Below are 60,921 nucleotides of genomic sequence, written 5' to 3' on the forward strand. Positions count from 1 at the left end.
TTCCGCCACGATCTGCCGAGGAAAATTGCAGGCTTGATAAAGGGTCCTGCGAGGCCCAAAACATTGCCATTTTTATTGTCTGCTCTTAATTATGAGCCAATAAATTCACTTTTCTAAACAATCGTTCATTCTACAGTGTGCTGCAGTGTATTGGACTATTGCGCAAAATCGCAGGCGTCACGTCGGATGCGACGGAAATATGGTAAGTAGTTCAATTGTCGGATCGTGTTGCAGCGTTGATGCGTCGCGAGACGACTGTCTGATGCAGACGCTGCGTATGCATCCGACAGTCGTGTTGCGTCACATCAACAATGCGAAACGATCCGACTGGCATTAATTACCTTATTTCTGTTGGATCCGACGTGACACCTGCGATTTTGCGTTCCATGCACTACCAGGAGGGGTTAAAAATGATAGCTTGAACAGCTGACTGTTATTCTGCCTTTCAATGATTTGTACTTTTCTACAGAGGAATCTGTGGTATCTGCACCGTCATTTTATGCACTTTGACAGGCTTTTATTAAAGTGGTCATAGATGAGTTCTTCTGTTAATAGTCTAGAGATCCATTAGGCAGTTTGGTCCTGGCAAAAAGCATCCTCATTTGCAAACCGCGAGTGATTTAATGTAGTACCATGTCGCTCCACCAAGGCTAAGTTCTGCTACGGCTGCTGTTCAGAGGTTTCAAACCCCAGTGGGAAACAGAAACACTTGCCACTGAGCTCTGATATTAGGGATTTGTTATATAATGACAAAATCCTTCTGTCCATGGGTGGGTAAACTTTGGCACTCTGCGTTCTCAGAAACTGCAAGTATAAGCAGTTCTGCTACATCTGGAGCACAAAAGGTCCTATTCTTCCTTTGTTCCATTTAGGGCAAGAAGAGTCAATTACAGTAAAAGAGATTGTACACTTGCTAAAGAGCGTCCATAGCACATTGTCACACTATAATAGTTCACATGTTCACGTTCGCTTTATTCTCCATAAACGATCCATTGTTCCCTTGCCATTGTGCTTAGGATCGATGTTGCTCTGAAAGCAGATGCTTCTCTACAGGTCCAGGAACGTCAACCAAACACAAAATGTTGAATAATAGAGAAAATGTAATTCTTAGCATTTTCTTAATGAAATATGTCAGTGGGATTAAAGCCTGTAAGCGGAGAATAATACCTTTTCTTTCTTGTTGATCGACATAAATAATACATTTCTGTTGTAGTATGGCCGAATGAACCCTTTAATTCACATTATCATTACAGGGAGACTCTCTGGACACTTTAGTGGCTGATGAACTGGGGAGCCACACAGGTCTTGCAAATAAACTCAGAAACAGACTTTATTCATAGTCACCAATATAGCTTCACATTAGTTTAGATAGTTTAGATAGTAATGAAAATATAATGTACTGTTGTTACCAACCTGTGTTGGTAACGAGAAACATTTATAAGTTATATAAACAAGCTGCTGTGTAGCCATGGGGGCAGCCATTCAAAGCTGAAAAAGGAGAAGGGGCACAGGATACACAGGTAACAGGTAAGTACTATAGTAAACAATGGGATTCTTCAGAACTTATCTATTATCTACTGTGTATCCTGTGCTTGAATGGCTGCCCCCATGGCTACACAGCAGCTTGTTTATATAAACTATAGTAGAGTTTCTGAATCAAATATGCCAGTTTTACCAGTGCAGGGCAACACTACATTATATTGTCATTCTTTTAAAACACTTTTTTTTTGGTGTTACTGTTCCTTCAATTCTAAACCTGTGGCCCTGACTACCAACTCTCACAAGTGAACTCGACAGAAACTGCCCTAACACTAACTTGTCTGTCCAAATGTTGGATGATGAAGATTTTTTTTTTCTGAGGTCTTTTTCAGTTCTCTCCTTTCATTATCCAAAAAGGCTTGGACTGCCTAGTCGCAGAGATATATCCCTGGGAACACTGAGCAACTCCAATTTATACACCTGTTTTAAGGTGACATCTAGTGGCTGGAAAATGGAATTGCAAATAAAGCAATATAATACAGTTACAAAGGTATATAATTATTATCTGTCATACCACCTACACCTATTACACAATGCTTTCCAGAGATTATATTCACTGCCCCAGAGGAGCTTACAACCTAAGGTCCCATTTACACACTAGGATCAGTTGTATCAAGAGCCAGTGCACTTGTCTGTATGTTTTTGGAGTGTGAGAGGAAACTGGAGTACCTGGAGGAAACACAGGCATAAGGTAAGAACATACAAACTTGCAGATAGTATCTAAGCCAGAATCAAACTCAGGACCCTAGGGCTGCTCCCTTTACAACATCCTTGTCGCTAACTATAAATACTTGTCACGGCTACAAAAATAGACAATGCTGTTAATTTACTGATAATTGTCTCTACATGAATTTTAACAGAGCCAATTCTTAGTGTTTTCTACGGGAGGGTATTTTGTAGTTGCGACAAGTAGCTGCTACTAGTAGCCTAGACTCCAATGCCTTCTGCAAGTCTCCTCTTCAACAATGAAAATACATTGGGCTAGAATGTGAGGATCCAAAATATGCAACTGACCCCCAAAACAGGTTTTGCATGGGCCACCAACGGGTGTCATTTAATCTAAACAGATATCAGTATGAAACAAAGATTTGAAATATACAGGCACCAAACATAAAGGCTGAATTGTTTATAGCAGGGAAAAATTAATAATCTAATATCTTACAATATAAAGGAAATAGGATAATATTTAAAGATAGCTGTAAAAAAGAAAATTAATATCATACTTACCTAAATTTTCTTTTCCTGGCCATCCTCCCCGTCAACATAGAAAAAACTGATGGGTTAACTCCTGCTACTCCCAGCCTGGAAAGAAGAAACAGTTCGTTTTTACCTATAAAGCCTTTCTCACGGTAGTCAATTATAAAGCAATAAAGGGTGGGTATGTTGATGGGGAGGATGGCCAGGAAAAGAAAATTTCGGTAAGTATGATATTAATTTTCTTTTTTCCCTGGCCATCCTCCCATCAACATAGAAAAAACTGATGGGTTATACCCAAGCAATCAAGAAAAATAGGGAGGGAACAAATTTATGCTGATTATTTATTTTGCAGAAAATGCAGACAAAAAAAAAAAAAGGATTGCCCAAACTGGGCTTGTGACGAAGACAAAACATTTATTTTGTAATGTCTAATGAAAGTATTGGGAGGTTCCTGCCTCTGCTGCCCAAGAGGCTGCTACACCTCGTGTAGAATGTGCCTTAACTCCCTCAGGTAATGCTCTACCCTGTTGCTGATAGGCTTTGGATATGGTTTTAGTTACCCAGGAACTTAAAGTGGATCTAAAAGCTGGTTCTCCTTTTCTTCTTCCTGCCGGAATAATGAATAACATTCTGGATTTTCTGATCTGTTCTTTTAATGTAAATTTCTAGACATCTTTTAACATCTAGTGTAGATAAATCTTCTTGAGAAGATGAAGGTGGCTCAAAAACAGGCAAAGCCATGGGCTCATTAATATGAAATTTTGAGACAACCTTTGGAAGGAAACTGAGGATTGGTCTAAGAGTTACCTTCTTCTCATGAAAGACAGTATAGGGAGGATCCACAGAGAGAGCCTGGAGTTCATAAATCTGTCTAGTTGATGTGAAAGCTACCAGAAAGAAGGTTTTTAAGGTTAACAGCTACAGAGAAGCCTTTTCCAGAGGTAGAGCCACAAGAGATTTTAAAACTAATGGGAGATCCCAGGTTGGGTGAACAGCCTTGACAGGAGGCCGAATCCTGAGAACTGCTTTGAAGAATCTCTCTATTAGTGGGCCATTGGACCAACTCCTCTCCAAAATGTCAGCAACTGAAGGCTGAAAATGATTCAGATGTTTTCCAGAGGATCAGGAAGAAAAAATCTCCCAAACCTTATGGTATTTAGCCACTATATTATTTTTTATGGCTTTGATGAGTGTATCAATAACTGGATCCGAACATCCGTGTTCCTTCAGGATCCTCCTCTCAACCTCCAGGCCATTAGTCTGAGGCTTCCCGGCTTTGGATGCTTCCATCTGCCCTGAAGAAGAAGATCCCTAGATAGTGGAAGTGGCAATGGGTCTACCACAAGAAGGCTCTTCAGAAGTGGATTCCAGGGTCTCCTCTGCCAATCTGGCAGAATAGCAATGACATCCATCCTTGTTACTTGGATTTTCCTCAAGACTCTCAGGATTACTGGGACATATGGGAAAACATATGCAAATAGGCCCTCCCAACTTTGAGAGTAGGCATCCACAGCTACCGTACCCCGACAAGGAGCTCTGGAGAAGAACTTTGGTAGTTTGGAGTTCACATCTGTCGCCATCAAATCTATCTGTGGAGGACCCCAAATGGAAGTTATCCATGCAAAGATCCTCTGATTCAACTCCCACTCTCCTAAGGGTAGGAGATGCCAACTGAGGAAATCCGCATGTTCGTTCTGGATTCCCGGAATATATTGAGCCGTCAAATCCTGAAGGTAACCTTGAGCCCATTTCATAATTGGGATTGTTTCCATGAATAAAGTCTTTCACTTCATTCCCCCTTGGTTCCTGATGTATGCTGCAGCATTGTCTGTTCTGACTTTCACTGCAGCCCGAGGAGTATTCTCTCAAAAGACTGAAGAGCCTGGAAAATCGTTCTGAGTTCCAGTACATTGGATGGGGTCCTGGACCAGGCCCCTGCGCATGCAGATCTAGAAGATGTGCTCCCCAACCTCGACCTGAGGCATCTGTGAATACCTCTATCCATGACGGTTCCTCGAGAGGAAAACCTGTCCGGAGATTGATAGGAACTGTCCACCATGATAGATGTTATTTGCAGTCCCAGGTAATCTGAACTGTCTCTGACCAGTTTTTTGACTGCATCCCATTGCCTCAGGAAAGACAGCTGCATAGGTCTCATCCTCCATTTGGCCCATTTGACTAGACCTATAGTTGAGGTCAAGAGACCCAGGAGGCTCGTGAACTTCGTGGCTGACGTGAACTATTTCTTCGAGAATTGAGTCACCTGGTAGAAAAAATGATGAATCTTCTGAATTGGAAGAGAGATCATGCCAAGATGAGTATCTATTTGGGCTCCCAAATATGTCATTCTCTGAGTTGGAACCATCGGACTTTTATGAGCCAACCAAATCTCTCCAAAATTTCTTTTGCTTTTCTCAGATTGGTTTGTAGAGTACATGGATTTCTTGCCACAAGGAGTAGATCGTCTGAGTAATAATAGATCTCTATGTTCTCTTACCTCAATTTGGCTATTATTACAACCAGGACTTTGGTGAATGTTCTGGGAGAGGTGGCCAGGCCAAAGGGAAGACAGTAAAATTGGTAGTGCTGATTCTGAAGAGAGGAACGAAGAAACCTATGGTGTTCTAGGGCTATAGGGACATGTAGATAGGCGTCTTTTAAGTCCAGAGACACTAACCAGTCTCCTGGACAAATTACAGCTTTCACTGTTAAAATAGTTTCCATCTTGAATGTTTGTTTTTTCAAATATTTGTTTATATTTCTGAAGTCTGGAATATGACGCAAGTTGTCTGTAGTTTTGGTTATTAGAAAGAGAGAAGAATAAAACCCTCTTATTTCCTCCTCGGATGGGACTACAGCAATTGCCTGTTTTAGCAACAGTTGATGAACATACTGGAAAAGAGCCTCTCTTCTTTCGGACTTTTGAGGTATGGTAGTAGGGACAAAATTATCTAAAGTAGGCTTTAGTTGAAATTCTAGGCGATAGCCTCTTTGAACCCAAGAATCTTGAACTTCCTTCGCCCAAATCTCCCGAAAAGTCTTGCTCCAACGGGAGGATGAAAAATCTTGGCTCATCTCTTCTTCTAGAGCTAGAGGAGACAAAAGGATCCTGCCTCTTGGGATTGTCTCGAAATCGTTTAGATTGGGGAAGAAAAGTACTCTTGCCCCCCCCCAGATGACTTACAGTAGATATATCGTCTAGAGCTTTTCCAAACAACCTCTTTCATTCATATGGCATTTTGCAGAGAACTTTTAGAAAAATAGATTCAAGCCTAATATCTTCTAGATCTAGACCTTCTAGAATTTCTTCCCTAGAAACTCTGTTCTTAATCGCCTGCTCCAGATATTCAGCCCAGAGAGAAAGTGCTTTTGTGACTGAAACTAGAGCCACTGCAGGCTTACAAGCTGCTCCGGATGACATGTGGCATTTTTAACCCCGACTCCATACGCCGATCCATAGGGTGTTTCAAGGCGGATACATCATCTATTAGCAAGGCAGTTTTTCTAGCAACTGGAGCATCAACAGGAGGAGTATTCCAGATTTCAAACAGGTCACCTGCGAATGGATAGAATTTTTCCACTCTTTTTTCAAATGGAATTCTCTAAGGTAGTTTAGTCCACTCTACCTGGACTAGGTCTTGTACCTCTTTACGAATAGGAAAAACTGCTTTTTTCTTCTTAGAAAAAAAAGACGAGAAACAGCCGGCTATTCATCATCCTCCAGCTTTAAAGTATGCCTAATGGCCTTAATCAGGGGACCTAAATGCTTAAAGGAACAGTAACACCAAAAAAGGAAAGTGTTTTAAAGTAATGAAAACGTTATTCAGTGTTGCCCTGCACTGGTAAAACGGATGTTTGCTTCAGAAACACTACCATAGTTCATATAAACAAGCTGTGAAGGCAGTTCAGCAGATTGTCGCCCCGAAGAAATTTGTCGATGGGGTGACTAATCTCCCCGAATCTGCTTGTGTTGCCAAACCCTAAAGCTCTTTAGGCAGATACTCAATGGTAATAGCCAGCAACTAATCTTCCAGGGGAAACCCCTGCTGCTCCCAGGCTGGGACAGAACAAAAGACTACCATGAGCCAGAAGGGGGAAGAGGGCTTTATAGAAAAAAATTAACTGTTTCTTCTTTCCAGGCTGGGAGTAGCAGGAGTTAACCAATCAGTTTTTTCTATGTTGATGGGAGGATGGCCAGGGAAAACAAAATTAAATGGTTTTAAAGCAATATCTCCGTCTCTTGCTCTTTGCTTTGCTGGTTTTGGCTATATGTACTATTAAAACCATGTTGCAGTAACAAGCCTGTTCCAGCCACTACTACAGCTCCCACATAAGACTTGTAAAGAGGGAGTGTTAATGCTCATTTGCATAGGCAACACCACTTTTTAGGCATTTCAAGTTCTTTATACACTTTTGAAGCACCCCCGCCTTGATGCCTTTCCAATTTTTGCCCCCATCACATTTAACTTCCTCCCCTCAGACTGCCTTTCATTTCCCAAACTCACTGTCATTTTGTTTGCCTGCATTCCTTATGTATTCCCTACAAAGCTTCCTCATTTTCCCCCCATGTGCTGTATGTTGCGACTATGAAGATCACACCAACCTCTCAGTTTTAAAGTCAATATGACAGTCTTTAGGTTAAAACATCTACTTAAACGCAACTAGATTTTTGGTTTACCAGGTTTATGGGGCTTTGAGATATTAAAGAATGAGACGAGGCTGAAACTGCCTTTATTCTGTCATGCCATATTTACATTTTATAAGTGGGTTGGTGCAGTTTTCAGTAAACAGGTAGACTGGCCTGTGGTATCAGGTAAGCTATTATAGTTTAACATTTGGTACCAGACTGGCAATCTGTGGACTCTGGCAAATGCCATAGGGGCTGCTGTAAGATAGACTGTTACTGTTCAGTGGGCATCAGTGTACTTAGACCTTATCTGCCCCCAGTGATTATAACCCGACCCTTTCATTAACTTGTAAAACATGTTTCAATATAACGCAGACTACAGATTTATAATATTTAGCTAAACATCTAAATGTTATTTTAAAGTTACCTGTAAATGTAAATACAATTGAAAGCATTATTCTGCCTGTCACATGCAAGTCTCTGCACTGCTTGCCTGACTACATAAACAATGACGAAAGAATCATCTCTCCTCTAGCAAGGACACCAATTATAACAGTGATTTAAACGCAGAGATGTGTAGCGGAACCTTCCAAACAATGTATTGAGAGGCAATAATACAATTCCGCCTGGGCCGAACGCATGAACTTCATTGCCTCTCATACACCTCGGTACTGAACAGGAAGAAGGAATTGGAGTAGATACCAAAAGGATGATCAGATTAAAGAAATTGTTCAGTATAAAAATAAAAAAATGGGTAAATAGGCTGTGCAAAATAAAAAATGTTTCTAATATAGTTATAATAAAGCCAATAATGTCATGTATAAAGGCTGGAGGGACTGGATGTATAACAGAATAGCCAGAACACTACTTGGTTACCAGGCAGTAACCAGTGACTTGAGGGGAGGGCACAAGGGTCATAAACGTTGTCCCATTTGGCCCCCCTTAAAGTCACAGACTAAGTTGTGTTCTGGCTATTATGTTGTGTTCCTTTAAAAATACAGCCATCTTAATTTCACGCACAGCAGAACAAACACGTAATTCTTCATTTACAGAACAAAATTTTTTATTGACTACAGTCCAGATGGAATAGTACTGGATTCCAGAACAAGTGGTGTTTACTGGTCTTTCAGTTCCTTCAGTCTTCTGATAGCAGATTTGACTGTGACAGCAGAGGTGGTGCTGGAAAGAGAAAACAAGATCAGTCAGATCATATAGATATACCTGCCTCTTCATTTTTATATATGGAGTAAAGACAAGCCAGGAGCCATAATTGGATTTCTGAGTTGCCTAATCTGTCAGATCTCCGGAATAAATGCACTTTATTCTAGCACAGTTAAATTACTCTGTGACACTTCAATGAATTAGGACACAGTAATTGCACTGTACAGAGAAAGCCTCCAAAGAATATTTTGCTGTCCTTGCAAAGTCCTGAAACTGGAACAGAGCTTAAAGGGAAGCATGAAAACTAAATCTGATAAGCACAATTATATATGTAGATTGCATGCTTTCATATCTAGTCCTGCAGAGACTAAGGTTACAGCCTTCAATGCCGGGGGAGAGGCCCTACTGAGTGTGTGTGCTATTTTAGTAGGTCTTCTCTAAATTAAAAAAAAAAAAAAAAATTAAAAAAAATGTTTGTATAGAGAAAAGTAAATGTTAATTTCCCATTACACCAGACATCATAATCAGTACTTTCCTGGCCGAAATCATAACTTGCACTGAACCACTGACCCCTATTAGCTTTTCTCTCACTCAAATTATACATTGCAGCTAAAAAAACCAAAGAAGAGATTCTGTTTTGATTGGTCTTCTGATCTGTAGACAAAATGGTCACAATACAATTGTCCACCAAGAGAAATACATTTTTAAAATTAGCATTACATTTGGCTGCCTGTGAAACATGTCAAAATTTTGTGAAGTGCCCCATCAAAGCAATAATCTCTTGAACAACAAGTGCATAGGCAGGGTCCAAGTCATTATGGTTAAATGAGCAATTCCCCCATGTTCCATTGACCTAACAGAATATTTTAGCTAAGAGCGTTATAATATAAATGTGAGCTAATATAACAGCACCCATTCAAACGCAAAAGAAATGTTAAGTATGCGAGTAGCTGTTTGGGCTAGGAGGGGAGACATATGGGACACCCTGAGAATGATACAAGTGGCCAAATTGCAATTCTAGTAACATTAAGGAATTCGCTTTTATAAAAATATGGATTGTCAAACTGATACATGTTAGATGTATAAGAGATGCCACTGGTTTTACCAATTGGAGAGCTGTTTTGCACTATCATCCTAGTGAGCAGGACACATATAATACTATTTAAACTGCGTGCAGCATTTTCAATTCACTGCTTAAGTAGAAAGCAAACTCCATCCAGCCTGATTAAAAAAATCAAGTAATCATCCAGTGCTTGCTCATACATGTGACAGTGTCTGTGGTTTTATTGACAGAACTGCAACAGGATTATGAATATTCTAACCATTCCCATCTCAAAGTTGCAGCCTGCTACTGCCACAAACAGGATAATTTCCCCTTAGAATTGGAGTTATTAAAGAACCAGTAATGTGTTGGCAACATATTTCCTATTTGATATAAGAGGGGTTTTCATTGCAAAGTCCTCCAGAGCACCAAGAATGATTTTTGACCCATTTATCTTTCAGTGTAAGGGCTATGGCCTACAATCACAACAAATAATTCCACAGAGCTGGTCAGTTATGTACCATGAGCCTTTTCTTCTTTTTCAAACTGAATAGCTGCCCCTTTGCTACACTACAGCTTATTTATATAAACTACAGTAGTGTTTCTAAAAGTAAACAAGTTTAACCAGGGACGGTCAAGAGTTATCAATTTAAAAAAACTCATTTCTGGTGTTAGTGTTCCTTTAATGCTGGGGTCCCCAATCCTTTTTCTCCCGTGAGTGACATTCAAATGAAGAGAGTTGGGGCACAACACAAGCATGAAAAATATCTCTGGGGTGCCAAATAAGGGTTTGATTTGGGTATTTGGTAGTCGTATGTGGACTGACAGCCTACAGGAGGCTCTGTTTAGCATTAGCCTTGTTTTTTGCAATCACAACTTGCCTCCAAGCCTTGAATTCAAAAACAAGCACTTGCTTCACGGCCACATTCAAGGTGTTGCCCGCGAGCCACTGGTTGGAGATCATACCCCTAACAAAGTACTCTGTCTATGCTGTAACACCCCCCCCCCCCGAAAAGGCATAAAAACAAGGCTAGACCCCCAAGAGCACACAAAACATTTTCACTCATTTTTTAACAAGAGAATTGGACTGAGAAGCAATTGCTTCTCATTGTAAATTGCAAAGCTAATGGTATAATAATGGGGAGTAACAGGGAGCAATTCCAAGTTTTTCAAATTGATCACAACAATGAAAATACCCCAAGTACAGTAAGACATATCACATATCCACTTCATGGAAGAAACCCCTTAACTCTCCTCTGTAGTTTCCCAATAGCTCAACCAGGGCACAAATGTCTATAGTCTGGTGCCAAGACAAATAAGGAAGACTATCATACACATCAAATGCTGGAGTTTATAGGAAGTCAGTAGTAGGTTTGTAATACATTTTCTGTACAGTTGTGCAGGTCTTAGACCACTTCACATTATCTTTAAAAGCATTTTCTAGTATTTTAACTTTAAGCCTTTTCAGCACGGACAATTGGGTTTGCTCCACACCAGATGTTGCACAACTGCATGGCAGTCAACTGTGCCAGCGCTACAGTATTTTTATTCAGGTAGATTCAACATTGCGTGGCAATGAAAAGGGAAATGAAATGCCTAAACATTGAAGGCCTATATTAAGATATAACACACAGATCATATAGCACTTTCATATAGAACATAATGAATATGCCACGGATTTCTCTCAAAATAAAACTTTGCCATTGTAAGTTTAAAAGTCCCTCCCCAATAATGGATAAGCTGTTGTGCTTGTAAACAAAGCAAGCCTATGACTACGTGTCCCAGTGACACTCGATGTAGCCAAACGAGCGGATCTCTCCCCGATATGCCCACCTTGAGGTGGGCAATATCGGGATGATCCGATCGTGGGCCCTAGCGCCCAACGATCGTATCATAATGAATAGTAATAGGCGGTCGGATCACGGTACCGCATATACGAATAGATGCGGCTGCGATCAGATTTTTCATCTCGATCAGGGAAGCCCGTCGTGGGGCCCCATACATGGGCCAATAAGGCAGCTTTTATCAGCCTGTGTATGGCCACCTTTAGGCTACATCGCATAATGAATGGACTGAGCTGCGCCTTTCACTTTTACTACTATAAGCTTATTGAGAAGCTTTTCACTGCCGCCTATCATATAACCTCCAATTCTTTCTTGGCTGTATGCACAAAACAAAATAATGTTCAAATTGTAAACCTGTGTGAGCATTTTCATTCATTGGGACAAAAGTGCAAAACTGCATTTTCACACAAAACCAAGTGCAGAGCAATTGGTATTGTATGCTGGCTTCAATTAATCTGCAAGAACACGCGCTTCTGCCAAATTACATTTCTACAACTAACTACAAGAGACTTACTTGTAGGTCCAGGCTCCTCCAGCTACAATTTTCATGCAAGATCCACAGTGCCAGATTCCAACAGCCTTTCTCTTCATCTTGGTCTACAGGCGGATACAGAATAGGGGGGGGGGGGGGCGGCAAGAGAGTTGTACTTTAGAACACTTCTGAAATGTACAAGGCAGTAGATGTGTTTTATTTGTAAATGGCACCTACCTTGCCACAGAAGGAGCAGGTGTATTTGGCATGCTGGCTGATTTCAATCTTTTTGACCATCTTCCTCAAGGAAGCACCGTAACGGGTCCCATATTTACCCACAATGCCAACCTTCTTGGTGCGCTTGGCCTGGAAAGAAACAGAATACGCTCAGAATGGATACAGTCAAAGTTAAAAATATAAGACGGTGGTTTAAAATGATACAGACGCTCAATGACATGCACTTGAGTTTCTATAAGAGATTTAACATTCCATTCCCGTGTCATTCGACTGGATCTTGCAGCCATTCCTTCCTAGTCCTGCTTCCTGGCTCCACTCGACTACAACTCCCAGTATTCCTGATCACATAATGAAAGGTCACCTGCATGCAGAGTTCTGCAGATCACTAGACTATGTGTGAGTCTCTATTAACACAAGGGTATAACAGACAATACTGAAACCGTCCTGCCACAATAAAGCAAAGTAGAGTGCATTAGTGAGTTCTTATACAAGGCTTATCCCTGTGACACAGTAGGAACTACATCTTCCACCCGGGCTCCTAGGAGCTGTACTTGTCCAACCAGTGACGCATTAACTCCAAATAAAACAAACGCACTATATAAAAGCGCAGACGTACACGTCATATGGAACCAATAGTCCACTAGCCACTAACTAAACAACGGGGATTATTCGGGCCTCCCATCGGCTAAAAAACATAAATATTTATCACGAAACTGATCGAAGGCGGAACAAATAAAGGGCAACGGGCACAGATATGTGTGGAGCAGCGGAGAGAGAGAGAGGTCTACGGCACAGAAAGATCCCTCTTAGGAAAGGATTAAGACAGATTGATTAAGTCTAAAAGGCCACAACGCTAAGGCTCACCATCTTGCTTCAGGACCCGAGAGAAAAGGGAAGAGCCAACCGCGCATGCGCAACTTTACCACTCGAGGGCGGAAGCGTTGGGAAGCACTCTATGGTATCTAGTCCTCCAGCGCATCTCGGAACTCTGTATAGCTTTAGTTTTCGGTGGCGATTGTGATCCCTTACCGGCACCATGGCGGCCTCTTCCAACGCACTAAACAAGCAGCCGCCTATTCAGTCCACGGCTGGTGCCGTACCGGTGCGCAATGAAAAAGGTAAAACCTTTGCTTATTGAAAACTGCAGCCTCCTCCTGACAGGCAACATATAGAGCAGAGTTACTGCACCTCCTCCGCCAATAAAGCCCCCATTATTAGTTTGATGAACACGTAGTTTAGCCGCTGAGGCTTGTGGGTAGAGATGTCATTCTGCTGCTGACTGCTAGCTACTCAGATTATAGAGAAATGTGACCCACTGTACATTTTCCTCAAGTGCTGTAACCATTAACAACCACTGTTCATTTCATTGCTCTATCAGCAGCGCAGAGATGATTGCTGATTGGTTGCTATGGGTTACTGCACTGGGGTACATTTGCTCAGTTTTGGTAAATAATATAGGTTTTAGTGCTGTGGCAATGGCCAGGCCCCAACATATGTACCACCCTGATGGCCGCCCTGAGCATTTGCAGTTATTTGTGAAATGACCATCAATATCTAACAAGTCTAATACGTACAGGTATGGGATCCGTTATCCGGAAACCTGTTATCCAGAAAGATCTGAATTAAAGCCTGTCTCCCATAGACTCCATTTTATACAAATAATCAAATTTTTTTTAAAAAAGTTACTATTTCTATGTAATAATAAAACAGTACCTTGTACTTGATCCAAACATAATTAATCCTTATTGGAAGCAAAACCAGTCTGTTGGGTTGATATGATTTTCTTGTAGACTTAAGGTATGAAGTTCCAAAGTAAGATCCAGAAAGCCCCAGGTCCAGAGCATTCTGGATAACAGGTCCCATAACTGTATGATGTATGTAGTCTGCAGTGAGCATGGGGTCCCAACACTATCAGAATTCCTTCCACTAATGCACAGCAACAATATCACTTTAACTCATCTTCATCCTATAAGGCAGTGCTCTTTAGACATTTATAATTTAAACCCCCTTTGAAGGTCCAACCTTTTAGTCAAGGCTCCCTTTGCATATAACAAAGTCACATATAAAGAAAATATTGTGGCGTATCAGTCTTTCAGCCATAGTTCCAAGAATATCTGGAACAGCAAACACATTTCCGCCCCAAATCTCACCCTAATATCCCAAATATTGTCTTATAGAGACCTGAACTCTACTTGGAGCTAGTCCTTGTAACATGGTAAGACTTGGACTCTTTGACTTGGACTCTTTGACTTGGACTCTTTGACTTGGACTCTTTGACTTGGACTCTTTGACTTGGACTCTTTGACTTGGACTCTTTGACTTGGACTCTCTGGTCTAGGAGAGAAAATAGCCACAGTTGTGTGTCTTCTTTGTTTACTATATGTGCATCAATGTCCTCTTTGGTGTGTGTTTATTCTGGGCTGATTTACAAGTCATTGTTATACTTTAGATCTTTTACTGCTTTATAACAAACCTGCAAATGCAAAATATATTATTCTACAATCCAACTATACCCTAAATAATTTTTAGTAAAATCCTTAATCCAGGGAAGGAGACAGGAGAAAACACCAAACGTTCGTAAAAGATATAAAATACCAGTATATGTCACAATAGGGGTACTTTATTCACTATATAATGACACTGCTTGCTTTTTTTTTTTTTTTTTTTTTTTTTTTACTAAAATGTTATGGTTACATATGATCCTTATATTTAAAGGAGATTGTTTAAATTATATTTTGCTACTATAGAGCAAAGTAATGAGGTTGTTCACCTAAAAAATATATTCCAAGACAGTTTGCAGTTGGACTTTTTTGTTGTTTTTGGGAATCTATCCAGTTTGGAATACACCAGCTATCTGGTTGCTAGAGTTCAGTTTACCCTAGCAATCATACACTGGTTTGAATGAGAGTCTGGAATATGAACAGGTTCCTGAATAGTAAGATATATAGTTAAATGTAACAATACAATTGTAGCCTCACAATTGCAGTAGTTTTTTGGCTGTCTGGTTCAGTGACCCCCTGCTTGACAGCTGTAAAGAAGTAGAAGAAGGCAAATCACAAACTATAACAAAAGAAGACCAATTCAAAATAGGACAATATGTCTATATATGTGTTGTAGAATGTAGAAAATGTGTTTAGAATTTATTTTAAAACTGATAGATATGATAAATACTTATCTATTTTAAAGTGTTTCACTATCCTTTTTTACAGGTGAAATATCCATGGAGAAGGTCAAAGTTAAGCGCTATGTTTCTGGTAAAAGGCCTGACTATGCTCCAATGGAGTCCTCTGATGAGGAAGAAGAGGAATTCCAGTTTATTAAAAAGGGAAAGGAGCAGGAAGTCGAGCAGGAGGAACAGCCAGAAGAAAGCACCAGCGACCCTCGTTTACGTCGATTGCAGAGCCGAATGAATGAAGATGTGGAAGAAAGGTGACTGTTTCGGTCTTGAAGGATAATACTGTTTATCTCTGTCCCTTCCGTTGAAACTGGTGCTTGACAACCAATTCACATTTATGTCTGTGTGGAGCTGCTTTGGCACCCAAAACGCTGCCTTTAAAGTGTCTAATATAGCCCCATCTGCCATTTCTCTTAGATACAAAAGTTCACTATAGTTATCCGTTCAATATATTTATTAATCATTTATTCACTGAAAATATTATTGTCAGTTATTGCCTGGTGGGCTACAATACATGTTGTATTTAGATGCAAAATAGATCACAATTCATGTGGGATATTACACAATACCACTGCACAGCAGCCCACATACATTTTAAATTGTCATGAATTTACTAAAAACTGCATTCAGTTCTCTTTCCTCAGCAACGTGCATTGAAAGAGGTCATAACAGGCTTCTTTTCATTCCTGCCAGTGATATGCCCTGAATTTTAATTTCATATACAGTATAAGGTGCAAAGCCAAGGGGAAATGATGGGACACTTTTGTGACACAGGGAATGGTCTCTTTGTACAGGTTGGCCAGGCACAGAAAGATTATTGAGCCTGAAGTAGTTGGTGAAAGTGAATCTGAGCCTGAGCCAGTGATTGAGGACTGGCGCATGGATCGAGAGGACACTAGTGAGGAGGAAGAGGAAGAAGTAGATGACGAGGTAATCTTAATATACTCTATGGTGGTCTGTTTGACATGATGCCAAAGAAGCCTGTTATTTTAGGATTCCAAAATGATTTGTGTTTCTCACACTGTAATCAGGAAATAGAGCTTCGTCGTTCCATGATGCGTCAGAAAGCTGCAGAGAGAAAAAATGATGAGATGGAAGTGATGGAGTTAGAGGATGAGGGGAGGTCAGGAGAAGAATCAGAATCAGAGTCTGAATATGAAGAATACACTGATAGTGAAGATGAAATGGAACCACGACTCAAGCCTGTGTTTATCAGAAAGTAAGTGGTTTTCTCTTATTACTTAAAGGTGGGTTCACTTTAAATTTGCTTTTGTTGTGACATAGTGTGGCATACTAAGACCATTTGTGTTTGGTCATTCTGTATTATTGGTTTTACAATTCAGAATCTAGAATCTAGCTAGAATCTAAATCCCTGGCGGGAAGGCAGTTCAGGGAGTAGAAGAGGCGATTTGTCGCCAGGTGACTAAATCTCCCCAAATCTCCACGTGCGTCTCTGCCCTTAAAATCCGGTGTGTGTAAAACCTATGTTTGATTTTAAAGTGTATTAATATATCTTTTTGTAGCAAGTATTTGTTTTTGTGTAGAATGCAGTTACACCCCCTTTAGGGTTCAGCATTGGTTCAAGGGCTTCGTAGCTTATAGCAAGGTCAAACCACAAACCAAGGCTACAAATTAAAGGAGCAGTATACGCCCTTGGTCAATATGAGTGCACTGAATAGGGCATTTTTTTAGCTAAACTGGGAAACTGAAGCTACTCTGTTTGGTCCTTTGGTTAGATTTCCAGTGCACAGATACCCCCCCGAAGAATGTACATCTGCTAATCTGTAAGATAAAATAGTCACAAGGGTAACGAGAGGTGTTTATACAAAGGATACACCGAATTCACGATTCGGGCCTTTACAGCAGGATTCAGATTCGGCCGAATCCTTGCGCTTGGCTGAACCGAATCTCAATTTGCATATGTAAATTAGATGTGGGAAGGTAAATCACGTGACTTTTTGTCACAAAACAAGGAAGTAAAAACATTTTCCCCACCTTTTCCTTTCCCGCCCCTAATTTGCATATGTGGGCAAATCTTTCAAGTATGTGGGGATTCAGCCGAATCCCAAAAAGTGGATTCGGTGCATCCCTACTGTGACTTAATGGTAAAATAGCCCTGTCTTAATGCTTAATATTCATTTTTAGCACAAGTTTTATTAATTTTGTTTGTACTGAAAAAAGGTGTAATTGGGTGTGTATTGACCCATTAATATCCACTGTTTAATCTCACCTCTAATAAGGAGCCTATTGAATCATAATTTGATTATTTACAAAAACTGATTGTTGATTCAACAATGATCTACTCTGCTTGTACACACTATATTATACAATATTTCTTGAGAGCTAAATGCACTAGCCCGCTGTGATTTGTTTACACAAACTTAACACACAATGTTGGCAATTAGGCCCAAATTGAAATATGCAAATTAGAATCCTAATTTAATCTCAGTGTTTTGGATAATTTTTTTTGTTAAAGATTGACAAAATGTTTTATGTGTAATATATTTGGGACATTCAAAATGATAGTAACTGACACAAAAGGACTCCCTGCTTAAATATCGGCAAAATGAAGGTTTTACCATATGTTGCTGTAATTTGACATTGTAACTGTTTCAGAAAAGACAGAGTTACTGTGCAGGAAAGAGAAGCTGAGGCAATAAAACAGAAGGAAGTGGAGGCAGAGGCAAAACGAATGGCAGAGGAAAGAAGGAAGTACACCTTGAAGGTAGGCATATTGTATTGATGTAGTGGTATTTAGTTGTTAGAAGTTTCTGCTTTTTCACTGTAATATTCCATGTACAGATTGTAGAGGAGGAAACAAAGAAGGAAATCGAAGAGAATAAGCGATCCTTAGCAGCCCTTGATGCCCTAAACACAGATGATGAGAATGATGAAGAGGAGTATGAAGCCTGGAAAGTAAGAGAGTTAAAGCGCATCAAGCGAGATCGCGAAGAGAGAGAGGCGTAAGTATCTAAATCCTAACGCCAGGAATAAAATGGACAAATACAAGAGTCCTCTGCACTCAACCCATTATCAATATATATGACATTTTGTGCATACTGCTACTAAAACATGCCTTACCCATTAAAAAAACAGGGATTGTTTGTCCATATATTGCAATATATTAAAGCTGGCCAACTACGTCAAAGTCATCCCATATCTGGCCAGTCCTACACTCAATTTTCATCTGATTCATTAAGAATTCTATTACTTTATACATTTTACACAGGGACTAAGTTTTACCTGCAACTGCTTTCATGGTTAAAACTCCGAAATATGGTTGCCCTTTTATTAGACACCAGTGGGATCACCTGACTATAGCTGGGAAGGGTGGGAGCTACAACATGGAGCTGGTCACTGCTCCTGTATAAACTATAACAAACAAGGGAAAGTTGTGCTCACCACTAATTTTTAAACCATTAAGAATTCTATTGCTTCATTATATACATTTTAAACAGGGACTAATTTTTACCTGCAACTCACTTGCTGCTTTCAAGGTTAAAACTCCCAAACATACTGTACGGCACCTAGAACTGTTGCACTGAGAAGAAGGTTAAATTGCTTTCATCACATCATGGCTCATATACGGTTTGTCATGGTTTCTCTACCCTTTGGATAATACACTGACTGTCACAATTTCCCAGGACGTGTGTGCCGAAATTTAATTGTAGAGTCTAATACTAATTTCTTTCTCATGCCGTGGAACAGACTGGAAAAGGAGAAGGCAGAGGTTGATCGCCTTCGTAATATGACGGATGAGGAAAGACGTGCAGAGCTGCGTGCAAATGGCAAGATAATAACCAACAAGGCATTGAAAGGGAAATACAAATTCCTACAAAAATATTACCACAGAGGTGCATTTTTCATGGTAAGAACTATTATTTCATAAACCTTTGTTTATAAGGCTTATTCCAAATCCATAGCTGTTGAACTATATCAACGCAACCATAGTTTGCATATTACAATGCTTAAAATTTCACTTTTTGTTGTGCTTTAATGTCACATGACTTCAAGGTTTTGGATTATGTTTGGCTGAATAATAAGATTTCAGCACAAAGTGCTGTGATTTAGCCAAATACTGGACTTAATCCTATATTCTGTGTTTCCTTCTTATGCTCAGTTTACAGAAAGCATTATGTATTTTTCCCCCATAGGATGAAGATGAGAATGTATATAAAAGGGATTTCAGTGCACCCACCTTGGAGGATCATTTTAATAAGACTATATTGCCAAAGGTCATGCAGGTAAAGGAGGTCACAATTTCTTACATTATTCTGTGTCTGAATTTGATAGTAAAACATTGATTCTGTGTTTTATTGGGTGGCTTATCACAGTATAGGAAGGCTAAGGGATGTGATAAGTAAGGTTATTATGAACAAAGGAGATTTGCCAAAGCCTGAAACTGACAGTAGTTGGTAACACTTTTATCGAAATAAATGAAAATACATGCAATCGCTAGTCAATGAAAAAAGAAAACAAGTTGCAGTTGTTTATTTATTGACTGGTGTATTTAAAGCTAATAATGAGCCTTTTAGTTCTCCCAAATGCAAGACATTTGTGTTTTGCTTTATATTTAGGATCTCTAGATAACAAGCAAATTGTTACTATAAATAACTGTCCTTTTTTTTACGCAAAAATGTAATTTACAGTAGCTGTAAAAATCCTCCTAGCGCCCAGCATACACCTCCTAAGCACGGACTGAAGCCTTTCCTTATGAGGGTTTATAGCATAGGGTTCATACTTAATCCAAAGCAGATTTTTACCTGGGCATTTTGCATTCAGTTCATAAGTTTTTCTATCAACTGTTTTATTGTTCAGGTCAAGAACTTTGGTCGTTCAGGTCGGACAAAATATACTCACCTGGTTGATCAGGACACCACTTCATTTGACTCTGCTTGGGGTCAGGATAATCCGCAGAACACAAAGTTCTTCAAACAGAAGGCAGCAGGAGTAAGGGATGTGTTTGAGAGACCCTCTGTGCAGAAAAGAAAGACAACATAAACTATCCATGGCTGTGGGGACTTGTTCATATGAAAAAACAACAGCAGCTCATGACAAGAAATTTTTGGCTCTGTATGATAAATAAGGACCACTATTACTTGTGTGTAAATATACTTTGCAAGTAATGTATGTGCATTTTTTTTTTAATGTATGAATGGATTGTTTGGTTTGCCATTAGCCAATTACAAAGCATTTTACAAGCAGTGGAAACACCCAGCTTTACTTTCCACAGATTTTTTGAAAATTACGTATATAAAAGGTTTTTTTTTTTAGCTAAGCCACTGAAACTGAGGCAAGATTTGCTAATATTTGTAAATAAAGTTGTTGTTTTTTTTAGCTAAGCCACTGAAACTGAAGCAAGATTTGCCAATGTTTGTAAATAAAATATTTATTTTATTTTTTTTAGCTAAGCCACTGAAACTGAGGCAAGTTTGCTAATGTTTGTAAATAAAATAGTTTATCTGTATAGCGTGTAAAAATGTGTTTGTATGCCCTTGATAAAAACACTTTCCCATGAATATTTTTAATTGATTTTACAATAATGAAAGCAATCTACGGTTCAGAAATTCCATTTCACTAGTTCAACATTCAGCCATCTTGTGTGTACAGATGCCTTTTGTTTTATGAAATACATTTTATTAGTTTATCTGCAATATGCATCAAAGGGCTGCCTATATGTACACTCATTTAAAGGAGAACTAAAGCCTAACTGAAGAAGTAGGCTAGAAAAACATTTCTTGGGAGTAGCTCCCCATCTTCTTTTCTGCTGATTCACTGCACATGCTCTGCTACTGTCGCTTACTGAGCTTAGGGACCAGCTCACAATATTCTGTATATACAGAATACAAATGTCACATATAAGACTGTAATTAGTACTTAATGCAATGCAAATAATTACTACATGTCAGCTTTGAAACCAGTGCAGTTAGCATCAGAACATCAGGTTTTGATCATTTTTCACCCAAGGATAAAGGGAATACTATGACTTATCTAGAACGAATCACTCTGCCTTTTCATTTTGTAAATTGGGAATATGTACCCCAATTTATATATTGTCCCAGTGGATCTTGCAATCTGAGGTCCCAAATACTCAATGTAAGAAGCCAATTTACCTGCCACTTTGTTTTTGGAATATAGGAAACCAGAATAAACAGAGGAAACTTAAGCATAGAGTGCATAAAGAGTGTAGATTGTGCCTCAAGAAAACATAGCTGAAGTTATACAAATAAAAGACCAAACAGGTACAAACTGTGTGTTCATCTTTCAGGCACAAATGAAATGCCAGGATCACTGTCTTCTTTAATATCTGGGAAACTGTGTGTAAATTTATCAAATCATATCTCGATTATATTTAGTTAATATATCAGTACAAATAACTGTTCCCACGTTTCTAATATTAGATTAGAATACTAGATTAAGTGGCCTTCAAGTTTTAGGTATTATCTAACGAGGATCCAAAATGTGCTATTTTTTGGTAGATCCGCTACAGGTACTGTATATAAGTGTATCGAGATAAAAGGGTTATCTGGTCAGCCTATTGTAGAAAGACCCTTACTACTGCTTTGTAAGTACACACTTAAGTACATCTCATATTGTGCCAACTCCACTATTTTCAACTGACCCATGTCCAAGCATGTGGGCAATGGGGCTCACTGACAGCTGAGCCACAAAAACATCACTTCTTAATTCCCAGCTGGGCGTATAGTTATAGACTACAATATACCTTGTCAGTACAGCCAATTGTTCACTCTGCCCAAACTCCAGTGGAAGGCCAATGGGCAACACACATTTTTCTACTTCTAAAGCAAATTGGAGAGGCTTCAGGTTTTTGTTGCCTGTGGTTCAACTAGCAGTTAGGCATGTTTCTCTTGGACAAAAAAGGTAGAACGTAATCAGTGAAGCTAGCTAGTGTATCAACCCGTACAACCACTTCAGGCAGAGGATGGATGCCATTGTGCCTGCTAGGAGGAACTGGTAAATAAAAGTATTGAAGAGTTTATTGTATAGTTCCCATGGATACTTAAAAAGTTATTTACTTCCTTAAGCAACACTTCTCCATTGTAAAGAGAGGCCTTCTATACCCTTTATCAGCTTAATTGTTCTTCTTTGGACTTTCTCTATTTCAGTAATGCCGGAGACCAAAACTGCATGGCATATTCTAAATGACACCTCACCAGTGCTTTTGTAAAGGGGCAAGAATGACCCTCTCCTCCGTAAAAAATGTATTATCCATAAGTAGGGATGGGTGAAACGATGCGGGTCAAATTCACCCATCTCTATCCATAAGATCTCCTAGGTCCTAGCTTTAGTCCCAAATTTTCATAATGTAGACCAGTGTTGTCCAACTTCTGTGGTTGACATGCCACATAAATGGTGGTAAAACAAACAAAAAAAAATACCCTTAAATAAACCATAAACATACCCTTAAATCCATATGCTGCTCTCCCCAGCACATGATTAAACACCTTAGCAGCCCCTAACAGCAATTTTCAAATACAGCAGGGAAACCTATCAGGACTCTAAGATGGACAGTTCATACTGTGCTACTTACAGTGAACAGGTGAACAATATGGGCAGTTTGTCTGAGTTGTGAACAGTAACAGGTGTGAACAATACAGGATCTTACTGCCTGAATTTGAGGTTTAAACAATGCAAGGGCAATTTAATCTCAGTACTGATACCTTGTAAAACTTACACAAAGTAAGAAATCACATCAGGCAGACTTTAATGTGGGGGGGGGGGCACAAGGGCTCTGATTTAGGCTATATATTGTTTATGGTAGCTGGTTAACATCCTTGTGCAAGTTAGTGAGAGAGCAAACAGTATAACAGCTTATCAACACAACAGCAGCTTATGCTCTTGATTTATTTGTTTAATGTGCATATAGTAGCCTAATGTCTTTTAATGACACTCAGAACTAATTATCTATTTTATTTTAAATATTACTTCATTGTAAATTATACATTCTGTACAATATGTCATTGTATTAATCTTCTTATTCTGCATACTATTTGTTATCATATTGATTCTTATGGTTTATTGTGAAAACCAAATAAAATATTTCAAACTATAAGAACTAATTATAAGTATTCTATTACAATTGAATCAGTATTGAGCTTAAATGCTTCTCTGTGTGTCTCAATAGATCTCTCTACTAAAGGGCAAGTAAACTTGGTTCTATTATTCATAGCAGCAAATATATAGGGCAACTCGAAGAAAATAGCATATCATGAAAAGTGGGTTGTCAATTGCTTACTTATGTTAGGCACCATACCTGTGCGCAAACACATGTTTTCACTGTGGCACATCATCTACAAGCCCCCTCACTTCCCAAAATAACTTCAGAGGGCCTGGTGTTCATCGTTCCCTCTCTCCTCTGAACCCCCCCCCCCACCAGCTGGTGTCCGCTTGCCGTTCATTTGTGGCAGGCAGCAAGATTTCCGACTACCATACAGCAGTGCCCCCTCTGCAGTTTCAGGGTCTACTGTATGATAGTAACACCACTGTGCTTTCAATATACCACATATCTTTTACTAAAGTGCTGATTATGGGAAAAAATCTGTGTGCCTCCATGTAGTCTGATGCTCTTAAGTGACAATACACAGCTCTTCTATGTTTATGTCTGGGATAAAAAACTTCAGGACAGCACCAACAAATTTTTTATATATGTTAAAACGCCTTTATTTGTGCTTCACAGGGGCATCACGGCAACGTTTCAGGCCACATGGCCTTTTATCAAGCTTGATAAAAGGCCATGTGGCCTGAAACTTTGCCATGATGCCCCTGTGAAGCACAAATAAAGGCGTTTTAACATATATAAAAAATTCGTTGGTGCTGTCCTGAAGTTTTTTGTCGTATGTGGTGCCAGTGGAAAGTGGCCACTGGTGGACATGCACCACCCATAAAGAAAGAGTGAAAATCGTTGTGCTGACTGCTTGTCTACTACACTATGTCTGGGATAAAAACAATGACCAGTTAAATAGCACTCAAAATCAGATTTAGAAAGATGGTGTTTATTCTAAATAAATTAGTACACATTTCTTTTGCGTAAATATTTGGTAATGGGACATTATAATGCATAATTTTTAACATGTCCAAAGTATCAGGCTAAGGAAAGAAAGCTCTGTTTCATACATCATGTCCTAATGATGTCCACACCCCTCAATGAAAGTATAAAATCTTTTCAGTTCAAAGAAAAATGTCTTCAACAGGAAGATGTTAAAAATATGTGCAGCATCCAGAAGATCAGTTGGTCAAAGCAATCAGCGCCTCTACTACATTCCCCATGTGTTCCCTCAAGCTTCTTTCTGCTGCTGATCGTGGAATTTCCATTTCATTCATCTGAAAAGAAAAATATTCTCATTTTATAATTAAGCCATGACATGTATATACTGTATAGTGCTCAGTTTAAGAACAAATAATAGTTTTTCAGTAGAGACTTTAATGTAAGATGAGCATTCCCATAACTGCATACAGCAGGAGGTACAAACACTCTTACTTCCTGTCTGATCACTATGTATACTTACAATAAGCTCCACATCTTCTTTCTTGATTGTTACTTTGGCCAGTTCCTTTTCTCTGAAAAGGAAGAAGCCAGATTAGCTATTGAAAATGTATTTAAAAAAAAAAAAACACTATTCTGTTTTCATGTTTATGGGAACATAGGAGGTAGCTGCTGAACAGATAACACTGCAGCCACAATCCAGAAATTATTTGAATCATCATAAAAGAACCTTTAGGAATCTTTACATTTGGTGAAAGAAATAAGGCTCCACAACAGAGCCAGGCTTCTCCAAAGAAGCCTGGAAAATAGTAGCAACTCTATTCAACAGACTGCTTTGTAGATTCAGTGTATTGGTCTCACAGGCTAAAAGCACAGAATATACACCTATCCACACCAGAATTTACAGTACAGTGGAGGTTGCACTTCTTCTGCAAAAGCAACAGAATTCATTAACGGTCACTGCATATTATATATGACCAGATCTGTTAGGAGATGCATTGGTACCAAGTATGTGCTTCATCCAATCTCCAACGAGTTTCAGCCAAACTGTCACTGCATTCTCTTTCAAAGCAGCTTTCTGACAGCAATGAAATGCTAAATGATCTACACCTTGCTGGATCTCTTGGCAATGCCAATACCCATTAATACTGTACATTATTACAATTTAATGGCAAGGTCCAGTATAAGACGACATATGTAGTATTGAACGTACCTCTCCTGTTTTGCTTTCTGTTCTCTTGATCTTCTGTCTCCAATCACTGACATGGCCTGCACAAAAAAAATGATATAAAAATACTAATGTTGTAACCCATGGGTTTCTTTCTTCATAGGCAATCAATTCAAGATTTGTAAACAATCTTTCAATACTGCGAAAAGACTGGGCTGTGTTTGAGACGCTGTGTCCTGGGTGCAAACACAAGGCGCAGATTTTGGCACCAAAAGGCTTATTCATGCGTTTCGTGCAGCTCCATGTGTCTGTACCTTGGCTGACAGAATGGATCCAGGTACAGGCACAGGCTGATGCCAGCACAGGGGCGGATTCTCAGAATTAGCCACATCTGGCATTAGCCTAAAGGTTAAACAGTGTTGATTTCACCCTCATTGTGATCAAGTTGCCTATAACAACAGCTTTATTTAAATTCAGGCATTACACTAGCACCCCAATATCGGCTCTGGTCAGGCTTACAGGAATACCCTTCCTTCCCTAGAGGTAACAAAGAATTTAAAAAGCTAATCACAGCTCTGCCTTCACATAAAGCTAAACTGCAACTACCTATCAGCTCTGCTGTAATGCCCATGCAAGATGGTGGCTGGCATCATGCAGGGCAAGGAAGCAGCAAAAATCAAATGGCAGGATGGTGTGGTGTTAGGAAGATTTGGGAAACCAACACAAAGGTGGGCAGACGAGTACAATGCAAAGGAACTAGTTCTACTTGTCACTAAAGGTCCCCTGGAATGAGGCTTCTTCTCATGTACAGACTGCCTGGCACTGGCACACCAGCTAAACGCATTCTCTGGCCGATCTGTCCCAGGCAAGTTTTGTCCATTCACTGCTTTACTACAGTCACTTAACACTGACAATACCCATAAGCATTGCTTTGTTCCAACCACCAATCTATAAGCTGCCACCATTTCTTCTCACCGTCTCCAGGTTGGAGCTCTGAATCTCTTTCTCTTCGGCATAGTCTGTCACCCTCTCCAAATCAGCCGCCCCGCTGTCATGTTTACGTGGTTTATCGGCAGGACGCTCGCTGCAGTTGTCTTCAGTCTCCAGCTCTAACTCAACATCCCCTTCAGCCGCCATCTTTCCCACCTGCACCGGAACACAAGGGAAAAAAACTCGCAGCAGTCCCCGCTTCCGGTTTCTTGGCTTACCATTGTCACTTCCGCAACCTCCGTCATTGTCAGGGTAGAGGGCGGGGCGAATATGCGTTCCAAAAGGCCGGAAAAGGAAATTATTGGATATAGTGTGCTTTTGCTCATATTAAAACACTAGATAGTTGATTTAGGAATGAAGGGACGCTAATGGTTTTCTAAAATGTGTTCTAATCTTTAGCTATGTTTCCAAAGATTTCAGAAGTAATCTGAATAATATTACTCAGGGCTAAAGTGTAAGTCCTAGGCCTAAGGTGTATTTGCAACTGTCTGAGAGAGCTTGGTATGAGTATTGCTGCAGAATAATTTTTCCAGGAGAATTCCATGGATCTGTACCACATACTAAAGGGAATGCCAACTCTCCTCTAGAATCAAATTCAGATTACTAGCACTTAGGGTTGCCACCTGGCCAGTATTTTACCGGCCTGGCCGGTAAAAATTATGGTTGATCCCAATGTAGGGAAAAAAGGTCAATATATAGGAATGCCGGTATTATTTTCCAGAAAAGTTGGCAACCCTACTAGCACTCTATTCAAAGGCTTAACAATGCTTTTGACCATTGCGACTAGTGTTGCCACCCGGCCGGTATTTTACCGGCCTAGCCGGTAAAACACCAGCCGGGGCCGGTATTACAAATATACCGGCAATGTAGCTGCCGGTAAATTTGTAATACACCTTAAAAAAGCCTGTGGCCTGCCCCCAGCCTGCTCAATACTAACCTTTTTTCCCAGGCTTCTTGCCAAATGTGCACATTGGCTCCACCCCCTTTGACATCATGGCCCGCCACTTCAGCGGCACAACCCGCCCCCTTTAGCGTCACAACCCGCCCTTTTATCCCCGCCCCCTCTACCTGAGCTTCTTGCCAAATGCGCCGCCTTTGACGTCACGACCGGCCAGCCAATAGCGCGTCACGGCCGCCCCTTTAGTGTCACTGCCCCCTCCTTTTAACCCCGCCCCCTCCACCTGCCGGTGAAGATTATTTGAAAAGGTGGCAACCCTAGTGCTGGCGCTGAGTGGTCTGGGCTGTCTGCCAAAAAGCCTCTTATTTAATTAGGTTTCAGAGATTTTGTATCTTTTTCTGCTATCAGTGCAGGAGATCAAAGAGAAACTCAGGACGTTTTAATAAAAATCCTGGTCTGCAGGCTGAACTATCAAAATTGGGACAGTTGGGAGGTACAGAGTAGTGCCTCCTTTGGGAGTAGGGTTGCCACCTTTGCCAGTGGCTAAACCTGAACAAAGGGGAGAGGGCAGATAGCATTGGGGGTGGAGCAGTGATGACATAAGAGGCAGGCACAATGAAATAGGTATCGTTATAAGGCCAGGGTGGGGATATCGCATCACTGAAAGTTTTGATGTTCAGTTCAAAACCACACTGGTGGCTAACCAACTTCTTGTCTATATCCTGTCTGGTGAGTAAGCCCGTACCTTTAATTACTGGTATGGGATCTATTATACAGAAATCATTCATGCAGAAAGCTCTGAAATACAGCAATACTAATTTAGAAAAACAATTTCTTATTTTTGATTGATTTGGTTTTTTTTTGTTTCTTTAATAAGAAATGAACCTCACTTGATAATTCCTTTATTGGCCAGATTATTGTTTGGGTTTACAAGGCTGAAAACTGAACAGGAACTTGAGACCCGAACAGGCCTTAGAAAAACCAAACTGTTCAGGTCAAAACCGAACAGGTGGCAACCCTAGTCTTCTTATCCTATTGTACTCTGTAAACCTTTGTTTGTTGTTTGCTGTATGTTCCCTGTCCATTATAAACTAATGCAAAGCACTGTGTAATTTGTTGGCACCATATAAATAAATGATGATGCCTGTTTGTACAAGTCATAGCAGCTGTTTTCATTGATTTCATTCAGACAGGACCAGACTACTAGATTTCAGAAATCATCTAGTTTTGGCAGAAGCTGTCCCCCCTCTCCATAATATACACCAGAAATATGCAATTGGAAAACCCAATAAATCCTCCTGAAATTGCCAGATACAGACAGGGTAGGGCAGAGATGAGAGCTAAACAAGGTGTTGCCAAAACGTGTAAAAGTGCAAACTGACAAATAAAAGCTGATTTGTTGGGTTACAGCACCAGTGCAAATTAAAAAAAAATGCCTGAATAAAATAACCAACTTAACACTTTTGTAGATTTGCCCATTGTTGGTAAATGTGCCCCACTCTGTATTAAAATACTTTAAGTGGCACATGATTAAAAAAAACTGTATCTGAGTAACTTCTCAATGATAGGGCTTCATATAAAGTTGCAAACTTGCTTGTTGTTCTGCTGTACAGTGCTGTGTACATAAGTAGCAAAATAGAAATAAAAATATATATGTGTACATGGGGAAATGGTGCGCGCCGAGGGAAATCCGGCGCTGACTCGTCTGTTTTTCTCCTGCAAAATAAAGTTCTTGCAAAAAGTTGTAGGGCACTCATAATTGTAAAAGAGCATTTATTCCATGTAGGCATTCACATTATATCCAGATTAATATGCCTGGGTGCAGTAAAATTGTTATATTAAATAGTTAACAGGAAACCTCTTTGTGCAGGATTTATATGGAATCATAGTAACGTAAGTCCTGCATGAAGATGTACACTGTTAAGTCCTTTTTTAAAATATCCCCCACATTTACTACTGCCTTTGACTTTTTGAGAGACTCACATTGCCTTTTGTTCCAATCTCCAATAGTCATCTCCAACCCCTACCCCTCATCCCCCAAAACCTAGTTCTTGAAGTTTGAGGTACATGAGTTAAAGGGGACCAGTCACCCTATGAATTAATTCTAAATTCTTTTCTATCACGTTAGTTGAGCAAAATAAACTTTACTTACACTATATTTATTATTTCAATTTTGTTTCCTTCAGTCTTGGAATTACACAATCAAAGTATACAGACAGGAGCCATTTTGTGGACACTGTTATTAAGACAAATTGTGCATCACCCCAAAATCTTGTGGAAGCACCAGAATGGGGGACCTAATGCCCTTGCACAGTGCCCTACATAATTATAGAGCCTGAGGAGGGAAGGGGGAATGTAATGAGTGCAGTGATATGTAGGAACTGCTGAATGGAAAGTAAAAGCAATTGAATGCCCTGCGGGCAGATAATATTTGATTGACAGCTCAGATATTTAAATACCTTTATAACAGGTATGGATGCTTTACCATACCTGAGTAAACAGCTCTAGAAGCTCTCTCTGTTTGTTTAGGATAGCAGCTGCCATATTTTCTTGGTGTGACATCACTTCCTGCCTGAGTTTCCCTGCTCACTCATAGCTCTGGGCTCAGATTACAGCAGGGAGGAGAGGAGGGATGGGGAGAGGAGCAAACTGAGCATGCTCAAGCCCTGCCCTGGAGGTTTAAGCTGAAAACAGGAAGTCTGATACAGAAGTCCATGTGTACACAATAGAAGGAAAGAAATGCAGTGTTTCTTTTGACAGAGGACTCAGAGCAACATTACTTTGTGGGTTTACTGGTATATTTATATAGACCTTTCTGATAAAACGTACTTAATTTTAGCCTTTCCTTCTCCTTTAATGGCGGGAAGGATATCATGAACAAAGTAGCTTTGAAAAAGGGTGGATGAAAAGTAAATGAATTTGAAAGGTTTTAAAGGGTACAAACCACAAAGAACAATGTGGAATGAATTGGAGAGGCAGAAAATAATGAGAGTTATATTTGGTAACACAATATATTTAAAAAGCTGCACACACTGTATAAGGGAGAGTTCACCCCTCAAACTTTGACACAGAGGTTTGTGTGACTTTTGTTATCGTATATGATGTGTGCCTACCATCTAAGGGGGTCTGCACCACCATTACAATAGTGTGTAGATTGTAGACTGTGTGGCTGCTTACATGTGGGGGATACGACTGGGATCATGCCATAATAATTCCAGAGTAACAAGGTGGATAACCTTGGGGATGCACTGAGAATGTCTGTTCTTTATGACTCATGAGACAATAGGACTCATTTACAACCACAGTCGTAGCAGCAGACTCACTAACATGGACACAGTTGGCATTAATATAATTAGTCATTAAAGTTATTTGCTTCCAAATTAACTTCTTACGCTTCCTTATAGTGCACTCAACACCAGTTTGTACATCCTACATCCTGTTCCAAATTGTGCACTAGTGGGCATATTGACACTGGCAAACCTTGGAGCTACAGCTAATTTAAAGATGGTGGTAATTCCAGAGTTCACTCTGTGGCTTGCGTCAATAATCACAGTTTTTTTTCACCTGAAGAATCATGGGAAGATGCCATCATCATGACATGAGTATCAGAAATGGTCAGTCTTCCTTCATATCTAGTATTCTAAGCATGTATTTCTTTATTGTAACTGCTGCTTAAATTAAAATGTATTCATTCTTGGATTACTCTCTTCCAATGTGTCCTCAGCTTCTCGTTTGCCAGTGCCTTTAGTTGTTGTCCCTTTCTAGCTGCTGCTGCTTGTTATCCCGGCTAAAAAAAAGTTAATAAGCTTAACAACATATATGCTTCCTGTGCACACTCTATTCCTACCCAACTAATTCTATATTAGGATGTAGTCTGGATCTACAGTATTTAGAAGTATTTACTATGTATGGTAGCAAACTGTTTATAGAATATTTCCCATCATAGTGACCTATTAAACAAACAATTCTTCATCTATGACTGATTCTGACTCTCTAATAGTAAAACAATATCTTTACTTGATGCTTAACAGGCTAGCGTAATTCCTAATTGATGGTAAAGCATGTTTTTTTAAATGTTTAAATATTTATAGTAGAATTAAGGAATGATGCTTCAAATTACACAAAGACCCACTGACTGGAAAATCCCAGGCCCTAATTAATTCCAAATAATGGATCACAAACTTGTACTTTATTTGATAACTAGCTGCAATCCAAAATGCATTGGATGCAGCTACAGAAAAGTATCACTATCTTAAGTATTAGCTCATTATGTTAATTTTTCTAGATTTTGTTGCATCCATCTGGCTTAATTTTGCTATTTTTTAATTCAATGATAGACATATACTCTGCGTATTCTTTTTAAAATGTAACCAACCAGCTTTCCTTAAATCCCATTATAGTCCTGAACAATCCACACCCTACCCCCCTCTTGTGCAGATGGTATGAAGTCGACTGAGCTTACTGTCAATCACAGGCTAATCTGTGTGTGCGTTACAGAACTGCATGCTAAATTGGAGCATACAGTGTGGATTCATAGACCTTCTGATGTTTTTTAAAATGTTACAGAAAAACTTAATTTGACAGCTGCTAAGAGAAGTTCTTCACTATCTGGCTTAACATGGAGCTGGGATATCCTAGAAGACAAAATCGATGGTATTGGAAAAGGCAATTATAAGGATGAAGTGAAACAAAGATAGGAATCTGATGCACCACAAATCCACATTGACAGAAACTGCTGATTCTAAGAAACACTGGTCTGAAAAGACTGAAAAAGTTATGGATTTTATACATTATGAACACTATTTAGGAGACCATCCATGCTTGTGCTTTAAAGGGAATTTCTATCTGGAGATGAATGCACTTTAATATCTGGAACACTTGTTTCTTGCAGTAACAGCTTTTGTGCAGAATCAATATAAACATCATGCTCTCTACTATTTCTTGGAATATTAGTGCAGCATAAAAAGATCCACATTTAAGAAGAAATAATTCTACCTGCAGAGGTCAGGAATGGGATCTACATATAACATGCTCAGTAATAGCCCCTTATGGATTTATAGTTAGAACAGAAAATCAAAGATAATATCATGATCAGAAGTGGACATTCTACAGACTCCCAGATGACTTGTTATTGATAATGAGGCTGATGGATGAAATGTCTGTTCAGAAAGCCCTAAGAAGAAATAGGCTGTGCAGAGATGTCCTTAATTCTGCTTCTTACCAGGTAAGACTTTAACGTGTGTATATGTATTATCAAATAGCACTGATGTAGCTTCCGCTTTAGCAATGGGAAATACATTTTTCCTTTTGAATTGTATTCAATCATAAAGCATCAAACATATTGGACTGTGTTGTAGCAGTGTGGGAATTAGAGGCAGTGCTCTACAAACAGACAATGAAGTCATTGCTTTCTTTACAATACAGTTTTAGGTATACTATATGATTATGGCACTAATAGCTCAGTCAATTATATTATTGTTTTGTTGTCATAGTGACCCAATTGCTATTTCACATTATTTTATTAAGCTGTGCAAAGGCACTACTTTGGCACCAACCTTATGTTAGCAATGGGGCTTACCTTCACCGATGGGGTGGAGTACTTTTTCCCAGTGCCTAAAAATGAATGTGGGTTAAAATGCCATATTTTATATATTGAACTTATTGCACCAGCCTAAAATTTCAACTACTCAATAGCAGCAATGATCCAGGACGTCATACCTGTCACAAGGGGTCACCATATTGGAAATTGTCTGTGATACTCACATGCTCAGTGGGCTCTGAGCAGCTGTTGAGAAGTGAAGCTTAGGGGTCATCACAAATTATCAAGATGAAAATGAGGTTGGTCTGTAATATAAGCTGGTGCTACAGGGTTGATTATTACATTCTGATGCTAGTTGCACTGGTTTCTGTGCTGCCATGTAGTAATTATCTGTATTAATTACTAATCAGCCTTATATTGTGACATTTATATTCTATTTGTACTGTATATTGTGCAGAAAGAAAAAGGTTAAGGTATCCAGAAGTTTGTCCCTGTAGCCGTTTGTATCCCGCTCTCCAACTGGTGAAAAATTCAAATACTTAAAAAATCTGTGAAACAGCGCTTCACAAGGAAGCTCAGGGAAAGTTCATTTTTTGTGAAACCCACTCCAGCATTCACAATTTCTAGGGGGTCACCATCAGGGCAAAAATTTTCGGTTATTTTGCGCTTATCTGGGAATTCTGTTATCCTTGCTATGCGAGATTCAATCCGGATATGATAAAAACATGCAAAATGGGCACTGTTTTCTGTTTTTTTCCGTTTCCAAGCGTCTCTACCTGATCGGTTGTGTTGGGGGGTTGGGTTTGTTCAAGCGGGCATATTCCCCTCCTCACAGCGTGTTCCTTCTCGGGCGCACCTTGGCTGACGTCACTAGGCCCCGCCTGACGCGTTTCGTCACTATGGACTTCCTCAAAGGCTTTGAGGAAATCCATAGTGACGAAACGCGTCAGGCGGGGCCTAGTGATGTCAAATCAAATATTTATATCATTCATATCTAAACATTCATGATTCAATTTCAATGTACTGTATGTATTCTAGATTTGTAGAATAGAATAGTATCACAATGTCTGAAACGACATCTATCTGGGTATCATAACAAATTTTTACTGCATTCTTACACACAAACCTGTCCATCACAACAAAGGAGACATAATCACAAGGGAATTTGACACACTTAAAGGAGAAGGAAAGGCTAAAATTAAGTAAGCTTTATCAGAAAGGTCTATATAAATACACCAGTAAACCCTCAAAGTAATACTGCTCTGAGTCCTCTGTCAAAAGAAACACCACATTTCTTTCCTTCTATTCTATATACACATGGGCTTCTGTATCAGACTTCCTGTTTTCAGCTTAAACCTCCAGGGCAGGGCTTGAGCATGCTCAGTTTGCTCCTCTCCCACTCCCTCCTCCCCTCTGTGCTGTAATCTGAGCCCAGAGCTATGAGTGAGCAGGGAAACTCAGGCAGGAAGTGATGTCACACCAAGAAAATATGGCAGCTGCTATCCTAAACAAACAGAGAGAGCTTCTAGAGCTGTTTACTCAGGTATGGTAAAGCATTCTACAGAATAAATAGTGTTATAGCTTGCACTATTGTGGCTTATCTATTGGCAATAAACTGGTTTGCTAGCTTTCTTTCTCCTTTAAGTATTACATTTAACATTTAATAACCATAAAAACCTTAATTTATGAATGTGAATGTCAAACCCATATTTGGGATAGATAAATAAATAGATAGTTACCGTAGATATATGGATGGATAGCTAGATAGATTTATAGATAGGAGATTGCTCTCTCCAGACATTGTAAAGTGACCGCACTCAATGGAATATATATATATATATATATTTATATACAGGTATATATATATTTAGCATTTGTTTGTAATATTATAGCATTGCTATATACTCAAAGGGGATTTGCGGCTCTAATCTTAATGTATGTCTCTAACTGCGGGAACATCTAAAATACACTCTTTTTTTATCTAAAAAGGTGTTAATACAAGTGTCACTGTGGTAAGAGCTTCAAAGACTTTATGAGCTCACCCTGAAATACTTTTGAAACCCCAGGTCCCGCACTTGTGTTAAAGCCCGCTTATCACATTTTCTTAAGCTTATTAGGAAAAGCACTCACCAACTATGTAGAGTGGCCCGGGTGCATCGCCGCGAGCCCTTAGCAGGGGTGAGTGAAGAATCGAAGAAAAACCAGCAAGCAGTCCTGGAACCACTCATGTATTAAAATACAGCTTTATTTCAGTAAGTTAAAAGCATACAGTCCTGACGCGTTTCTTATCCAAACGATACGTAGTCATAGGCATGATATGTGCCTATGACTACGTATCGTTTGGATAAGAAACACAGAGATGTAGATGCAAGGTATAGAATACATTTCATGTGTATGAATTAGGTATTCGTACCCAAGGTGTGGGGGAGATGAGGAACCCTAAAATATTATGTTATCAGGTCCACCAACTTCCTGCTACACCACAGGCCATACAGCTTCATGCATATGAGAAATAAACAACCAATTTCCCATAAAGCATATGACTGATAGGCCCTGCTCTTAAGATCCTACAGTTTTGTTTTGCTGGAAAAATTGGTTTATGGTATTGGAGAATCTTTGGCTGATGCACTGAATAATTAATGTATGCATAACAATGAAATACATACTTGCTTAAGATTTCTTTATTCAGGACAAACATGATTTCTGCTTCTTCTAAATCCTAGATATGCTGCTGCTGTGGCCCTGCACCCTGTTCATTCTGTTGTGCCTGCTGTCCCAGTATTAAGGTTTCAACAGGAACCAGGCTCCTGTACACCCTGTTCCACATTCTGGCCTCCACAGTCTGCTGCCTCATGCTCTCCAAGAAAATGTCAGAGGCTTTCAAAGAACACGTGAGCAGAACGTTTTTTACGGTTTTACAAATGAAGAGTGTATTAAGATGGACGATCCAATCTGAGGGACAGAGCAATTTTTTCAAAAGATAATCAAAAAATGTTTATTGCTGTTGGCTGCTTTTTAAATTATTAAACCTAAATACTATAAGTAAAATGCTGTAAAAAGTTTCTTGAATACCAGACCAGCAGCAATGAATTTTCATGTGATATCTAAGACTAATGCTATTGACGATTAGGTGCCAGAATTCTCTTAAAATGTATCTATATAGGACAAGGCCTGAATCTCACCATAACAAAGAAGCTAGTAGAGATCTTCTACCAGCCTTTATAAGCTATGGACTAACTTAGAAGATATATCATTCAAGTTATGTAATATTCCCATTTCAGCAGGCAGCTTCTGTGATGCTATCAATCATTATGGCTTAGTAACCCCTGTCTTAAGATATACTTTGGATTTCAATACCAATTGGGTAATGGCTGCAAAAGCTATTTGCTTCCATAACTTGTGAAACTATTGTAGCTAAGGGGTCACTTCACATCCACAGGTTAATTCTCAGTATTATAACTGTGTACTGATTTTCTAACAAACTGTGTTCCATTTTTTTTTTATTGTAGTTGCCTTGGTTTTCTTCCATGTGCAAACACCTGCCAGGAGGAAAGGACTGTGACATGTTTGTGGGCTATTCAGCAGTATACCGGGTCTGCTTTGGAACAGCTTCCTTTTATTTCCTTCACTCGGTTTTTCTTATGAATGTGAAGTCCACTCGGGAATTTAGAGCGATGATCAACAATGGGTAAATTTCTATTCAATCAGATAAATGTAAACCTGAGCTGCAAAGTATTTGGTCTACCTAGGAGAAATATTATGTTTTATATTTTGGATACATAAGACAAGTCATATAATAAAGCCTAGGGTTATACAGTATCGGACTGGGGGGGGGTCACGCACCTGCTCCAGAGCCCCCAACCCCCCCTGCCAACTTCCAGGTCAAGGTATATCTATAGAAGGGGTCCCCAAACCTTTTTGACACATGTCCACATTCAAATATAAAAAGAGTTGGAGAGCAACACAAGCATAAAAAAAGTTCATGGAGTTCCAAGTAAGGGCAATAATTGACTTTGATTTGAAGGCCCCTATGTGGACTGGCAGACTACAGGAGGCTCTGTTTGGCAGTACACCTGGTTTTTATGCAACCAAAACTTGCCTCCAAGCAATTGGTGAGCAACATGTTGCTCATGAGCCACTGGTTGGGGATCACTGATCTATAGTAAGTCAAATCAACTGGAATTGCTGTACTTTTTCCTTGAATTTTTCTGAATTGAGAAAGCCAGTCAGATGACTAGTAATTGTAATACACGCCAGGAGATCAAACTCTTCGCTTACCTCCCAGCGCACACTTCCACCTTAGTTGTTCCGACGCTGGAGTTTGACGCCGGGTGTCTTGACTCTGGGCGTCATGACGTCACTAGTCAGCACTAGTTTGAAATCTTTTGGCACCAATTCTTCTATTTTGGCACCAATTCTTTGCCTGTTTTTGACTGCGCCTCTTCTAAATCTTTGCCAGAACCTCGTTTACAGACTTGTTTCTAGCTACGCACTTCCTTGCTGGTTTCCGCAGCAGAAAGCCCGGGGCCCCAAAAGGGCGTCAGTGAACACTGGAGACCACAGGGTTAACCTGTGCGACCGAGTGTACCCATCACTGCGCAAGTTTCGGACAAGGAGAACATTACAGTGAAAAGGCTTCAAGGAAGGAAAAATACAGCAAGTCCAGTTGATTTGATTTATTACTATATGTATATTGACAAGGAATGTTAGACGCAAAGCCATACAGTATTTATAAACTTTATCTCCCAATTGTGGATTGCAGAAGATGAAGATGGCAACATGATGGTGAGTCGAGTGTGGGGCCTGGATAAGTCTGGGTCAGACATAGGTCAATCTGTTGAGTTGCACATCACTACATCAAAAAAGCCAGCTGTCCCAATAAATTTCATAACTGAGTATGATCCTGATGAACTTCTAGGCATGTATAAGGGCTGTGCTTTGTTTTGGGTCTAGCCATGTATAATTGCTCTCCTTGCAATAGTAGGGAGGAAAGGATAACATCATGTGAAAGTAGTATGATTTGTGTTACTTATTTTTTTTAATCTTTTTGTTTAGGTTTTGGTTTTTCAAACTCATAATTTTAGTTGGAATGTGTGCTGCAGCTTTCTTTATACCCAGCGATTATTTCATAAAAGGTAAGTTTATTCTCAAATTAGGTTAGTATGAGATAAAGCAATCATATCAGTAGCTGATAAATACTGTTCTATGAAATGATACATCTGGTTCATAATGGTGGTAAATATTTGAAGTGGAACAATAAGCAAATACTGTTTATGACAAATACCCATTATGTTCATGTATGCCTGATTTGTGCATTTCCTGCAAATGAATGCATTTTATTCATGTTGGTTTAGTTATGTATGTATATTCATAAAGATAAAAAGTACAGGTATAAGATACATTAGCTGGAACATTTGGAACCTAAGGTTTTCTGGAAAAATGGGTTTAATCACAATTTGGATCACCGTACCTTAAAGGGGAACTATTGTGAAAATGAAAATTTAATATAAGCTTTATCAAGTTTATCTTTACTATTCCTCTCTCAGCATCTTTTTCTCTTAATTCTGTCTTCATGCAGCAGTTCGGTATCAGATAATAATTGAACAGTAGATCCAATGTTTCTTATAGTGGGGCTTCCTTTCCTAGTAGATGAATTAGAGCTCACTCAAATAACTGATTCCAGTACAAACAAAATCTAACAAAATAACTGCCTTTTGCGCAAATTCTGCATGTAGAGAGACATGATGTCTGGTGATTTTAATAGATTGAGCTCTAATACATCTTCTTGGCAAAAGGAGCCCCCTATAAGATATATTGGTTCATTCATCTGACTCCCAACTACTGAATGAAGACATAATAAGGAGAAACCCACCATGATTGTTTTGTCTCCATTATCGATTCATACAGATTAGTTATGATCATGCACAAGGTACTGTTTATTTATTACAGAGAAAAAGGAAACAATGTAATTACTTGATTACAATAGAAGATGGCCTTCCTATAATTTGTATATAATTTGGAGCTTTCTGGGAGTTGTTGCCCCCAAAAAGTATGAATATGGGCATATGCCTGCCTAAGGGATTGAGTTATTTTAACATAAGTCTTTAGGGCTCTGAAAGGGTATAGAGTGAGAGTGCCATCTCTATTATGGCCAAGGTCCTAACACTAAAGGGCTGGTATTATTATGTCTAGATTGAGATGGTTGGCAGAAACCATCTTTGGTAGAATGGATGGATTGGTACGAAGTACTGTTTTGTCTGGATGGAACTTTAGCCACAGAGACTTGCATGAAAGGGAAGCTATCTCTGATACTTTACTGGCTAAGGCTATGGCCAGTAAGAAGAAAGTCTTGAAAGTCAGGAATTTCATATCCATGAGTTTGAATGGTGAAGCATGTAGTGCATCTAACACTAAGTTGAGATCCCAAGGAGGGACTGGACTCTTGGTCGTCTGAGGCTGTAGTTTGAACCTTAAGTGAGGCGATGCTCAGCTACATGTCAAAACCGGACTTCAAAAATGTAAGGATTTGTGGTGAATGTCAGACATTCCATGTTATGCTTTGTCCATTGCACTAGGAAAAAAAACAGATTTTATGATAGGCTTTGGCTGTGGAGGGATGCCTTGCTGGGAGCAGGGTGGAAATTACAGCTGGTAGAAATCCCTCTTGTTCCCAAATGTGGAATCCAACAGAAAAGCTGTCAAACTGTCTGTGGATGTTGGGTACCAAGAGAACCCTTGAATCAGGAGGTATGGTTGGAGAGGTAAAAGGAACTGGTGGCCTGCTAGAATAGTGATCACGTCTGCGAACCAAGTCAGTGCAGGCCACGCTGGTGCTACCAGATTTTCGTGAGGGTCTGGTGTAACACTGGAATAGTTGGAAAGGCATAGGCCATCGGGAAGGACCAGATCATAGCACATCTACACCCTCTGCCATTGGGTTCTTGATCATGGAGAATAATCTTTGAAGTTGATGCCATGACATCTACACATGGAGAGCCCTCTCTATCTGTGAGCATCTGGAAGACTGTGTCCTTGAGCTTCCACTCTCCTGGATCCAGTGTGTTGCGGCTGAGGTAGTTCACATGCCAAATTTGAATGCCCTGGATGTTAATGGCCGTAAGGTGGGTAGAGTGCTCTTGGGCCCAGCAGATTATTCTGGAAATCTGTCATTGCTGAGTGCTTCTCATGCCACCTTGCTTGTTGACATAGTCAACATCTGTGCTGTTGGCCAATTGAATATGGACGTGAGCTGTCCTGACGGATGTTGACCATTGTAGAAGGGCATTGAACATGGCTTTTATTTCCAGGATGTTTATGTGAAGCCATTGTTCTTTGTTTCTGAGGATTCCAGAGACCATGACAAATGTGATGCTGCCAGGCTGCTCTCCAACCCTTCAGACACATCTGTGTAGATAACCATCAGGGGTGGTAGTTGCCGCGGCTTGTCCTTGGAGAGGTTGACTTCCCGGGATCACACTGAAGGCTGCTGAACAAAATAAAAGTTGCAGTTGGGAGTCAACCCTCATGCCTAGAATGAAAAGAATTTGGTTGGGAAACAGGATGCTCTTTTGGTAGTTAAGTCTATCACCGCAATGGTGATAGTTGCTTCTGTGAAAATCTTTGCTCATTCTCTTGCCTTGAGGAAGGAAGGCTGTCTTCTATCCTGTCACTTCTGATGATCTGTTTGAGCTCAGGTCAAAAGAGTTGCAAAGTGAATAACATCTCTCTTGAGTGCTGAATTAGTCTTCTTTTCCATGGAATGAGCCAGCATCTTCAGACAGTAGTGTGGTGTTTCTAGATAGGCAAACAATTGTGGAGTCCACTCTTGGAGATTTATGCCAAATCTGCTTATATTCGTCAGCTACAGGGTATCTGGAGTAAAACTTTTGTGGGTTAGTATTATGCTTGTCTGGATTGGACCAGTCATCAGAGATGATCTAAGTAACAGCTCTGGTAGTGTGGAAGGATCTGGTTCTTTTGTGGTGTTACACAGAACTTTATCTACCTTAGAAACAGGAAAATGTGTCTCTTTAATTTCTAAAGTATTACAAAGGTGTTTTAGCAGTAATTTGATCTCATCAGGCTGCTTTGAAGAAGTATACTCATCTGATATAGAAGCATCTGAATCAGATAAGTAATGGTTTTATAAATCGGAATCCGAACCTGCCTCTGATTCAGAGTCGTTTGCTTGTATAGTTTAATGTTAGGAGCCCTAGGTTTGGTTTTGGACTGTTACAGTTTGTTGCACAGAAGTGAATGTAACCATCCCAAAAACTGTGTAAACTGCTGATTAGTAGAGGCAGGACCTGTAGGTGCAGAAACACCTGGTAGTATAGGTTGTGATTGGAATGGCTGTGGGGAATTAGGTGCTGGACTAGAGGGTCCCTATGAAACCAGAGGGGGTGGCAGGGTCTTGTGTAGTATGCACCATGACTGTGGTGGAAAATGATCTAGACTGTTCTATGTCAGCATCTGATTCTGCAGGGTGGAGTGATTTAACCATTTGGCTAAGTTTGGTGAAGAAGGAGATGCAGTGATCTCCCTCCTGTTAAAACTCTTTTTCTAGTTGGTCTAGAGGACTTTTTCTGGGTCGCATCAGGTTGTGCAGACAAATCTTTAATCAGGTCAAAAAGTGATTTAGACTGTGCCATTCAGGTATGTGTGTCAGTGTAGCCAGAATCTGTGCAATAATACTACAGGTTATAAAATTAATAGAGTAAAGGAGCAGATGTTTAGCTACTGGAGAGAGTGCACATTGTGGAATCCTGGCAGTTACACCTCTCTCTGTGTGAGGAGGATTGTATGAGGTGTCCACCTCCAAGCAGGACAAATAAAAAACTGAGGGTAGAAGGAGACACAGGAAAACAAAGAGCCTAAAAATTCAGTTAAAGTTTGTCTTGCCTCCAGAGACTAGAACTCCAGGCGTCCTGCAGCACCGGACTAGCTAGTGATGTAATAAAAGGTAATAGGGGGAATCTGGACATGCCCCCATCTTCCTATTTATCCATCTATCATATGGGATATGGGGTATATATTTCCCAGGGGCTTGCCATGCCTACCCCTCCCATGCATGCAAATGCTTGTGTGCACATGCATACGCAGTAATGTCACGCAAGTTGAGAAAAAGAGAAAGCGGAGCAGAGGGAGCAAGGGAACTCAGACTAGGAGTAGGCAGAAGACTCTTCAAAAGGTACCTGCCCAGCACCCTTTGTTGCTCCCTACCCCTAGTTCCTGCTCTGATATTTTCTTTAGAGGAAAACTACACCGCCAGAATTAATACTTTAGCAATAGATAGTTTATATAATATTAAGTTTACTTTTTGAATCGCAGTATGGACCTGCTGGCAGCCATCTGTGATGCAGTATTCCTTTTTATTAATTATTGTTCTCTTCAGGACCTCTAGGCTCTCCTACTCATCTTCCAGTTTCTCATTCAAACCACTGCCTAGTTGCTAAGGTAAACTAAACAATAGCAACCATATATCTACAGAAAGAGTTGAGTTGCTGAACAAGAAGCTACATAATTCAAAATTGTAAAATTGTAAATTGTAATTGCAAATTGTGCCAGAATATTACTGTCTACATCATACTAAAATGTATTATAAAGGTACATTACAACTTAACAATGTTGCTACAATACTTTTTAAATGTAGATTTAACATACTGGGCAAGATTTGCTTCTATTCCAAACAAAATAAAAAATGTCTTATTGGTTGGTATGGGTTACAGACCACATACTGCCAATTTTATTAAACGAGACAAGTAAATCTAAGTGACATAAAGGAAAGATTAAGAACAAGTAATTACCATTATAGTTGACAATGGGACTGAGGCCTATAAACTTTTCTTGGCACAATTTGTCTGATTGAAAAAATGAGCAATAAATTGTCCAGTGCAACAACAGTAGCAATAGTGTTATAAATCAATTTGCAGCTAATGGATGTATTGTGTATGAAGCAGTCATGCAACCTAGAAGCATGTTTAAACTTGTCTACAGAAATTAAGTAGTTGTTTTTAATTTATGGCTGGCTGAACCGTTGTATCTCTATTGTTTCTCAAGATGAGAGACCTAAGAGCAAGAGGAGGTGGTGGTATAAGCAAATATTATATGCAATAATTTTGTTCATTAAAAGTGCAAAAACATTGTGGGCTTCTAAGTCAGCTATCAGATAACCTGGAGAGTATGAGAGGAACTAGGACCAGTGCTCTGTTAAGTCAATAAACCAGCAGTCAGACTTGCAGAACTCTTTGATCTTTTCTAAAGGTGTCAGACTACAGTTGAAGTTACCTTGGTCCAAACCTACCACTGCTGGAACTAGGAGTAGGTAGTGTAGGCAGCTACATAGGTAGCAATAAGGAACAAAAAATACTGTATGGTCACTGTATTGGTGGGCGAGGGTGGGTGTGAGTCAGGTCTGGACTGGGAATAATTCCAAGTACACAGAGGCCCAAGCAGCCCCCCCACCAGCCCAATAAATAGTGACTGTCTATGGGAACTTACAGCAGCCCCTCTGGCATTTGCCAGAACCCACAGATTGCCAGTCCAGGCCTGGTGTGAGTGGGAGATGGGACAAGAGGCATTTGTCTTGGAGACTTATACCTCTTGGCCTAGCACTGGGAGCAATTGGATTTCAGTGTAGTAAAGTTCAGAGCAAATAATTCTCAGGCCAACTCTTAGGGGCAGATTTAACTTCGAAATTCGAATAAGAAAACTGAAATTTATTGAAAAATTTGGGTGAATAGGCTCGAATTTGAATCGTACGAATCGAAGTAACATCGTATTTTCTTAAAAAAAATTGATTTTTCAAAGTCCACCAACTGACTCCAAATAGGTTCTAGGAAGTCCCTCATAGGCTAAAACAGCAATTCGGCAGGTTTTAGATGGCGAATGGTCGGTCGAATTTTCAAAGAGACAGTACATGATAAATTCCGATATTCAAATTTTCTAACTTTGTTCAAATTCGAATTTAATTTGGACTATTACCTATTCGATGTACACAAAAAATAGCTCGAAATTCGAATTTTTTTAATTCTAATTTTCACTTCGACCCTTGATAAATCTGCCCCTTAGACAATTCTTAGTTGCTACTGAAATTATGATTGCTATGTATTCAGTAAATAGAAAGACTTCAGTGGAACAAGCAGGAAACAGACCTCCTATAGTGATGGCAACTATATACAGTAAACTGCAAGACTTTTACATGAGAATGTCACTGGGGGGCAGTGGATGTCTGATGGTTCCTCTTTCAGACTGTTATCCAAAAGCATGCAGGACACAGGGAAATAACACAGAACTACAGAGCTACTTCTATTATTCACTGATGTTAGATCTAATTAGGGCTAGATAGAATGATTTGCATTTTGTCGGTACAATAGCACATCTGACTTACAATGAAGTGGTTTAGCACACAGATTTATAAAGCACCAACATATTCCACAGTGCTGTATATATCAAACATATAGATTACACACAAATATGAATACATATAAAATATACTGTAAACTGTACGAGTGATTAAAAGAGTCCTGCGCAATAGATCTTACTTTTGGATCCTGTAGAATAAACCCAAACGTACTTAGAAAGTCAAGCTCAGATTTAGACAAAATATTAGGGGACATACATACAATGCCCAACACAGTGTACAAGGTGTAAAAATCTGTCTGTTTTGGAGCACAGAGACCTGACTTGACCACTTGACACGTATGTGCAGATGACGCTGCGTGGCCTCTGCAGGTGCCTATGAGAGTCGGGGCCCACTGGATTTTCCCGGTGTCCCGTCAGGCCTGTCCAACCCTGCCAAGGTACGAAGTGGCAGGAGTAGCAGCCGCATCAAGGCCCTGTCCTTACTACTTGCCCAAAGGCAGGTGATAAGAACAGGGCTAGCTGGGCCTCCTGAAACATTTTTCATCCAACACAGCACAGAGTACAGCAGACAGGGGCCCAAGTGCTTTCCAAATAAGGGACACTCTCTTGTGCCCCCTAGTGCTCCCCAGGGTCATACATTTCCCCTATTATTTCTAACCAACTCAGGCTCCTGAATGGTGCCAATACAGTAGCGCCACTAGAGGGGGGCGGGCCCTGGTGCGTGACGCGCATCCGGGCCCCGCCCCCTCCGTATGGCCTCATTTGTCTGTGGCGCACGGGCTGCCGGGGGAGCCCTGCGGGGGTGCGGGCCCTGGCCCGCTCGCACCCCCTGCTCCCCCGGTAGTTCCGCCACTGTGCCAATAGATTTGAGAAAATATTATGTCATTCCAGCATTCAAAAGGGTATACCAGTTTAACCTGAAATGGGAAAGTTATTTCAGAGTTGAAAATATGGGGCTAGTTGATTAATGATTGTATTTTTTTACCCGATTGTTAACAATTAACACACCCATCAATTTCTTTTTGTGTGCTGAAGAGATTCTTTTTTTTCATGTTTTTCAAAAACATGAATCCCTGCTTGTGATTTTAATTCAATAATAATTGATTTGGAGGGCTTCGACTGAGTTTTATCACCATGTTGGTAAGAATGGTGTTCGACTGCTCAGAGCTGAACAGAACTGACACATTTATATGCTTTGAGAAACACTCTCCACACTGTCATTCATTTTTTTCCTAACAGGAAAGGGTGTAGGGTATCATCCATTTATCTATCTATCATCTATAGCACTGGGGAGCAATTGGATTTCAGTGTAGTAAAGTTCAGAGCAAATAATTCTCAGGCCGACTCTTAGACAATTCTTAGTTGCTACTGAAACTATGATTGCTCTATCTATCTATCTATCTATCTATCTATCTATCTATCTATCTATCTATCTATCTATCTATCTATCTATCTATCTATCTCTTCAAGCTTCAAGACCACTTTGTAGGCTGTAACCCAGTGCCTTCTTAGGAAAAATAGCAGGGCTGTATGTACATTGGTACTCTGACTTTACCAGTTCAGTAGCTGCTGGGAAAAGGTTATGCTCATAACTAATGGTTTTGCTTCTTGCAGTGTGGCATTATGTCGGCGTATGTGGAGGGTTCTCATTTGTTCTTATGCAGTTGATTCTGATCACAGCTTTCGCTCACACCTGGAACAAAAATTGGTGAGATCTTTTGCACTTATTGCATAAAATTTTTACATTTAATCTCATGAAATGTTCTTGTTAGGTCATTTGGGTTGAAAAAAAAATTCAGTAGCGTCGTTTTTAATTCTTTAACTTTTTCTTTTGTAGCTCTTCAATTTTCGAAAATGAAAACTGTTATATGGTTGCAAGTGTCCCATTTATTGTAGCAACCAGGAAATGGTTTAAATGACAAATTAGAAGAAAAAAATATGTAATTAATCAATATACGTTAGAAAAAATGCATAAACACTATCTGAAATAAATATATATAATATTTTTTTTTTGACAAAAACACCTAATTACACAGACTGAAGGACATCATGATAGTCTGTGATACAGAGACCAGTTCTCCCCCTTCCTTTTGGGTCATAGAGTGATCCACTCCTCCATCAATATAACAATATATTTTACCTGAAAATGAACATTAATCTTATTGCAGAAAATGTTATACTAAGATATAAACAAATTTTGCTTATGTTTATAAAGTTTACTTTTTTGACATTCTACTGTTTAAACTGATACTGCCATGGAAAAAAATGTTTTTTTCAAAACACATCAGCTAATAGTGCTGCTCCAGCAGAATTCTGCACTAAAATCTGTTTCTCTAAAGAGCAAACTGGTTGTTTTTATATTTAATTTTGAAATCTGACATGGAGCTAGACATATTGTCAGTTTCTCAACTGCCCCCAGTCACATGACTTGTGCTCTGATAAACTTCAGTCACTCTTTACTGCTGTACTGCAAGTTGGAGTGATATCACCCGATCCCTTCTCCCCCCCAGCAGTCTAACAACAGAACAATGGGAAGGTAACCAGATAGCAGCTCCCTAACACAAAACAGATCCTTGGTAGATCTAAGAACAATAGTAAAATCCAGGTCCCACTGCGACACATTCAGTTGCATTGAGTAGGAGAAACAACAGCCTGCCAGAAAGCAGTTCCATCTTGAAGTGTTGGCTCTTTCTGATAGCACATGACCAGGCAAAATGACCTGAGATGGCTGCCTACACACCAATATTACAACTTAAAAAAATACATTTGCTGGTTCAGGAATTATAGATTGAATTATTTGCAGTTTAAAGAGTGTAATTTAGAAATAAAAACAACATCATAAAAATCATGGCAGAATCCCTGAAATTTCAAGTCCCAGCTGACCGAATGGGTGAGTGAGGTCTGGCAAGCAGAAAGCAGATTCATTCTGAGGCTGGATTTTACTTTTATATTTTATTACTTCTGTACAGACTCGCTTTATAATCTGTTTATATTCTGTTCTTCCAATCAAAGCATTGCCTGGGTTCTAGGGTAAGGGTAACCATACCAACCATAAAGCAGAACCCAGAGTTAAGTAAGTAGGAAAACATACATATAAATAAGTATTATAATAAACATGTATTTTTAGAGTGCCAACATATTTTGCAGTGCTTTAAAATAAATGTGCTTGTACAAAGAACATAGAATTACATACATAGTAAATACTTAAATCACAAATAGTTAAGAAGAAACACGTTTATCATAGCCTTTGGCTAGGCAGATAATTATGTATATAGAGCAAGCCAGCACAGGAGCAGTTTGACACTTAAATGGAAAAAGAGATGTAGCCTTTCTATAGGATTAAAGTATTTGTGACCATATAGGTGGAAGAGCTCTTGTGTGCAGTAAAGCTCATTAAGAGGTGTTTGCTGTCTATGCCATTAAGCACCTTTTTCCCTTCTTTTTTTTAGGCTGACTGGTGCATCCAAAGATAAGCGCTGGTATTTTGCTGTAGTAGTTGCAACATTGATCTTCTACTCCATAGCTTCAGCGGCCTTCTATTTCCTGTACAACTTCTTCACCCACCCAGCTGGCTGTATGTTGAACAAAGGAATTATAGGCATTAACATCGTCTTATGCATCATCATGTCCTTCATTTCTGTCACCCCTTGTGTACAGATCAGTAAGTCTGGTGGCAGGTTTCTTCCTGTATACTTACCCATGCAATCTCATGTCCCTATTACTTAAACATATGAAAGAAATCATTTGTGGGAAAAAGTTCCCTTGAGAGCTACTGATGTACCATGAGAATGAGTCGTTTTAGCAGCTGTTAATGGTTTCTATATTTTTCAGATTAAGTAATTTGTTACTGAAATAAACTGAAACCGAACCACTCCCTGCAGAATTCTAGGAGCTTCTGATCTATACTGATATCTTGCATTTTTTTAGTATAGAACTAAGAAGAATATTCTGCAAAGAAAGAGAAAGTTATGAGAGATTGAATGCTTTACCTGTATAGATCTATTGGGAGACTGTAATAAAAGTGATAAATTAAAAAATATGTGCAAAGCATATATAATTTGCAAAATATGTAAAGCTTTTTTTTTTTTTGCAAAAATGGGTAAAATGACTTTAGTGACTCATTCGCCATTACACATTTTTAATGTGCCTATTGGAATGTAAAAAAACAGATATGGTTAAATGAATAATTTATATAATAGCTTGGGTTTTGAGTCTTGTTGGAGACAAATAAGTTAAAATTTAAATTTTGACATAAAAACCCATACACAATCGCAACAAAGCACTATTGTGACTTTTCTATTAATGGCTTTTTCTATAATTATATGAATTCTTAAATAGGTTGCCTTCTAACGCATTTTGTTGTGGTGGAAAAAAACAAGAATCTGAGAAAAAAAACTCAATCACACTGACTTCTATAACAACTTGTCAGGTTTTAGGTTGTGAGATTTTAATTTAGAATTTTTGATATCGCTGGCTGCATGATGAACCTTAAAAATTCTCAGTGATAACATTCGATTGTGGTTTTCCTCAATCATTTTTTTTCCTCTGCAAATTATACAAAAAATGATTTTATTTTGGCACCATTTTTTCTAATCTCATGAATAAAACAAATGCGAACTGTTATGAATCAGCCCCCCTCCCCCATGCCTGGATTGTCTGATATATAATGTAAGATTGTTTGTGAAGATTCTCATTCAGGTCATGGTATATCTGTAGTAATAAGTTAAATCAACTGGACTTGCTGTGATTTTCATGAAGACGTTTCACCAGTCATCCAACTGTTTCGGCAATCCACTCTAAATTAAGAAAGCCAGTTGGATGACTGGTGAAGTGTCTTCAAGAAAAACTCAGCAAGTCCAGTTGATTTGACTTATTTCTACGCATATTTAATGTAAGATTCTTCCCCTTATGTTTCCCAGAGCAGCCCCGGTCTGGATTGCTTCAGGCCTCTATCATCAGTTGTTATGTTACTTACCTCACCTTTTCAGCCCTGTCAAGTCGGCCGCCAGAAAGAGGTGAGTAAGGTGTAAATTCTTAGATGTTTGGTTAGCCTGTGAGTCATTATGTTTTCAACTCAAAATGATTAATTTTCCAGACAGAATAAATACTAATGAAAGTGAAGGGAATAATGGAATTCTATGTTTAACAAATATGGTGCCATTTGGTGTCGGCGGTGCCCCAGCATTGATCGTGAAATAAGTTCATCTTTCTTTCTCTACATCCTTTAGAGTGTGGCACATGAGGCTACTGGGGGAGATTAGTCTCCCAGCGCCAATGCCTTCCCGCCGGCTAGAATATAAATCACCATTGGGATGGCACTCGGATCGATTCGTTTTCCGAAGTTGCCTGAAGTTTCCTCCTGAGGCAACTTCGGAAAATGAAGCGTTCCAAGTGCCATCCCACCGGCTATTTACATTCTAGCAGGTGGGAAGATAAGTCGTCCGAATAGGAAGTGGTTTGTCACTGGGCGGGTCTGTGCTCATAACGTGTTTGTGTTTGGTTTTCCTGCAGTGCAGTACAAAGGGGAAAATCTCACAGTGTGTTTCCCAAGCATCAGCAGAGACGGACTGCAAACAGAAGACGCATCTATTGCTATAATTGGTGCAGCTATCATGTATGCTTGTGTTTTGTTTGCATGGTAGGTTGACATTTATTCCTGTAAATAGATAAGCACTCCACATTATTTCCAATCACAGAACATTTTTACTATAAATAATAATTCTGTTTGTTTGTTAAGCTATGTGCAATGCCTGTAGTTTCATGTGTGATTTATTTAATGTGCCTATGCATGGTCATATACCATATCTTGTAGTTCACTGTTTGTTATAGCAACTTCAAATAAGCTTTGTTGTAACTAGCAACTTTCATAAGCACACCCTTGGTTATATTGCCTGCAGCAGGGTTAAAGTATAGTGATATACATGATTTTAGTGTAAAATCTGAAAGTCGCATCTGCTGGGTTATGCTTTTTCACAAGATCTCTGGGCTATGGGCATAGTAACATGAACATTATCCAAATCACTCCACAGATCTGGCTTGTACAGTAGGATGGCATGAAGAATACAATCATAATACACAGGCTGACAAAAGTTTCCAGGCCAATTGGCCCATGTATGGTGCCAGCCAATGGGCCGGAATGACCAATATTTTCTGAAAAATTGGTTTTATGCAGAATAAACATTTATTAGTAATTTTAGTATGTGAGAAACATCATCTTACCAATCAATACTACAAATGATAAAAAACACCCTATGGGTGCAATCATGGTTATCAAGTGACTATTGCTTGGAAATTCTCACTGTCACATTACTGAGAAATAGTCACTTACCAGTTCCCTTAGGAGTGGAAAAGTATCTATAACAGGGATGTTCAATCTGTAGTCTTGTAGCTGTTGCTGCACTACAATTAAAAATGGCTGGGGCTTGAAGTTTAACAGTCGCTGGAAGCTGGCTGGTTTGACCACCCTAATGTATAGCAGATGCTAATTAGCATATTATATTTGTATCTGCGTTTTCTACTGATGGGGTCCCTCTTCCTTTGGGGGACCAGGGACAATTCTCTCTTGCCCTGCTCCAAAATAATTTCTGTCTATGCTCTACACAGTGAATGATTGAACTTCCAAATAAGTGGAATGGAGGTATGGAATAGGCTTTACTGTAATTCATATCCTTCTCAAACAGAAGGAGTTAACTGGAGGCTGGGTTATTTGCCAATTCATGCCATGAGAACACATGAAAATATTTACAGTTATCTTAACTGCAGGGCTGATTGTCAAAAGCTACAGTATAAATAATGGTCACTCCTAAGGATAGCTAAGCCTGGAAAGGAAATGACAGAAAGGGAAGAAACAGAGCAACGAGAAATACATCATCATCATCATCATCATCATTTATTTATATAGCGCTGTCAAGATACGCAGTGCTTTGTGGAATTGTTGCATCTCTGAGCATGCAAATTATCTGTTCTCACTAAGCCAGTCCTGTTTGGAGTTGAGAATATAGAGAGACCAATAACAGGTGCCCACAGAATATGGGTTTGGTGCCACGCACCCACTTAAAAGAGAACCAAACCCTGAAAATGGATATGACTAAAAATGCCATATTTGATATACTGAACTTATTGCACCAGCCTAAAGTTTCAGCTTGTCAATAGCAGCAATGATCCAGGACTTCAAACTTGTCACAGGGGTCACCATCTTGGAAAGTGTCTGTGACACTCACATGCTCAGTGGGCTCTGAGCAGCTGTTGAGAAGCTAAGCTTAGGGGTCGTCACAAATGATCAAGCAGAAAATCAAGTTGGTCTGTAATATAAGCTGATGCTACAGGGCTGATAATTAAATACAGATAATTAATACATGGCAGCACAGAAACCAGTGTAATTAGCATCAGAATTTAATAATCTGTATTAATTACTAATCAGCCTTATATTGTGACATTTCTATTTAATGAGTACTGTATATTGTGAGTGGATCCCTAAGTCCTAAAGCTGGAAATATTTAAACTTGTATATTTTATGTGCCAAGTCATTTACTAGCTAACAGGGTAGAAATGGTATTTGCAAATAGCTGCCTGCCTCCAATAAACATAAGTACAATGCAAATAAAATGTCTCATTTAGTCTTCATATTCAGTTTTAGATTTTTCTTGAAGTACAGTATTTACATTTTTAGTTCTGGCATTATTTTTGCAATTACACAAAATGCAAAGCTTAAATAACACAAATTGGCATGAAGTATAATGGGATAACAGCAATATTATTATGTACAGTATGTAACCCTCATTCCACACATAAGACAGGAGCCCAGCCAAGTTAGGTGTTGGCAGGATTCTAACTTGAACGGGGATGGGATCTGTTATCTGGAAACCCATTATCCAAAAAACTCCATCTCCCATTGACTCCATTTTATCAAAATAATCCAGATTTTTAAAAATGATTTCCTTTTTCTCTGTAATAATAAAACAGTACCTTGTACTTCATCCAAACTAAGATATAATTAATCCTTGTTAGAGGTAAAACCAACCCCAGGTCCCGAGCATTCTGGATAATTATGGCTCATTTCCCAAGCCTCACTGTCACCGTAATGTACTTTGGCTATGTATAGCTAATAATCTCTCATTGAATAGCCTGGGCTGAAATTTCTTAGTGCAGAGGATTCTGGTCACAAATAGGTTTTAGCTGACTCATCCTTGTGTGCCTTTAAACAGTGGGACAATACTTCTAGTCCCATGAGAGCATAGCAATAAGCTACTGCAGCACCAGAAAAAAAGAGCATTCTTTCTGCAATAATTTTCCTTTCTGAGTATTTTTGGTTATTTTACAGCAATGAAGCATCCTACCTGGCAGAGATGTTTGGGCCTATGTGGATGATCAAGGTGTACACTTATGAGTTCAAGGTTAGTGGTTATTAAACTGAATTCAGAAAGGGTCAGTGTTATTCAATCTAATAATTTCAAAGCAAATAGGACACCTCAGAATATCCGAGCTAATATTTACTGGGGTTATTTTCATGCTTTTCTTCTTTGAAAATATGACATGCTTCTGTAGATTAATATTTCTGATACCTTTATGTGTTAATATGGCCCTGCTACTTTCAATTGGATTCCAATAGTAAAAAAAATAAACATGAAGTCATAAACCACACACAGATAAAAATAAACAGAAATGAATATCCTCACACAAGCCCTAAATGATTCCTGCATGCCATCTACATAGATTCATTGAGTGGGTGAGTAAATTTGCAGGACACTGGTTATGTTTGTATGTAAAGGTTTAATGGAATTTGACACAACAGAACCATATTCCTCACATTTTACCTAGCCTTGCTCCTTGAGATTTATACTTTGGTATCAGTAACAGAGAGAGAGAGAGAGAGACGTTGTATGATTTCCATTTTAGTTCACTCATAGTACTCATTCTTTTTATTTGTAGAAAGCTTCATGTTGCTTCTGTTGCTCAGAAGAAGAGGAGGAACGAGGTGAGGAATGCACAGGTGGTCTGTCCTATTTGGACAATTGTCCAAATATACATTGCAAGGCACTCCCACACTGCAAATGGAATATACATTCCCTAGTTCTAAAATGATATTGAAAATTCATCAGGTGCCTGGTAGTCTAGATAAACATTATTCTCACACCACTAGAACAAATATGGGGCCAGTTTTAAGCTAGCCTTCAATTGTTTGCTATAGGGGAGTGCATTAGTTGTTTTTATACTTAACTATTGTACATAATTATTGCTGAACGCTAAGAGGTGTCACAATCCCCTTTGACTTTGTGGGTATATAGGAAACATTTAAATGAATATAAAGCTGATTTCCTTGTGCAGGAGCAGAATGTTAATGTCATTTTACTGCTGAAAGAAAGAGCTTATGCCTTTATAAGACTGAGCTCAACACACAATCAATTCATGCTCAAGGAGACAATGCTGGAAATTCACTTACATTGCTGCTATGAAGTGACCCCAGCAAGCAATCAGTAATTAATTCTGATCAATTTAAAAATAGTAAGAAGATCCTCTACGCAAGCCTGAACATTGGAACACATGCTCTGGGTATTCTCACAGAGGCATCATCATTAGATGTTTCAGCAGAATGGAATACTAACTGTTCTGCCTGTGCTATAGAGTCATCTACCTGTGCTACTAACTGCCCTCACCCTCTCTTACTGTGGGCATATCCTCAAAGTACATACCACTGGTCAGGCCTGAGCAACGGTCAGACGAATAAAACCTTTGCCTAGGTAACAACCCAAGTTGCACCAAGATTTGTGAATGTTGTAGTAGCAATTTCATTGTAATTGCAGGCTGATTGGTTGGATATTGTAGAGAGGATTGGTCAGTGTATGGGTGTATTAGAGCAGTTATCATCAATTGTCAAATTCTTCTTGAAAGATACAGGCACAATTACTACTCCAACATTCCTGTTCCTTTTTGGAATGCTTAGTCCAAACATACAGTATTAAATGACATTTGAATGATAGGGGCTTAAACCTACCCTTCCATTTCTTGTCTGGCAGAAGGACAGAAGAGTGAAGAAATGGAGGATAATAGTGGCGGACAGACAGTGATATATGATGAATGCGAGCGAGTGGTCTACAGTTACTCCTTCTTCCACTTCGTTTTTGTTCTTGCCTCTCTCTATGTGATGATGACGCTTACCAACTGGTTCAGGTGCGCATTCCGGACATTCCCAGGTGCTTAGAGACTCTTCTCTGCTGCAGAGGGAGTCTGTCTAGAAATAACTCTCCCAAGATTTACTGTACTTTTAGATATGAATCAGAAGAGCACTCATACAGGCCCACTGACATTCTCATTCTATATGCGCAGCACTTACAATATAATAACGTCTTCTATTGCTCTGTTGATATTGTCTTGGTCAACGCTCCATGAATTTTAATGGTGGGATTCCTCAGGGGCTTATGTTACTACTGACCAAAAATAGTTCAGTAAGGATGCAGAGGACAAGAGAGACTATTTATACCACCCCTTTGCTGGCCAAGTTGGAGAGATGGCTCCTTTGTAGAACTAGTTTATAAAAGACACAGGGGCATAGCTTTATATTAACAGCTATTCTACTACCATGGGATTGTTTTCTTTTGTGAGAGCAATGAAGTTAAGGAATTAACGTACAAGGTGGGTAATGGCAAATACAGTGGACTCTATGGATGTCTTAACAAAGTAGGAAATAGGTTACTGTTATTGACACACTCTATAGTGTTGCTACAGTAGTTGGTTCAATTCTAATTTTGGAATCAAGGAGGATTTTTGTTGCCTAATGAGGCAAACTAAAGACTGCATCTTACATTGTGACCATGCCTTATGATTAACTCTAACACAGTACTTTATTCTTTTACATGCACTCACTTTTAAGCAGCTATGCATTTCTAGTGTAAATGATAGAGAGTTGGCAAATAGCTGTTGATCTCTGCATAGTCTTGGCCTTAAGATGCTAAATACCATAATAAAAAAAATAAAAAATAAAAAAAAAAAATATATATATATATATATATATATATATATATATATATATGAGACTAGTGATGCTAAAATAAAAAACAAAATAATCAGGAGTTTCTGCTCTATATCTAGAGAAAGTACATTTTTCCAAAAATCATATATACATAAAACTGGTAAGCACTAGCAGAGTTAATATATTAGAGTTCCTGTAGTTGCAGAGAATATGCAAAAAAAAAAAGGTTTGAGAAATACTGTATGTCTCCACACCCCTGATAAAGGGAGTAGCACTTACACAGGAAACACGGCTTGTAGTTATCACAAGTGGGCTAGCAAAGGGGATGAACCGAGAGTAAAATGAATTGGCCGTGCCCCAGATATATAAGGGTGCATTGACTGTTACACTTGTTTTGACATTTCAGCATATGTCTAGTTATCTATAAGTACAAGTCCCACATGGGAGGCCCTAACACCTGAAGTGACAGCCAGAATACAAGAATATGATTCCCTGTTCGCTGTCAAATGCCTACATATATTGTAGGCAGATCCCCATTGTAAAACCACATTTGTGGGACTTTGTGTTAGCCTGAATGTGCTTATAAACACAACATTGTTTGAGTATCACTGTAAGTAATGTTTGTAAACCTTCTGTTTACTCTAGCTATGAAAATTCTACTCTGGAAACAATCTTTACTCATGGCAGCTGGCCCACATTCTGGATCAAGGTGGCATCTTGCTGGACCTGCGTCATCCTTTATTTATGGATACTGCTGGCACCAACTTGCTTTTCTGGGACAGGCCAAAGCCAGAGAAGTGGCTCAACACGTATACTGAGAAGGAGGCAATTGAGGAAAGTGACTGTGTTACAATGATACCTCCCATTGTCTGCAGCTGCTACACAGTCTGTAGATAGGGTTGCTACATTTTTTACAAAAAACATCAACTTTCCTATATTTTTTTCTTTTTATCCTATTAATAACATTGTCATTAAAGGAGAAGGAAAGCTACAGAGGCATTTTATTGCCAATAGATTAGCTGCAATATTGCAAGCTAGAATGCTATATTTATTCTGTAGAATGTTGTACCATAGTAAAAAGCTCTACAAGCTCTCTGTTTGTTTAGTATAGCAGCTGCAGTATTAGCTTGGTGTGACATCACTTCCTGCCTGAGTCTCTCCCTACTCACTAATAGCTCTGGGCTCAGATAACAGCAGAGAAGGGAGGGGGAGGAAGAGGCGCAGACTGAGCATGCTCACGCCCGGGGCAAGGAGGTTTAAGCTGAAAACAGGAAGTCTGATACAGAAGCCCATGTGTACAACAGAAGGAAAGAAATGCTTTGTTTCTATTGACAGAGGACTCAGAGCAGCACTCATTTGAAGGTTCACTGATATATTTAGGTGGACCTTTCTGATAAAGCTAACTTAGTTTTAACCTTTCCTTCTCCTTTAAGTGTCATTTTTACTGGTCAACTGGCAACCTTATTAGTGAGCATCTAACATGGAATGAAGAATCAAAGACATATACCAACAATTCAGACAATGCTCCATGATAACCATCAAGTTCCTTAGTTCTATTACAAGATACAGCACAGAGCTTGCTAGCCTATATAACAGATCAGAAGAGAAAGGTGATGATAGAAGTATGAAACGTTAAAAACTGAAATCACCCAGTTCCTATTGTCAAGTGTGCGGGTGCATGCACTTTATATTAGGGAACAGTGTGCAAGTGTAAATCTACAGCTGGTTTTATAAACAGGTATAGATTGCTGAAGTAGATACAAAGGAAGAGACGGTAGAAAGGACTACAGTATGAGTATCAGTGCAACACAAACCAAACTGCATCACACTTTTGGAAACGGCTATTTTTAAATCTGGTCGATCCTGAACTTTAAATAGAACTCTTTGTGTTTTTTTTATGACACAGAACAGGATTTATATGTCAAAAATCCCTTTATCGACTCTTGGCAACTCTCTTAACAACCAGCTGTTGGATTGCTGCTGAGTTTATGAGTAACAAGCAGCTCTTTGGTGCAGGGGGCACCATTAACACTTCTTGAGCAGTGACTTCTAAGCCCCTCCGAAAGCTTAAGACGTTAAGCATCAATGCACCAGCATTGTGATAAATCGCTAATGAACGGACATTCCTGCACTGACCCTTGGAAAAGTCACTGAATGCTGCAGGACTGAATGACATATACTTACAAATTGGGTTTTTTTGAGGCCATGCTGCATTCAAGTTGTATGTTGATTCCTGTGAATAGCTCTGAGTTAGAAATGGTGTTTCCAGTAGTTCATTCTACCTTTATTTGCAATCCCAAATGCCAAACGAGTTTTACAAAGAAGAGGTTTTTAGCCATGTAAAACTTACGCCCACAAGCAGCACAATAAGACGTGTATACAAGCTGTGCAGTCTGCATACCTCTGCTCTCATCTATACATAATGAGATTAGCTCTGAAGCTACCTGAGGTGTCCCATAAAAGCCTAATGCCCAGATCCCAGGAGGGAATTACCTTGGATGACAAGGTCAGGCTGCTTCCAAACTGCCCAACGCGGTTCATTATAGCATGGATGGATCAATGTCTAGATTTTATAGCTCCACGGATTACATATGCTTAGGAGCACCAACTGGATGTCTACTGTACTTTGATGTAACATTGCCTTTCAATGTAAGCCAATGTAATGCAGTAATACATAATAAGCCTCTAATGCTCATATCTGGCACAAGCCCCTCTCTCCAGTCCAGAACAGGGATGCAGGGATCTGGACTTTAACAAAAGCTGTTTTTAAAGACCCCTGTGCTTTGCTAAAAGGATTTTGCTTTTACATAAATAAAAAGGCATACAAAGGTATTTCCATGGGCAGTTGCGGTTAGAACACAATGTAATGGGATAAATGCAGTAGTTATTATAGAGCACTTTTATGGTGCGAGTCGAAGTAGGGAAACTCATTTTCAATATCAGACTCCACCAAACTATTATAACTATATAAACTGATAGAAAATGTAATTTTTGAATATTCATTCATTCATAAAAATTTTCAGCTGTTTTAAAGCTTATATTTGCAGGTAAAAGTAGTGTCTATATGACTGTTTATATTTATAGCAGAGGCTGTTAGGCATATTCTTGCTGCATTTTTCAAAAATACTGCTCTACTCTGCAGATACATTTACAAATAACTGTAAAACCTTTTTAACCGTTTTCAGTGTCGAATTGGGCCCACTGTGTCGAACTGAGACTACTGGCCCACCCAAAGACCTTAGACCAGGGGCCCACTCTCCCACAACCTCTATTCTCCTATCTCCTTTCTATACATACTATACATCCTATAATCTATTATTCCATCTATTTAGCCTCTTCGGAAATGGCCATGAAATACGCCAAATGTTTAGCAGCATGAGGGCCTAATGACACCACCGGGAGTTTTCCTGGTATCCTGGTGGGCCAGTCCAACACTGACCATTTTTAATACATGTGTGCTCATTATTTCTCTCAGAATTCTGTTTTTTTTCCATTATTTCTTCTATTATTCAATAAAGGTTTAGGGCATTCTGGGTCACAGCATTTTGACATCCATCTTTGTCAGAAGTGACATTTTTAAGGATAGCCCTGTATTTACAGATGTCTGTATCATTTGTTTGCTGCTTCTCTGTGCAGCACCTGTGCTAAGTCACTTCCACAAGGAGTACAGCTTGGTATTAGTCTTCTAGAAGTGATTCTTTGTGCAACGTTTCCCAAGAATCTGCTGTTCTGTGTGGTCAGTTTGATTTGCAGATTCTAAGGTTGCTTACAAATGTTACCTGAGGAGCTAGGACATGTTATTGCATGTTATTTAGCCTCCCACAGAAGGCCAGTCAAACACCCATATTTGAGGTGATTGGCCTAGGTTTGCTCAGAACCATACTGGCTTCATATATTGCACCTCTTGTATCCAGCTTTAGGGCCCTTGCACACAGATGTTGACTCCCTTGCTTTGGCTACACACAGCATCTCATGTGCTTTTAATATTTTGCAATGGTCTGTACAGGCCCCATAGACTGAGAATTAAAATAAGCCCTGGCATTTCAGGTACACAGAAGCCCAATCAGCCCACACAGAGGCCCAAACAGCCTCCACCAGCCCACTAAATACTGACTTTCTATGGGACTTTATAGCAGCCCCTCTGGCATTTTCCAGAACCCACAGATTGCCAGTCCATTTTGAAATCAGCTGGAGATTCTGATTCCTCCCCTGAACTCTCCCACGTTGCTATTGACGGCTTACTGAATTCATCGTCCAACACTAGTTCATAAACAGAACTTAGGAAACATTCCCCCAAACATTGTTTGTAATTGTCAATGTGCTGCCAGTCCAATGGACGCACACCCAAAAACATTGGGTAGAAATATGGACATCTGGAATAAATGGCCACTCTCATGGCTGTAGGCAACTAAAAAAAAATGGTGGCACCTCACACAAAATTCAGGCATGGAGTAGCATAATATTTAAGAAAGTATCTCTATTAACATAAGTTAGTTACAATTAGCATCTTACATGCGTTATTGTTCCACTTTAAGTACAGCATAGAAGGTCTATATAATCAGAAACAAATTGCACTGTATTCTGCTACAGTAGGACAAAATAAGCCACTTTCCTATTTACTTTTATTATTTATCCATATTTTGTTCTCTGCAACTGGATTTAATCTGCTGCCACTCTGCTCAGTAGACAGGCGTGCTAATGGCCCACTAGCAAGTTAATCACAAATCCATCAACACTGATCAAGTGCTTTTTATTTGTATATTACAACTATGATATGGGATCCGTTATCCAGAAAGCTCTGAATTATGGAATGACCATCTCCCATAGACCCAATTTTATCCAAATAATCCAAATTTTTAAAAACAATTCCTTTTTCTCTGTAATAATAAAACAGCACCTTGTACTTGATCCCAACTAAGATATAATTAATCCTTATTGGAAGCAGAGCCAATGTATTGGGTTAAATTCTTGTTTAAGTGCTTTTCTAGTCGTTTTAAGGTATGAAGATCCAAATTACAGAAAGATCCATTATCCGGAAAACCCCAGGTTCCAAGCATTCTGGATAACAGGTCCGTTACCTGTACTACAGAATAAAATTGAAAGTATATTGCAAAATGGTTTATTATATATAATACATATATATGCACTTTGCTTCTGAGTTTAGATATCAACTAATGAATCTACATTATAGTCATTTTTCAAAACAAAATTGACAAACTCATCTCTGTCGATGTATGTAAAATGGGAGTAATACAGGTGTAGACAGATCAGTTGTAATAACCAATTTTAAGGGGCACACAAACTATAAAACAGGATGGCTTCCCTTTTAGTGCATGTGATATAAAGTAACTGGCATTAGCCAGTTAGACAACCAAAAACCAATGAGCTCATTTGCAAAGCCTGAAAGCAACAGCAGAGGGTAAACAATACCTTTTCTTCTTGTTATTCTTCTAAGAATGTAGAGATAAAAACCATCATGTTTGTTCATTTACTGTATTTACAGTATATATATATATATATATATATATATATATATATATATATATATATATATATATATATATGCTTTATATTCAACCATGCAAAGTCATAACAAGCATGCTAGCTGACCCCTCACCCTGGATTAATATATGTGATTTGCAGTGTTGATAAGTGAACTTTCAGTTTTCAAACAGGTTAAAATAAATTATGAATGGAC

At 39.3% G+C, this 60,921-nt stretch overlaps 4 protein-coding genes across 6 annotated transcripts; 2 read left to right on the plus strand and 2 right to left on the minus strand.

Annotated features, from left to right (window-relative positions):
• Nucleotides 1-8,408: 8,408 nt before the first annotated feature.
• Nucleotides 8,409-13,286, minus strand: LOC108712865 (60S ribosomal protein L37a). Of its 3 annotated transcripts, none has more exons than XM_041588258.1 (4): nucleotides 13,149-13,286; nucleotides 12,120-12,248; nucleotides 11,925-12,007; nucleotides 8,409-8,542 (listed from the first exon to the last, which is right to left on the minus strand). In XM_041588258.1, exons 1-4 carry the CDS (start codon nucleotides 13,155-13,157, stop codon nucleotides 8,479-8,481), a joined length of 285 nt encoding a protein of 94 aa, XP_041444192.1. In that variant the 5' UTR covers nucleotides 13,158-13,286; the 3' UTR covers nucleotides 8,409-8,478. The 3 variants fall into 3 exon arrangements, with proteins under 3 accessions (XP_041444192.1, XP_041444193.1, XP_041444191.1); XM_041588259.1 differs by lacking the exon at nucleotides 13,149-13,286 and adding an exon at nucleotides 12,984-13,120; XM_041588257.1 differs by lacking the exon at nucleotides 13,149-13,286 and adding an exon at nucleotides 12,328-12,354.
• mfap1.S (microfibril associated protein 1 S homeolog) lies at nucleotides 13,101-20,761 on the plus strand. Its single transcript, XM_041588256.1, has 9 exons — nucleotides 13,101-13,237; nucleotides 15,329-15,548; nucleotides 16,089-16,224; nucleotides 16,326-16,513; nucleotides 17,911-18,019; nucleotides 18,097-18,257; nucleotides 19,003-19,162; nucleotides 19,449-19,538; nucleotides 20,113-20,761. The coding sequence occupies exons 1-9, from the start codon at nucleotides 13,156-13,158 to the stop codon at nucleotides 20,293-20,295; spliced, it is 1,329 nt and encodes a 442-aa protein (XP_041444190.1). The 5' UTR covers nucleotides 13,101-13,155; the 3' UTR covers nucleotides 20,296-20,761.
• A 3,526-nt stretch (nucleotides 20,762-24,287) lies between these two features.
• On the minus strand, nucleotides 24,288-26,621 carry hypk.S (huntingtin interacting protein K S homeolog). The gene is given in 4 exon segments (NM_001093721.1): nucleotides 24,288-24,636; nucleotides 24,822-24,873; nucleotides 25,512-25,567; nucleotides 26,442-26,621. Coding segments are annotated over 4 exon segments (366 nt in total). The 5' UTR covers nucleotides 26,604-26,621; the 3' UTR covers nucleotides 24,288-24,540.
• Nucleotides 26,622-31,798: 5,177 nt separating this feature from the next.
• Nucleotides 31,799-56,216, plus strand: serinc4.S (serine incorporator 4 S homeolog). Its single transcript, XM_018255351.2, has 12 exons — nucleotides 31,799-32,578; nucleotides 35,617-35,784; nucleotides 36,403-36,581; nucleotides 37,949-38,028; nucleotides 45,872-45,965; nucleotides 47,707-47,918; nucleotides 49,177-49,272; nucleotides 49,769-49,895; nucleotides 52,578-52,650; nucleotides 53,186-53,231; nucleotides 54,271-54,424; nucleotides 55,869-56,216. Exons 1-12 carry the CDS (start codon nucleotides 32,492-32,494, stop codon nucleotides 56,077-56,079), a joined length of 1,527 nt encoding a protein of 508 aa, XP_018110840.1. The 5' UTR covers nucleotides 31,799-32,491; the 3' UTR covers nucleotides 56,080-56,216.
• The last annotated feature ends 4,705 nt before the right edge of the window (nucleotides 56,217-60,921 follow it).

Source organism: Xenopus laevis, chromosome 3S, assembly GCF_017654675.1.
Source record: "Xenopus laevis strain J_2021 chromosome 3S, Xenopus_laevis_v10.1, whole genome shotgun sequence".
NCBI lineage: Eukaryota > Metazoa > Chordata > Amphibia > Anura > Pipidae > Xenopus > Xenopus laevis.

What these genes read in the sequence shown, in the direction of transcription:
- serinc4.S (XM_018255351.2), top strand. Translation starts at nt 32,492, where the DNA reads ATGAGGCTGATGGATGAAATGTCTGTTCAGAAAGCCCTAAGAAGAAAT. An exon ending in AGAAGAAGAGGAGGAACGAG is followed by an intron (nt 53,232 to 54,270) that starts GTGAGGAATGCA and finishes CTTGTCTGGCAG; the next exon opens with AAGGACAGAAGAGTGAAGAA. An exon ending in ACGCTTACCAACTGGTTCAG is followed by an intron (nt 54,425 to 55,868) that starts GTGCGCATTCCG and finishes TGTTTACTCTAG; the next exon opens with CTATGAAAATTCTACTCTGG.
- LOC108712865 (XM_041588257.1), bottom strand. An exon ending in CCTGCTCCTTCTGTGGCAAG is followed by an intron (nt 12,008 to 12,119) that starts GTAGGTGCCATT and finishes ATCCGCCTGTAG; the next exon opens with ACCAAGATGAAGAGAAAGGC. An exon ending in GGAGGAGCCTGGACCTACAA is followed by an intron (nt 8,543 to 11,924) that starts GTAAGTCTCTTG and finishes TTCTCTTTCCAG; the next exon opens with CACCACCTCTGCTGTCACAG.
- mfap1.S (XM_041588256.1), top strand. Translation starts at nt 13,156, where the DNA reads ATGGCGGCCTCTTCCAACGCACTAAACAAGCAGCCGCCTATTCAGTCC. An exon ending in ACCGGTGCGCAATGAAAAAG is followed by an intron (nt 13,238 to 15,328) that starts GTAAAACCTTTG and finishes CCTTTTTTACAG; the next exon opens with GTGAAATATCCATGGAGAAG. An exon ending in GATCGCGAAGAGAGAGAGGC is followed by an intron (nt 18,258 to 19,002) that starts GTAAGTATCTAA and finishes GCCGTGGAACAG; the next exon opens with ACTGGAAAAGGAGAAGGCAG.